We start from the raw sequence: 72,089 nt of genomic DNA on the forward strand, positions 1-72,089 counted from the left end.
CGGCAGCGATCTGAACTTTCCTTTACTAGGTTGGAAGCATATTATTTTCAAAATTCAGTAGATCATATTCTATTAGGAAAGCACAGAAGTGTGAAAATATGAAAGCATTTGTTATGGGTTTGGAACTAAGGTTTGCTAGTCGCTCTGACTTGGCGGGTCTCTAATTCTCGCGGCATCCGTGAGGTGGGTGTGGCCTTATTCCCCTGATTTGTGGAGTGAATTAAAGGGAAAGCCCAGAATCAGAATGGCACATCGGGAATACAAACCTTTCTCCTGCTAGATTCCTAACACGGGCCTTTCCCCTTCGGACAATGATGGCTAGTTATCCGACACCTAGAAGCCAGTAGTAGAGACAAAGTAAAAAGAATTCATAAGACAGGAGGTCTGAAATTTTGAAAGGCACGTTGAAACTGAAAAATCGCAGTCATGATATAAAAGAATTCCTTTTAATAGTAAAACTTATTCAGTAAGGGTTACTCTCTAGTGGCCTCTGGAGTTTTGGCAACTTGACTTCAGATCAAATGGTTTAGCCCGCGTTTCTTACCAGATAGAATTACACGGGGAAAGGAAGGAGTGCTCATCTACGATAGGTTTTGAAGGATGGGGAAAGGCAAGGTGAGCTTTACACAAAGCCTATTGTTCAGATATTATTCATTACCTTTCTTTTACCAACACACAGACTAATCCTGCCTGTTGGATAATCTTTAACCTTCAGTGGGATTTGGTAGAAAGAGTGGCAGTCAGAAGACCTGGGATTCGTTCCCATCACGTATCTCTACCTAACCGTGGTTAAGACGCTATCTCTAAGCCTGTTTATTTGTCAGCCAAATGAATAGACTACAATAAACTTTGTCAAGCTCAAAGAATTGTTGAAAAGATCAGATGAGATAATGCATGTAAAATAAGATTTAGAATTTATAAAACATTATATAATGAGTTATAATGGGCATTTCCTACATGCCAGAAATTGTTGGGCACTGGTAATTAAAAAAGAGCCCTTTGCACTTGTAGTCTAGAAAACAAACATGTAGACACATATTAGCCCAAGGAAGCAAATGCTATAAGGAAAAAAAAAATTTTTTTTAATGCTGGTAATACAGCAGAGGACACAAGTCACTTTACTGGGGAAGTTGAAGAAAGGGGAAGTACCACAGAAGGCTTGTGACAAGATGTGCTATTTGAATTGGACCTTGTTGAATAAATTCAGTATATGTTCAGAGGGATGGAAAAGCAAATAGCCTGAGCAAAGGTGCATTCGTGTTACAATGCATGCCTTGGGAAAGCCAAGAATTTCAGTATAATTAGAACACAAAGTTCATGGAAGTGGAATAACCAGAAAAGCAGACTGGGCAGGTTATGTTGAGTCTGCAATAGCAATTGTATAACTGTCAATATAGAAAACTATATTAACCATTGTATAAATGTTAATATAGAAAAATTATTCATTTCCAATATAGGCTGCCATTATGGAAAATATACAAGAAACATAAAGCACCATCCCTCATCACTAGGGTGATGAACCATTCCAGTTTGCCCAGGACCAAGGAGTTCCCTGGGATGTGGGACTTTCATTCTTAAAACCTGGAACTTCCCAGGCAAACTGGGATATGTCAGTCACTGTACTTACCACAAAAACAATCCACAGAAACTTGATCATAATATTCCATAATATCTCTGAAAATATAGGCAGTAATCCATTTGTTTTTTGTAGGGAGCCTCATGCAATCTTTGGATTTCCTATGCATTTCCTTCCCATTTTTGGCAAATGTGCCAAGTGTTCATGCTTACCTAAGTAGAGCTACAGGTACCAGGTCTGTGACTGTGTAAATAGAGCTTATGAAGTGCACAGGGTTAAGATTTTTATCTGTAACCAATTACTGTCTTTATCCCCTAAAAAGACATCTGAGCTCAAGACTAATCCTCTCTAACCCTATCTGTTTTTAAGATGAAATGTGAAAATATACTTACTTAATCCTTCCTATAATTAGCAAAAAGAAAAAAAGAAAAAAAAAGCCAAACTATACATCTCTTGTGTCACCGTAAAGATTGGAAAGTGATAAAGCATTTGTGTATTGTGGTCTTCTTGGATGTTATACACCAGAGCTATGGAAACTTTCTGAATGGCTATTGAGCACTTGAAATGTGGCTAGCGAGACTGAGGAACTAAATTTTTATTTTTAAATATTATTTAATTTGTGTGAACTTAATATTTAAATAGCCAGACATGTCTAGTGGCTATCATTTTGGACAATAAAGTTATATAAGAACCATTTTATATGCTTTTACATAGGCTGGAAACAGAAAATATTTTTGGAACATTGAGAAATCTCAATCTCAATGGCTGTAGGCTTCAAATTAGGATATACTTACTGGTAACAGCATAGTTTATTTATAAAAATAAATGTTTGGGCTGCTTAAATGAAGCCAAACGAAGAACTATTTCTGCCTTTGCTAATGCAATCTCTCTATGGTTAGTTTCAAAAACCCTTGTGAAGTAATTAAGAAATAAACATTTCGTTTTCCAACTCCAGCTGAAATGAAGCCTTAATGATTTAATCAAATACACATTTATTCATTGATAAAATAATGATTTCCCATTAAAGTTTTTAAGTTTATTGCTTTCAACTTCATGATGACGAATCAAGTCAGAGGGCTAGGGTCAGAGATGATTATTTCTTCTAAGTGTTAATTTCATCTTTTAAAATATTTTGATGTTTCCTGTGTCTAAAATTCTCTCTTCCTTTGATCTCTCATGTCTGCTCTGTCCTCACACCTCTTTTGCCTTTTGTTCCACTATTTAAAATTATCAAATCATTCCTACTTACAATTTCCAGAAATATGTTCTGATTTTCTTGTGGTAATTAGAGAAGATAGTTTTGTTTTGTTGTTTAATTTTTATTTATTTATTTATTTGGCTGCATTGGGTCTCCGTTGCTGTGCGCAGGCTTTCTCTAGTTGTGGCGAGCAGGGGCTACTCTTCGTTGCAGTGAACGGGCTTCTCATTGTGGTGACTTCTCTTGTTGCGGAGCACAGGCTCTAGGCGCACGGGCTTCAGTTGTTGTGGCACGTAGGCTCAGTAGTTGGGGCTCGCGGGCTCTAGAGTGCAGCCTCAGTAGTTGTGGCGCACGGGCTTAGTTGTTCCGCGGCATGTGGGATCTTCCCGGACCAGCGTTCGAACCCGTGTCCCCTGCATTGGCAGGCGGAGTTTTTTTTTTTTTTTTTTTTTTTTTTTGTAGTACGCGGGCCTCTCACTGTTGTGGCCTCTCCCGTTGCAGAGCACAGGCTCCGGACGCGCAGGCTCAGCGGCCATGGCTCACGGGCCCAGCCGCTCCGTGGCATGTGGGATACTCCCGGACCGGGGCACAAACCTGTGTCTCCTACATTGGCAGGCGGATTCTTAACCACTGCGCCACCAGGCAAGCCCAAAGATAGTTGTTGTTTTCATTATTTTATCAGTAGCTTTTGAATAGCTTTGATTTTGTATTTACAGACAAAAACTGTTAGGGCTAGCTCATTACATTAAATGGATCAGAGTAGTAAATCAAGAATATTATATGTCTAACAAAATATTCTAAGGTAATTGAAATGTTTTTAAATGTCAGAATGACTATGGTCTATTTCAGTCTTCATTCCATCCACCCACCTTTCTCTCTTCCCTTCTGTAGCAGACTTCTCTGTTTTAACCATATATGTCTTTTAAACCAGTGGTCCCCAACCTTCCTGGCACCACGGACCGGTTTTGTGGAAGACAGCTTTTGCACAGATGCAGGGTTAGGGGGATGGTCAGGCGGTAATGCGAGCAGTGTGGAGCGATGGGGAGCGGCAGATGAAGCTTCGCTTGCTCACCTCCTGCTGTGCGGCCTGGTTCTTAACAGGAACCGCCCCCACCCAGGGGTTGGGGACCAATGTTTTAAACTACTCAGTGGAGTTACTTTTTTTAATGAGAAAACCACCATCATGCAGAAACACCAAAACTTCCACAACATTGTTTCTCAAATATGTTCATATATGGTGAGCACTTGAAGCTACTGCTAGATTATTACGACATGATATATTCAATTCCATTATTCAAACTAATAAGTTATCGAGCATATGACAATATTATATGCTTCTAACACATAGCATAACCACTAATTCTTATTTCCAATACACGTAAAACCAGTCTGCTAAATTAAACATAATAGGTGATTCTCCCAGTCTTCTACTGTATTTGATACACATTTATTTGTTTAAATGAGTCATGGTAGAGCAAAAATTTAACAACAGTTGTTACAGCAAGGTTAAGATTTAGAAGATTCTATTCACTAACTTTTTCTTTAGCATGGTGAAAAATATTATTATTCAATTTTAATAGAAAATACCTAAAACTAGTGTTGTGCATGAACATGATTTGAGAACTACTGGTTCAGACTATTCTAAGTTGAATTACATTGTCAAGTTTCAATGAGACGTGGTTTCCAGGTGGGCATTTGCTCAGTTCCTAGCTATTTTGCAATTTTTTTTAACCATAAAGCATAAATTGGAAAAGCAAGACTGGGAGAGGAGGGAATCAAAACAATAAAACAAACCCTAACCCAGATTCAGCTTGATTAAATGGTAAATATTTTCATTCTTTTTTCCATTCATTAGCTTGGGAATACCTGGTATGGCTGATAAGTCAAAGATGCCAGAAATATAATTCTCCTTTGGAAAAAGCCTGGCCAAGTGAGGGAAAGACCCAGTTTCCTCTGAATAAACAATTACTGTATCCAATGTTCCAGACCTATATCCAGAAAAACAAAGTTTAAAATGGCAATTGTCTGCTTCTTTGCCTCCTACCAAAACAAAGATTAACATACAATGTGAGACAATTAGCAAAATATTTTTAAAATAAGATTTATTTCAAGCAACTATATTCCAATAAAATTAAAAAATAATATTTCTTTACCAATTTTAATTTATATTGCATTTATTTTATACTGTGTATATTTTACATCTATATATAAATTATATAATTTTATTAGGGTTGAGTGCTCAAAATAGTTTTCCTAATAAAGATATGTAATAAAAAAATGAGGGGGGCTTCCCTGGTGGTGCAGTGGTTGAGAGTCCGCCTGCCGATGTAGGGGACACGGGTTCGTGCCCCGGTCCAGGAAGATCCCACGTGCCGCGGAGCGGCTGGGCCCGTGAGCCATGGCCGCTGAGCCTGCGCGTCCGGAGCCTGTGCTCCGCAACGGGAGAGGCCACAACAGTGAGAGGCCCTCGTACGGCAGAAAAAAAAAAAAAAAAATGAGGGGCACCAATTTACTACCAAATAAGTAACTTGAGGGCTTGAGTCATTCAGGATTTGTCTTTATTTCTTCCATAGAAGCTAACTTTGAGCTTTGTATGTGGTATACAATGAATAACTATTTGTAGAATTAATATTTTTCCTCTTACATATTTTAAAAGCTACTCTTTTCCATTGAGTCTATTTTTGTACATGGTGGGGATTTTGAGAAGTATTCCCTCTTGGATCATCTGATCTATTCCCAGACTGTTGGTAGAGCTGATTTTTATTATTACTAATTTACCCCTGATGGATGAGTGTCGAGTGCTACTTTGAATATCATTGGTAAAGGTGAATTCATTATTTCCCTTGCAAAAAAAAAAAAAAAATACAGCGTGAAAGAGCAATGCTCCATTTCATCATGCACCACTCTCCTCCCGCTTCACTATACCTCCCTCCACTAGCCTCCTTGCAGTTCCTCAAACTGAGTTTTTTCTTGCCTCAGAGTTTTCACATACATAATCCTTCAACTGGAAGTCTCTTCTCACTGTCAGGCTTACTCACCCATCCCTAAGGTCTCAGTCTAAATGCCATCTTTTCAGGGAGGTCCGCATTTTATACTCCCTCTACTACCCTATACTTTTTCTTCACAGCACTTATCACAATTGTAATTAACAAAGACCCACATAAATGTGTATATAGTGTCTCTTGCTTTCTAGACTGTAAGCCAAAGCTCTCCATTTCTTTTAATCCAACACCTAGCACAGTGTCTGGCACAGTTGGCCTTAACACTCTATTCTTTGAAAATAGTTGAATAAATAAATAAATATTTTGTAAATTTGACTTAAATGAACAGCTGAGAACAATGAGATTCCATAGGACTTCATCATTTTGTGCTGAGCCATTCTTCCTCCCTTCTCTCTATTGCTGCCTTCCACGCATTTAAATTCTGTCTAGTCATTGTGGTATTCCTAGAGGTGCAAGAATCATTATTCAGTTGGGCGACTCATCATGACTCCATCAGGATTCTAACTTCTGCAAGTTTTTCAACTGCCAGTCATTTTCCTATAGCAGCCTTGGATGTCCCTTCTAGAGTATCCAAGGTATTGTTTAAAATCACAGACCACATGTTCAACTGAACTGTCATTATCATGATATTTCCAGTATTTTGAACTAGTAGGAGATGACTGTCATCATCCAGGCGCTCACACAAAAATTATGACTTCCTCTTTTTAGTCAAGTGGTATTTGTACCATACCATCATCTTTAAGCATGTCCTCCCTTGCAGTGTGACTGACAGACCGAGGTCCTCTTCTTGGCCACCGTAGGTGTTAAGTGAAAAAGATATGAAAGATTCTAGGCTAGTAAGGATGAGAGTAAGGAAATTAACATTTATTGAGCACATAGTATGTGCCAGATACGGTACAAATATATACTCTCATTCAATCCTCATGACAACCCTGTGAGGTAGGCAGTATCCCCTTTTCACGCATGAGGAATCCCTTTTCTGACAACGGAGATTGCCTCTTGAATTTTTCTGTTGACATTCGCTTTCATTTATCTACTGTTATCCTCCCTATTGGAGAGATTTTGGCAACTGTATAACCTGAAAAGCCTACTTTCACTCAATAAATATGAATTTAATGAAGTAAGTTTCACAGTAGATCATTGGATGATTGAAAATGGGAACCTATCCTCCTTCCATCTCAGGTTACATCCTTTTCTAGCCCTTGTTAAAGACGTCCTTGCCTATTAAGCACTCTTGCTTGATTTCCATATTTCCCATTTATTAAATACACAGTGTATTCATCATCGACCCAATTGACCCTCTGGGCTCAGTCTCCCTAGTCGCATAGGGGCCAGGAAGCCAGACTGTTGAAAAGTACATGTTGAATGTTCTTAATCATGAAATGACCCCTCCAGCTTCTAGTTCAAATAGTACCAACATGGTTCACCTACCTCAGACTTAGATCAAAGGGGACCATATTTCTCCTATATACACCTTAGGGGGAGCTCAGAAGGCTTCCTTAATGGTTCTCCTTCAGCCCTGCATGAACGGACCAGGAATGAAGTCCTGTATGTCCTTCCTCCCCCTTCTCTCTGAAGGATGACCTTGGTCCTCATCTGTACTCCTGAGCAAGTAGAACCTTCAATTTTCTTCTCATCAACTTCTTTATCAGCTTTCTCTTCCCTCATTTGATTCCAATTTTCTGGACCTTATAATAGTCTAGATAAAAGCATGTTTCAAAGGAAACCAGCCTGTGTTGGGAGGGACCAGCTTATCTGTGCCATGCTGCGACAAACACCGCAGACTCGTAAAACCTCCCTTGCATTTGACACGGTCCATCCCATCTACCCTGCATCTTCAGGACTGGGATAACAGAAATGAAACTGTACTTCTCAGTCTTGAGGGTATATGCTGTGTGCAGCCTCATCTAGCATCACTTCAGGTTTCTAGGGAAATGTGTAGGGGAAGATGCAGGATCCATGTCCCATTCCTCCCTTTATGTCCCACTAGAAAGTCTTTTCTCTGTTCTTGGAGGAATTGGTTCCAAGAGTATATGATCTCCCAAAAATGCGTGTTGCCCCAGGATCTTCAAAGGATGCTATAGCTATAGGAGAGACTCTCCACGCTGACGCCTGCCACAGCTGCGTACAATTCAGGCACCACCAATTCTGGTACTTGCAACACAGCCTTGTCATTTGCAGTTCGAGCAGCAGTTTCTAGGCGTGAATGTAGCTCTCTAAGTGAGGGGCGGCTGTCCTCACTCCAACGCCAGCAGGACTTCATGAGACCGTACCTGAAAGGAAAACAAGAGAAACAAGAGAAACAAGAGAAACTGTCTCCTCTCCTAACAAACCTTAAAAAAGGAAACCTATGAGTCTTTAACCTACTTCTCACTGCTGTGTCCCATATGCTTCCCAGAGAATACTGTTCCTTCTCATCTTCCTAATGCTAAGTCTCTTAATATCATCTTCTCAACAGGACCCTTTTTATCAAAGGAATGACTAAATATTTCCTAAACTACAATCAGTATGACAGAACAGTTTTTTTCCCATTAGATTACCAAAAACTCTGAAGTGTTTTCATCTTACATGTTATTCATTTGCATCATTCCAAACCATTGTTATAACTTATCTACCAGTATGAGCTACATTACAGCAAGGAAAATAAGAAGGTATGGAATAATACGATTTATACTAATTTCAGATAATGTAATTAGATGGTTCCTTCCTTTAATCCAGGTCATTTCCCCCCTTTATTACTTAGCTTCTCCAGGAAATTGCCTTAATCGAGATAGAAGTACTTACCACCTTTAATCTGTCTTTGCTTCAATCCAGTGTCTAGAGAATTTACAACATGGCCTGTTTTCAAACACTCTTCATCAAGTCTCATTCCTGCCCAGGAACCTACAGTGATTTACCACTGCTCACCATATAAAGTCAACATCCCACCCCCCAGCTTCTTAGCACATAGTTCTTGCCTAACTGAAGCCCTCTCCTCCTGGCAAGTCAGTGTCTTGCTATACCCTAGATGTGGTTAGTAACACCCAACTCTGTCTTTGCTCATGCTCTGCCCAATTCCTTGAATATCCTCTCCATGGTTATCCTTTCCTACAGGTTTAAGTCTCAATTCCTTTCCTTATAAACCTCAGCATGCACTGTGTTTCTCACACTCTCTAATGTTGTACAATGAGACTTTGTATAAGATGCTACTTTAATAATACTGCTAACGTTTTACCAAGAACTTATTTATTACAAAAGGCATGGTAGGGAAACTTAACATGCATTATTTCATTGTAGCCTCAAAATAATTTTGAGGTAGGATTATCATTATACCTATTTTAAGATAAGTAAACAACGCACAGTAAAGTAGTAGGACTAGGACTGAACGTGTGTCTTTTTGACTCTATGAGATGAATCTGAGCTTTTAACCATTCTACTTATTGCCTCAAACTTGATGTTGATTTTCATGTTGTTTCTGATATCCTTCTTCAAGACCAGGTACTTTATCAGTTAAATGTCTCTCCCCCGTATCAAGGACAGCCTTTTATACACATAAAGCCTATCAGAAATATTTGTCAACAACTTCATTCTAGTATACCCAGCCAGTATCACTATACTGTGTGTATGTGTGTGTATATACACATAAAAATATATATCAACAGTTATGACATTTAACAGTTTTAACATGCTTGATGCTGTAACTGTTTCATGTTGGGAAACCCAGGTGCTGGAAATTTACCCTTTCAGTGCTGAAAAATTTACAAAATAGCAACAACTTTAATAGAAATGTATATTAATATATTAACTCCTGTCTTCTTAAAAATAATTTACCTTTCCTTATGTTCTATAACAACCTTTTTTGTACTTTATTGGTTATAAAATTCTGAGTGTAATTTTTAATTTTTCCATTTTCTGCCTCTACGTTAGTTCACCAACTGTCCCTTTCTGCTGACAATTTGATATCCTCCTTCTCCTGCCTCATTTCTTCTCACCCCCACTTTGGTTGGCTTCCGACATGCGTAGAACTGGGAAAACAGATAATCAATACGTTTTTAAGTTAAATATTAAATAGGAACCAGTGAGTAACTGTAGTGCAATGGATTTTATGACAACTATATTAGAACTGAAGCTAGTAGTCTCTAACTGAGACTGACATTTAAATAGATAAAACACTACTGTATTTGCATTGGATTTGGTCTATTTTAAAAGCTTCCAGAAGAACTAAGCTTTAACAACATTAGCGAACTTAAATTTCTAATATAGTACTCAGTGGTTGCCTCAATATTTTGTGTGTGTGTATGTATACACACATACATATGATATACATATACATGTACATCGTATATGTGAGCAGATGTGTTTTACTGCAGAGGTTTGGTTTAGTGTTGTACATTAGCACATAAAGGACAGCTGAGGGTCATCTGAGCCACTCTGAAAGGGGCATGACTGATGAAGAGCAAAAAAAGATTTTAAAAACCATTTACATGGTGTGTGTGCAGCTACTGGGTCTCTTCATGATTTTCCTTCTTTGGAGATGCTGTAGGATGCTGGTAGGGGGGATTTCAGGATATGGAGGTGCCCCTGTTGGTATGGAAAGAATGAGAGTAGTAAGAGAACTTAAGGGTCCTCAGAATATAAAGTATAACTAACACTACTCTCCATCCACCTGGGCTAATTACCTGCAAAAGCATAGCAATAGGAAAAATAATAGATATAATATAATTGCTCCCTGGTGATCAAGTAAGGATATAGCTTAGAGAATTTTGGAAAAAAAGAGATGGGGGTGGGTACTGATAACTTAGCAGAACGTTGAGTCTTTAGGAAAGTAACAAAATAAAGCAAAGTGAGAGATAAGATCTGCCCTCTACTTCCCAAACATGAGAAGGTGCTCTAGTTTCTCCATCAAGTGGATTAATAAATCTAAAGACAATATTTTTATGTTTATGCAAGATCATCCTTGGCATCATCCTTGGATTTTAAAACATCCCATGGAATTGGTAAAGTCTTGAGGGAAAGAAAGAGAAAGAAAGCAAAAGGAAGTTAAAAACAGAAGAGGGAAGGAGAGAGAGAGGGAGGGAATCAAGACATTACAAGACTATCTCAAAAATCAGGGTTCTATGTCAACTCAGTTCAACCTTCAGAGATTGTACCGAAACCCCTTCTCATAGCAAGTGTCGTCCACCACCCAAATAAACACCCTTGTATATTTTTGTAGAGGTGCACACTGCTTTGGGGATCCTCCTTACCTAGAGTCACCATCTCGTAGAGCAGTATCCCAAAAGACCAGCTGTAAAAGAAACAAGGCCATGGATTTAATTTCTATTTCTGCCTTTTGTAAAGACCGCTCACTTAAGTACCAGAGGCCTTCAGTAAGAACCCCATTACAAAGGCAGTGAAAGGGAATCAAGGGTGACTGATACAGTAAGCAATGAGGTAGTGCCATTAGAAAGCACTTCTGTCCAATTCCCTTAGAATCTAATCTACTTGAGTACTGAATTTAGGTCTCCTTGTTTCTATATTACACATTAATAGATATTTACCATTATTTGCTAAATTGTGAGTGTTTGTGCAAACATGCAAACATATTCACCCAAACATACAGAAATTCCCCTCTGCATCTTTTTCATCCTTCCCATTTCTCCCTGCTGAAATTCTAGCCTTTATTCTTAGCTCAAGGCCAAGCAAGTTTTATCATTTATCTACTATTTCCTCAGTAGATCTAATTGCCCAAACCTAGGAAAAATATGAACAAGTTTTATACATAACTGGAGTAGGCATTTGCCTAAACAATATGATTCAAGAGATGTATATTTCACTATTCTATAATATCATCATTAAATGAGCAATATTTCCCAGTTAAGCTTATTATTCCCAGACCTCTATTCAAAAGGAGATGTCAGCGAAACAGCAATGAAATAAAAAAGCAGTCTTCTGGGGACTTCCCTGGAGGCCCAGTGGTTAAGACTCTGCACTTCCACTGCAGGGGGGCATGGGTTCGATCCCTGGTCGGGGAACTAAGCTCCCACATGCCGTGCGGCACAGCCAAAAAATAAATAAATAAAATAAAAAAGCAGTCTCTTAATTGACTCACCACATCAACTGATGTTCTAAATTTCCCCCACAACTCATAACATTCATGGCTAGTAAGATGTTCTATATTGTGTTTATGTGCTCCTCCGAGCAGTTGAGTTGTATGGCTACCAAAGGTCAATCGCAGTTCTTTACAATCCTGTTTATGCCAATCCTACATGTAACTGTAATTATGTAATCAATTAAATATTATGTAAGCTGATTAAATATACATGCCAAAAGCATTAGCTCCCTGAAAACTAGATTGAATGCTTTGAAAATATTCTATAAAACCAAGCTGCTAAAAAGAAAGTGTTGTCAAATTGTGTGGGTGAGACAACTGTAGAAAACTGGGGAAAAATTAACAATAAATGCCTGTAGTCAAATTGCGTCACAATTGTTTTCAAGTTTCTCACTCTATTTAGAGTCATCCCAAACTGAAACTCAAAAATAATTCATTATGGATGCTATTTATACAAGAAACACAACACGTAACTTCATTTAGCATAGCAGGTCTATCCCCTTGGCCCTCCTCCAAAAGATTGATAATTAAATATCTATTTATATGTTTTAAGTTAAAATAAATTGAGTATACACACACATATGTATTTATTTTAATAAGTCCTAGTTTAACTAAACGTTTGATTAAGCGGACCTACCTCTTTCAGATAAAACTAGATAAACAGATAAAACTCCACCAGATTAAGTCCTCAGATACTAGCATGAATAATCTATTCATTTTTTTCTCTCCTAATTAAGGTTTCTAATCTCACACGGAGGGAATACTTCAAAAGGCACTAAAAAGGATTGCAGGCAGATGCCAAGTATGAGCTCTGCCACATAACACACATTTTTGCTTGAGAGTCTGACTTCTCAGTAGAGATTTCATGTGGAGACATAATTGACAATAGACCCAGTCATGTTCATGAGCTGGAGGACACCTGGGTCAAGAAAGGGAGAAATCCACAGGGCAGGAATAAACCATACATGTCTCCTTTGATGCCAGCTGGTCTCAGCAGAAGCCGTTCTGGGGCGAGCCACTTGAGAGGTACGATGCGAGTAGACGAGATGGCCCCTCGGGAGTGAACTTCATAAGCCAGGCCCAGTCCGCAGAGTTTAGCAGTGAGATCACACTGGATCAGGATATTCCTGGCTGCCACATCCCCATGGAACAGATGCTTATCCTGGAGAAATTCCTGTCAACATGAGATCAAAGACGGATCAGCTCTCTGAGGTCATGGCTTAGCTCACAGATAAAGAGAAACAAATCCTTGAAAAGACAAGTATATTTTCTACTCTGAACAAGCCTCATTAATAATGGCATATCGCTTCCAAGTATTTATTAATTTTTTAATTAATTTTTTTTTATTTATTTTTGGCTGTGTTGGATCTCTGTTGCTACACACGGACTTTCTCTAGTTGCTACACGCGGACTTTCTCTAGTTGCAGCGAGCAGGGGCTTATTGTTGTGGCTTCTCTTGTTGCAGAGCACGGGATCTAGGCACGCAGGCTTCAGTAGTTGTGGCACGTGGGCTCAGTAGTTGTGGCACGCAGGCTTAGTTCCTCCACAGCATGTGGGATCTTCCTGGACCAGGGATGGAACCTGTGTCACCTGCATTGGCAGACAGATTCCTAACCACTGCACCACCAGGGAAGTCCGGCTTCCAAGTATTTATAATGAATCAGACATGTTTGCATTGTGTTTAAGATTAGCAAACTGGGGCCTCCCTGGTGGCGCAAGTGGTTGAGAGTCCGCCTGCCGATGCAGGGGATACGGGTTCGTGCCCCGGTCTGGGAGGATCCCATATGCTGCGGAGCGGCTGGGCCCGTGAGCCATGGCCGCTGAGCCTGCGCGTCCGGAGCCTGTGCTCCGCAACGGGGGAGGCCACAACAGTGAGAGGCCCGCATACCGCAAAAAAAAAAAAAAAAAAAAAAAGATTAGCAAACTGATACCTATACTTCATTCCTTTTTTAAAAAAATTAAAAGACTTTATTTTTTAAGAGTTGTCTTAGGTTGACAGCAAAATTGAGTGGAAAATCCAGAGCACTCTGACATCCCTTCCCTCCCACTTCATAGTTTCCTCTACTATTAACAACTAGCATCAGTGTGATACATTTGTTACAACTGATGAACTGATACTGATACACTATTTTCAACTGAAGTCCAGAGTTTACTTCAGGGTTCACTTTTCACATTGTACATTCTCTGGGGTTTGACAAATGATTTACACATTTTGGATACACTGATATACCCTTATATATATATATATATATATATATTTTTTTTTTTTTTTTTCTGTACGTGGACCTCTTACTGTTGTGGTCTCTCCCATCGCGGAGCACAGGCTCTGGACATGCAGGCTTAGCAGCCATGGCTCACGGGCCCAGCCGCTCTGCGGCATGTGGGATCTTCCAGGACCGGGGCACAAACCCGTGTCCCCTGCATTGGCAGGCGGACTCTCAACCACTGCGCCACCAGGGAAGCCCTACCCTTATATTTTTGAAGACACATTTATTAGTAAATACACTAGCTTTGCTTTAAAACAAACAAATAAAGCTTAGCAAACTGAGCAAATAATCCAACTAACATTTGTACTGGGTTTGGAAATTATAATCTCCTACTCTGACCCTGACCCTGGCCTGTTTTCCTCTCAGATAGGACCCAGCTAGACAAGGGGAAGGAGAGTAGGTTTCAAGTTTCTAGCAGCAGTCTTCCAAACAGGGTAATATATACATAGCAAAATTTAGTGTCATAATAATAAATTTATATACAGTTTTACATCATCTCATTTTGTCCCTAAAATAACTAGATGAGGTGAGTTAGGGAAGTAACTTTCAGATAAATCTAAATGATTATATAAGGTCACACTGGTACTAAGTGGTAGTGACCAGAACCCAGTATTCTAATTCATAGGAAGTACTACAAATTCTACTAATACTTTTCAGGCCAGGCTGCAAATCAGAATTGCTCGAGAGATTTATAAATTCATAAGGTTTTCTCTCCAGATTTACTTAACCAAAATCTAGGAAGAGGGACCTGATAATCTATATTTTTAAGAAGTATCAAAATGATTATAGCACAGCCAAGAAGACATTTGAGAACCACTGCACCTGAATGACACCAATGTGTTGAAATCATTTCCCCCAACATCAAGGTGTTCAAGGCATACAGAGATGCTGAAAACCTATACATAACTGAAGCGCTGGAGACTGAGGTCTATGATTACTAAACAAGAATGGTGTGAAAAAATAAAAGGTGAAGGTGGTAATTTCCAGTCATTGATGGTGAAGCAAACAGTGACTAGCAGGGATTTTTTTGTTTTTTGGTTTTTTGTCTCAGGTGAGGTCTCAGAACAAAGATATTATACTCTAATGAGAAGAACTGAAGAATATACTGATCTTGAGGTTGTTAAAAGTTAGAAAAAATAGTATGATGTTGCCTTATAACTGGTAATCTTGGGCTCTGAGGAATGCTGCAGTGTGATCACTGCATCTCTATGGGGCACCCCTGCAATTATGGTTCAGAATACAAGGTAAGCTCTGTCCTGATACCCTAACTTTTTATTGAAGTATAGTTGATTTACAGTGTTGTGTTAGTTTCAGATGTACAGCAAAGTGATTCAGATATATATGTATATATATATTATATATTTATACATATATACATATATATATATTCTTTTTCAGATTCTTTTCCATTATAGGTTATTACAAGATATTGAATATAGTTCCCTGTGGTATACAGTAGGTCCTTGTTGTTTATCTGTTTTATATATAGTAGTGTGTATCTGTTAATCCCAAACTCCTCATTTATCCCTCCTCTCCCCTTTCCCCTCTGGTAATCATAAGTTTGTTTTCAATGCTGTGAGTCTATTTCTGTTTTTTAAATATTTCATTTGTCCTGATACCCCAACTTTTTTTTTTTTTTTCCGGTACACGGGCCTTTCATTGCTGTGGCCTCTCCCGTTGTGGAGCACAGGCTCCGGACGCGCAGGCTCAGCGGCCATGGCTCACGGGCCCAGCTGCTCCGTGGCATGTGGGATCCTCCTGGACCGGGGCACGAACCCGTGTCCCCTGCATCGGCAGGCGGACTCTCAACCACTGCTCCACCAGTGGTTAGGGTATCAGGATACCCTAACTTTATCAAGGAAATATACCAACTAGGCCATCCAAACACCACAATTAACATTTATTTGTATGATGTACTCTCTCCCTCGCTCCATGAGAACTTCAACTAACTTTTTCTCACTTCATCACCTCTTTTTTCCTAAGCTTTCTCTGATTCCATTTATATCCCTTGTATATTTCATACCTCAAGGTGGCAAGATATATCAAATACTAAAATAGTAGCTTCACAGAGCCCTGATTTTCCATAACTAATTTTAAACACAATTATCTAAATAATTTCATAGGAATAGTCATCTAAATTTCCTGAGTAATTCTGGTAAAGGTAATTTTTTTTTTCTTAAACCTTGAGTTCTTTCTCTTCCCTGTTTATTTAGGTTAGTTTAAAATAAAGAAATGCTCTCACCTTTGCCCCTTCTTATTCCTCCTCTTCCACTTGTTCCTTGTTCTTTTTAAAGTATCTGTAACTCCTATCACATTCAGTATCGAAGCAAATCTACAACCTAACATGTTCTGAACTAGTATTTCTTGTTTTACAGGTATAAATTATAAGCTTCCTTCTGGTTCTGTAGCCTTTCACCCATTCAGTTTCTATTCCCATTTCTTCTCCCAACTTGCTTCCCCTTTCCCCTTTTACATCTGTTAACATTAGTATATATCTGGAAGTATGTGGACATACAGCTCTTAGCCCTGGCTTTTTACACTTAAGACTGAGAAACCTTTTAAAACCCTTCCTGTTCCTTCTTTTTTTCTTAAAAAAAAAAAAAATGTATTTATTTTTGCCTGCGTTGCCCTGGTTTTTTACCCTTAAGACTGAGAAACCTTTTAAAACCCTTCCTGTTCCTTCTTTTAAAAAAAAAAAATTTATTTATTTATTTATTTTTGCTTGCGTTGGGTCTTCATTGTTGCACCTGGGCTTTCTCTAGTTGCTGCAAGCAGGGGCTACTCTTCATTGTGATGCACAGGCCTCTCATTGTGGTGGCATCTCGTGTTGGGGAGCACAGGCTCGAGGCGCACGGGCTTCAGTAGTTGTGGCATGCAGGCTCAGTAGATGTGGCTCATGGGCTCTGGAGCACAGGCTCGGTAATTGTGGCACACGGGCTTAGTTGCTCCGTGGCATGTGGGATCTTCCCAGGGCTCGAACCTGTGTCCCCTGCACTGGCAAGTGGATTCCCAACCACTGCGCCACCAGGGAAGCCCCCCTGTTCCTTCTAAAAACCCTAAATTGGGACTTCCCTGGTGGCACAGTGGTTGAGACTCTGTGCTCCCAATGCAGGGGGCCTGGGTTTGATCCCTAGTCCAGGAACTAGATCCCACATGCATGCCACAACTAAGGAGCTGGCGAGCTGCAACTAAGGAGCTCACCTGCTGCAATGAAGAAGCCCAGGGCTTCCCTGGTGGTGCAGTGGTTGAGAATCTGCCTGCTAATGCAGGGGACACGGGTTCGAGCCCTGGTCTGGGAGGATCCCACATGCCACAGAGCAACTAGGCCCATGAGCCACAACTGCTGAGCCTGTGCGTCTGGAGCCTGTGCTCCGCAACAAGAGAGTCTGCGATAGTGAGAGGCCCATGCACCGCGATGAAGAGTGGCCCCCGCTTGCCACGACTAGAGAAAGTCCTCACACAGAAACGAAGACGCAACACAGCAAAAATAAATTAATTAATTAATAAACTCCTGCCCCCAACATCTTTTTAAAAAAAAAGAAGCCCACGTAATGCAACTAAGAAGCCAGTGAGCTACAACTAAGGAGCCCGCCTGCCACAACTAAGACCCGATGCAACCAAATAAATAAATATTTTAAAACACCACTTTAAACTGACTACTTTCTTCCTAGAATTACCAATCCTGAATTATATTATCTAAATAATTTCATGAAAGAATTGAAAACAATTTATTGGTGCTTGAGTTTCCATCCCCTGACTTCCATCTTCTTTCCTTTATAATATATACCCCATTTGAGAGCATAACTGAGAAACATGACATTAAATACCAAGCTAACAAGAAAAATCACTGCCATCTGTTGTCATTTCTCCAAGCCTTACCACAGCCAAAAGGACCTGCTTCCCTATGTGATATATTTGTTTTTCTGTGAGGTCATATGGAAGGCCATCCATGGTCATCACATCCTAAATAGATAGAGAAAAAAGCAGTATATCAAAATGACATGAACAGATCTGAAAGAAAAAATAGGGGCAGAGATATTCTTAAATGCAGTTATCAAAGCTAAGGAAAATACACAAAAATATAAGGACTATAAGATTCAAGGACAGATGATATGAGAGATTCTCAGATATGCAGAGAAGTACCATGATTTATTGGACCAGGAAAACAGTAAAGAATGTAGATGAATAGCAGAATTAAGGAAGAACAGAATAGCAGGTAAGAAAGACAAGTATATATAAGACTATCCATTGGATAAAGCAGCAATTTTCCTAGGGCAGAATGTGTGTGTGTGTGTGTGTGTGAGAGAGAGAGAGAGAGAGATTAATTAAGCACATTAACTCAACACATCTTGACTGAATGCCTACTATGTGCCAGATTCATTTTAGGAACTCAGAATACAAAAGTGAGCAAAATAAATATGTCTACTGCCTTCCGGAGCTTATACTGTGGCAAACACATGTGAATCAAAATAAAATAATCATGCATAAATACATGGTTACATATCTATAAGTGCCATGAAAGAAATGTAAAAGAGATCATATGATTGTGAGGAAAGAGAGCTCATTCAGTTGGAGAAGCAAGGAAAGCTCTTGACAAGATCCGAAGAGTGAGTGGCCATTGACCCTACAAAGAAGGGAAAGGGAGAAGTCTGGTGTAATGAGAAAAGCATGTGAAAACAATCTGAAATAGAGAGGCATGCAGTCTGAAAAATAAAAAGAAACAAGTGAGGTTAGGGCACAGACCAAGTGACTGATGGATAACCTCTTAAAAAGTTTAAAATCTCATGATGTGCACATTGTCCTATTTGCATCACTGGATGGAAGAAGTCAACAAGGTCTCTTTTTCATACACATTTAGTAATACAATGATCAGCCTACCTAGCAGGCTTGATTAATATTGAACTTTGTTCATCAGCAAGTGACGAGCTAACTAGGAAAACATGGAGCACTTCAAAAAGAGGAGTAGATAGAGAAGTGGTGAAATTGTAAGGAATAGGACTTGCACTTTAGCCTGGAAATTTCTGAACATTTAAATTTTTTTTAATATGAATTGGAGATATACAAACTTTCAGGCTGAATTTCTCCTTAACTCAGCCTCGGCACACTAGGGTGATGATACAGAATGGAAAATATACTTGACACTAACAACAAAATTATTACTAACAGTAGTTAGGTTGTTATGCAATTATCATTAAAACAGCTACCATTTTGAGTGCTTAATATGTTCCAATCACTGTTTTTACAGACATAATTTCCTTGAATTTTAATAAGTATTTATTATTACTCCCACTTTACAGATTCCAAAAACTCAGACTCAGAGAGGTGATTTGCCCAAAGTCACATAGCTTGTAGGAGATGGAGCCCAAAGTCCACTCTCTAAATCTGCACTGACCAATATGGTAGCCATTACCCACATATGCCTACTTGAACGTATATTATTTAAAATTAAATAAATTTGAAAATTCAGTTTCTTAATCATATCAGCCTCATTTCAAGGGTTCTGTAGCCACATGTGATTAGTGGCTACCATATTGGACAGAGCAGATATTCCATCATCACTAAAAATTCTATTGGTTGGTGATAATCACTCTCTGTTATGCTATTATAATGTCTCTCTAATTTGTCATTTATCAGGCTAATTGACAAGTGAACAGCTAATAAGCCAGGTCAAGCTTTTCCTTCCCAACACCTCTACCCTACCACTTACCCGGCGACAGGTCCAGAGAAAGCTGAGCAGGTCCCCCTGGGCCACATCCTCCAACACCATATAGAGCGGCAGCCCTTCTGTGCAGCAGCCTTCCAGCTGTACCAGGTTCTTGTGCTTCCCCAGGTACTGATAGAACTGGATTTGCCCTAAGAACTCCTGCACCTCTTGGAGCCCAGCTGGTTCTGTGGAGGACAGAAGAACCATGGGGAGTGAGCAGTCAGAGTATCACCAATAAAATGGGGGTTCAAGTCAGGAAGCAACCTCAGATGATAAATTTCAAGGCTCCAAAGGGGAGTGAGTGTAGACAAAAAGTAAAAAGAAAGAGAATCAATTAGAAGATGATCTTCAATGTCACTGATCTTTTGTCAAAGGTAACATAGAACTGTAGGTCTTTAGAACTGGATGGGCTTTCCTCTGCCTAATAGACAAGTGTTCTGTTCACATTAAAATATTATCACACATTAAAATATTACCACTTTAGACCTTTGGATTAATATTCTTGCTAATCCTATCCTTGTTGTGTTTTATGTATCCATCATTACTGGTCCATATCATGAGTATCAGCAAAAAGAAGGAAAATGCAGTAACTGGAAAAGATATCAAAACAGTGAAGAAACAACCACAAAATCCTCATTCAAGTAATATCTAATATGGAAAAATCAGTTTTAACAGCCTTGATAGGCAAGGTTGAGCTAGGGAAAGACCCAAAGAAGAACCTTTCTGTTGTGAGTTTTTACTTTCTATTCCCTTCTTATTCTGTGCCCAGTTGTGACCACAACTATCTGTTGATTAACATCTTAATGTCTGCAAAGCCTGTTAGCATTCACTGTTGAGGGCTCACAGTAAAAAAAAGTTAAAAGAGGAAAGGAAGTCCAACACTTCTCCTTTTACCTTTTAAAGCCTTGAGGACAACACTCTTGGGCTCACCAGGGTCCCCAGTATATATCTTGGTTCGGTAGATGGTCCCAAAACTACCATTGTGGATTTGCTCCAGAACTTCAGAGAGGTGCTCCCGGGGCAACTGCAGCTTAGCCAGGGAATGTGTGGAGGTTCGTAGAAGGCTTTCCACCGATGTCTCCTTAAGTGGTACAAACACACTTCCTTCAGGTCTTGCTGCTTCCCAGCTTAGGCCCCTAGATGGAGGCACGTGGGCAACACCTAAAACAAAGAGGTGGCACCAATAAGCTTTTTCCTAGCCTAGGGACTCCAAGAAAGCAGAACCTGGAACAAACCAGCAAGGAGTCCCTTCAGCAATTTTCTCTCTGGCCAATGTGAGGATACCTTCTGATGCTTCTCTATGAACCAGCATCAATACAAACCTTGTAGAATTTATGTAATAATCCCATTACTTCTAAGACAACGGAAGATGGACCTCTGAAAATGGGTAATGACATTTCATCTCAGTCTTCCTCAGGATTACAGTTCAGTATGAGTATAGTATGAAGACAATTAAGGAAGTTACTGAATAGGTATTCAAACAACAGACACCTAAATGTGGTGGTAACTGCCAGTGGAGACTATCATTAAAGTCAATCAAATGGCTTCCCAAGGTGGAGGGTAGGTATGGATAACTACTCAGCTTTAAGTTAAAGTTATTCCTCCCTCAAGTGGTCCCCAAAATTAAATTATTCCATATTTCCAAGAGTCTCAATCAAAAAATTCTTTTCGTACTTTCCCCCTTTCTAAACCAGCTTTTCTCCATTAGAGAAGAGAGATTCATTCTTTTTATTAAATCTTTATTCATTCATTAATTCATCCATTTATTCAACAAATATCACCTCCTCCGTGCCAGGCACTGTTCTAGGGGATAGGAATAGGCAAAGTCCAGATTCTCATGAAGATTACCATCTAGTGGTAGGAGAGAGGAAGAAGATAATAATATACTAGGTAAGGAGTGTTATGGAGGAAAAGAGGGGAATAAGAAGCATCAGTTATGCAATTTTATGTTTGAAGGTCAGGAAAGGTCTTTCTGAGAAGATGACTTTTGAGAAATAGAAGCAATCTGAGAGCAAACCATACTGGTATCAGGAAGAAGTGCAGAGGTTGAGGAAGGAGCATTCTTGACATATTTGAGGAACAGTAATGAAATCAGTGCCCCTGGAACCAAGGGGACAACTGGAGGGTTACAGGAGATGAGGCCAGAGAGGGCCCAGATCATGTAAGGCCGTTAAAAGAAATTTGTCTTGTACTTCCCTGGTGGTGGAGTGGTTAAGAATCTGCCTGCCCATGAAGGGCACACAGGTTCGAGCCCTGGTCCAAGAAGATCCCACATGCCGCAGAGCAACTAACCCCGTGTGCCACAACTACTGAGCCTGCGCTCTAGAGCCCACGAGACACAACTACTGAAGCCCGCGTACCTAGAGCCCGTGCTCCGCAACAAGAGAAGCCACTGCAATGAGAAGCCTGCACACCACAACGAAGAGTAGCCCCAGCTCACCGCAGCTAGAGAAAGCCTGCATGCAGCAACAAAGACCCAACACAGCCCAAAAAATTAACTAATTAATTAATTTTTTAAAAAAAGAATTTTGTCTTTTTTCATTCTAAGTTGAGAAGCAACTGGGGGTTTCATGCAGAGAACTGACAGGACTGACTTATGCCTTAAAAGAATCATTCTGCTGCTCTGGGACAATAGAGCATAAAAGGATACAGGCAGAAGCTGGGAAACCATTTAAGAGTGTATTATGATTATCTATGGGAGGTGAGGGTGGCTTGAGTCTATTTTGAAGACATAGTTAACAGGATTTGCTAATGGATTAGAGACGGAGTGTGACAGAAAGAGGGGTCAAGGACACCTTCAAGATTTTAGACTGAACATATAGGGAGCTGGGCTTGCCATTTACTAAGATAGGGAAGGCTGTTGGGAGAGGAAATTGTGAGGGAATTTCAGGACCTTCGTTTTACACACATTACGTATTAGGTGTGTACTAGGTCCAAACTGCAAAGTAGGTGGTTTAGTATAAAAATCTGAGTTCAAGGGCCTCCCTGGTGGCGCACGTGGTTGAGAGTCCGCCTGCCGATGCAGGGGATACGGGTTCGTGCCCCGGTCTGGGAGGATCCCAAATGCCGCGGAGCGGCTGGGCCCGTGAGCCACGGCCGCTGGGCCTGCGCGTCCGGAGCCTGTGCTCCGCAACGGGGGGGGCCACAACAGTGAGAGGCCCGCGTACCGCAAAAAAAAAAAAAAAAAAAAAATCTGAGTTCAAGGGGACTATAGTCAGAATCAAGAAAGTAATTGAATCCATAAGACTGAAAATGAGATCATTTACCAAGTGACTGTAGATTTAAAAGGAAAGAAAAAAGTGTTTCAAGAAGGAGGAAGTGCAAAATAGTGTCAACTGCCTTTGACAGGTCAAGTAGGATGAGGACCCCACAGAGCTGACAGTGGTGATCTTGGAAAGAGTTCTTTTGGTGGATTGGGCGGTGGAAAGCCTTGTTTTAGTGTGTTCAGAAGAGAATGGGGCAAGTAGAATAGTGAGACTGAGTTTAGACAAGTTCTTTGAGACGTGTTTTTTGGGGGGTTTTTGGGGTTTTTTTTTTCCTGTACGCAGGCCTCTCACTGTCGTGGCCTCTCCCGTTGCGGAGCACAGGCTCCGGACGCGCAGGCTCAGCGGCCATGGCTCACGGGCCCAGCCGCTCCGCGGCATGTGGGATCTTCCCGGACCGGGGCACGAACCCGTGTCCCCTGCATCGGCAGGCGGACTCTCAACCACTGCGCCACCAGGGAAGCCCTTGAGAAGTTTTTTGTAAGAGTGAGTTATAAGAGAATTGGGATACAATTTAGAGAAGGATTAGGGATCAGCCACTGTAGAGCTTCATTTACTGTCAGGATCTTTTTTTCCTTCTTTTTTCTCTGAGTTTCCTGTATGAGCTGATTCTCTTCCATGATATGCTCAGTGGTACTCCAGAAGAGCACATTATCGCCTCCTACCTAATGCTTCAAAGACTATTATGAAGGCTACCTCTTCACATCGTAAATTCCAGAAGCACAGGGTAGGGCTGTAATGCATTGTAGAGTAAAATGTCATCCTTCAAAGCTGGTTACAAAGCCTTGGGCTTTACCCAAGCCTTGATTCCCAGTCCTTAGACACTCACATGGCCAAAGATTTGATCGTGCAATAGGACGAAGAAGACAGAAACAGGTTACAGGAGGCCTCTCTTGCCTACTCTTCTTTCAGCTAACAAGCATATATTACATGTCCTTGAGAAGAACTCACCCTCCTCTCAACTACACAGGAGGGGACCCATACCCGCTATCTCATTGCAGGGTCCTCTAGACTTGGGCTCACTGAGGCTTGTGCCTTATTTTCTACAATCTCCATCTTCCCCGAGCCACTGCCCAGCCCCGGTTTGAACTTTACCTCGTAGTCCAGGAGACTGCTGTTGCTCTCTTTGTTCTCTGATGAAAAGCCACAGGATGACCCCAAGGAGAATGAGGAAGATCCCAACCAGAAGGGTTGGGATGATGATGATTTCATACTGCTGCTCCCGGACGACTAGGTCGGAAATCAAGCAAGTAGAGAAGAGATTGAAGAAGCAGCCTAACCTGACTTCCCCTACCCATCAGTCTTCAGCTCACCCCACACGATCATCTCTTCCTTCTGATCCCTCTACCACAATTGGGATCAACTCCCTACTCTGAAATCCCAATGTCCCTGTGTCTTAGCCCATGAAGTATGCTATGCACCTCATCTCTCATTTTTCCCACTGAGATGGAGGATGCAGCACATCTGGATCTATGATTGCCACTCTCTCCCCCCGCCCAAAGCCACTAGTGCCAATTCAGTTCTCACCATTGTCTGCATTTCTATTAGAAATCAAATGACCTTCCTTCCAGAATCTATTCAGACCTTAATCTCCATCATCCTAAACTCAGAGGGCAGATCTCTATATCATCTGTACTTACTACACAACTTGTCACTGAGACTGCATTCCAACAGCATCCGCGTCATGCGCCTCTCATCTCCCATTGCCACACCGCAGTCCAGTTCAGCGCTTGACCCCCAGAGGATGCAAAGAGCACTAGAGAATAATCCCCAAGGACTGAGTTGTTCTGAAAAACTAAAATAAAATGGAGCACACAGAGAATTTTAAAACACCTCTCCAAGTAACTAGTTATTAAGGACACAGGTACCTGGAATGCTCCAAGCCACCAATTCATCTCTATCCAACTATCTGACATTCAAACTGGGAGAACTTTTTTTTCCTGCCATTTTTCTTATACAGCTAATCCAGCCCTGATCTGGTGTTATCCTTTCATGCCATTGTTTCTCAAATTATTTTAAAGGCTCCCCTCCCACCCTAGACTGCTGCTCCACTGGTCAAGTTCATGAATGGTGCACAACTGTGGTCCATGAGCTATGTGGGAAAGATCTATCTCTCTCTCTTTTTTTTTTTTTTTTTTTTTTTTTTTTGCGGTATGTGGGCCTCTCACTGCTGTGGCCTCTCCCACTGCGGAGCACAGGCTCCGGATGTGCAGGCTCAGCAGCCATGGTTCATGGGCCCAGCCGCTCCGCGGCATGTGGGATCCTCCCGGACCGGGGCACGAACCCGTGTCCCCTGCATCGGCAGGCGGACTCTCAACCACTGTGCCACCAGGGAAGCCCAAGATCTATCTCTCTTACAGTCCTTAAGAAGGTCTAATTTTCTTTTTCTGTGTATCCCCTCATTTTTAAACAAAACACAATTTCATTTTTATACAAAACTAATTCAGACAATGAATCCATAGTTGGCAGATTTCAAGAGAGATGAGTTATGCATTTGCTTTCCTTCTCTGAAACATCCCTCTACCACATTCTCACTACCAGTGAGCAGGTAGCAGTTATCAATAAAACTATTTAATTCTGCAACTCTCGGAGCTTTCCCTGCCCATCATATACAGATAGACACAGACACTCATTCTTACCAATATTTGGATGAAAGCAAGTGTCAGTACTAAGCCGTCTTCTCTTCCTCTCTTTTTTTTAACAAAAAGGAAATATGTTCATATGGTCCAAAAATAAAAATATAAAATTGTGTACCATGAAAATCGTTTCCCCACCCCATCCTTCTCCATCTGTCCAGTTCCCAATTCTCCTCCAAGTAGACTATAGTTGCGAGTTTCTTGCTTACCTGGCCAGAGATTCTTTACATGATTATATTCTATATCATCAGCATATATTTCTATAGAATTCTATATAATCGGCATATATTTCCAAAAACCCAATTCTTTCTTTCTGAAGAGAACTGGTGGTCACCACTCTTCCATGTATATAAAAACTTTATTTTGCCCTTGGTTAACTTGATTCCATGGCCAGCAAAGCCAGCTTCTTTCATTCTGATTGATCTGAAACAAATATGGTGATTTTTCACTGCCTAGGTAACTCTGAATATGTGATCCAGTTCTGTAGTGATTTAATAACAAGGTAAATTTTAGAAAATCATAACTGTAGCTTATACGATATTATACTATATTGTACACATGTGACATTAGCCATATTATGGTCCCGTCTGTTACATTACATGTTGTGTTTTATTATTAATACTAATAACCACTAATACCTTATCGAGGCAGAGTGTCTCAGTGCCGGAAACACATATGTAAAGAAACCTCCCAGCCAGCTGAGTCTTCTTTTCACTCTTCCTGGAGTTGCATGAGTTTGTCTGAGGGGATGAGAGTTAAACAATCCCCTTACAGCTCAGAAGAGAGACAGGTGTGTGGCTGGTTGACAGAAACCTAAGTAAACAGAGGAGTAGCCAGGAGAAGGAACATCACAGAGAGAAAGGGAAATTCTTATCTGTGGGCTTGCGCATAGGGAGGGATCTATGAAGCCAATGAATGGTAAGATAGCAAAGTCCATCTCATGGAGTTTGTAAGCCAAAAGGCAAGGTGAAGGTTCCCACAATTCCACAAGACTGCATGAAAGGGAAAACACTTGTAAAAGGGCAAGAAACAGAGAGCCTTGAGAGGGCAGAGCGAAGAAGGTCCTAAAAATAAAACATTAGCTCAGCCAGGAGAATTCAAACATAATTTGCAAATGTCATTCTGATTCTTATTTTCCTTTCCTCTTACTTCCTTTTCGGTGCATTATCAGATGTAATTATTTTCGTTCAGGGAGCAGCCAGTTAAACGAGTTTGGATCTCTGGGGAGTCGGTTCTGGGCGTATAATCTCCCTTACCACAGTACAAGAGGAAAAAAGGGTCGGGCAGCAGCCAGCTCCAACTCGTGAGCTCTGCCCAGAAACCAAACTACACACGTGCTGACGCATACTTGAGCACGAAATGTAAAGCCCTGTGCACATGTCCCCAACGTAGAGCTGCTCAGGTGGCCACCCACAATGACAGCACATGGCCAAACATACCTGTGGCCAAGGACCCAAGTCCATGCCTATCCCCTTTCACCTGGGTATCACACTTACTAAAGAGCACCCACCTTGGGATACAACGTGACCTTCTATTGCATTTCCTGAGCAAGGTTCTCACCATCAGTTGTAATTGTGCTTAGACAGTTTATAGAGACTGGGCTTAACAACACGTAGCGGCCCGACGAAACTGGATGCTGAAGCAAGAAAATAAACCTATAACGTGGCGAGGCCCACTCAATAAATTGCTTTCCAGATGTTTGTATAATAAGCCCTTTCCGAAGATTACACTTTGGCTAGAGGCATCTATAATATACCAAATGAATGTAGAATTTTTAAGGAATACACGCCAGGTATACGCCTATATCCATGAATGCCTACACAGGAAACTTACCACACAAAGCCCTCCAAAGCACTTAGGTCACAAAATTCTTATAATCACTTGTAAGAACAGTATTTCTCTCCACATCATTTTTCTCTCTGCAACTAGTTGAATACTAACATTCAATTACCACATGACTTGGCCTGCCCACTCTGTGTCAAGCTAAGAAAAGCCATGGCTAGATGAAAAAACCTTCTGGGGTGGCCATTCTTATGCGTTTGATTCTAACCCATCTGATTATTAGAAGAATGTACCTGACCAGCATTTCTGTACAATATGACCAGTACTCTGTTCCCTTCAACTATATCTCACTGGGTTAAAAGAAAAAAATATGTTTGCTACTGCTTCGTCTCTTAATTGGAGTGTAACGTCCTTAAGTATGTAAAACACAACCCTATATGCCTTATCCTTTCATGCCATTGTTTCTCAAACTATTTTTAAAGGCTCCGCTCCCACCCGAGACCCCTGCTCCAGGGCTCAAGTAAATGTTCACAGCACCTGTCTGAACAAGTGTGGTCCGTGGGTTATGTGGGAAAAGTCTACCTCCCCTATGGTCGTTAAGCAGGTCTAATTTTCTATGTGTCTCACTTATTTTCTAAACAAAACATTTAATTTCATTTTTATACAAAGCTAATTCAGACAGCGAATAAAGAGTTGGCAGATTTCAAGTTCTCTCTTTAGTGCCACGTATTATTACGCGCAGGGCATTGGAACCAAGGGTCCAAGTGAGGTTGTGAAACTGTTAATTCTGATAACTATATTTGACAGTGGAAAATATGTACATAGCTTGCCTAAAGTTTACACATACGTATGGTGCCAAATCTCTCAGGCAGGGCTGTAATTAAAACAATATTATTGCCTCATTTGTGGTTATCCTTCCTTATTTTTTCTCTTTTCATTTGCTCCTGACTTTCTGTTAGCATACTAAAAGATTTAGTTCCCCCGCCCCCCAAATCGAGAATCTAGAGGGACACAGAGCACTATGAAGGAGATACAAATAGGGAGAGAATGAGAATAAAATCGGAAGCGAAATCCACCCCAAATTTTTTCAAGACTGCAGTCTAGAGACCATAGAAGTGATTGATCACAACTGGAATTGAACTAAGTATTCATATTAGCTCTCCAAATTCTTACATATATTTACAATGTAAGTACAATGCACACTGCATCTTTGCATCTGTTTTATTATACACAAAGAAAGACAGTTCTGTTTGCAATAATAACACAACTCTGATGAGTGACATTTCTGTTCAGTTAGCATAATAATGTCCCGGACATAAACAGCGATTTACTCGTGAGTGTCCAGAAGAAACTCTTCTTACCAAAATTCATCTACAAATAGAACTTTAAAAATTAGATGCAGGGACTTCCATGGTGGTCCAGTGGTTAAGACTCCAAGCTTCCACTGCAGGGGGCAGGTGTTCCATCCCTGGTTGGGGAACTAAGATCCCGCATGCCCCAGGGTGAGGCCAAAAAAAAAAAAAAATTTAGATGCATTCTCCTGTACTCTGTCTGCCTATGTGTTGTGAGAAATTCCTCAAAAGACTGTATGACACATGGTCCCGTTCCCATAAGGTGTGATTAAATCTGTTATGCCTGCCTCAACCTCAATCTGACCACCTGCATCTCTGCACAAGTGGATCTGCCAGCCATGTTCTCTTCATACAGACAAGTGCCCCGCTGCCTAGCTGGGCACTGTACTGGGTCAAGGGGGTTATTAGTAGCTGTGGGCTATGGGGCAGAGGACACAAAGACCCAAAGTGAGGAAGATAAAATATATGGAGATGTCACCCCGAGACGGAGACCGTCTGCCTTCTGGCTCTGTCACTCAGCCTTCCCTTCTCTTCCCCGATCATCCTTACCCCTGAGCTGTCTAGCCAAAAAACTCACTTAATGGAGTGACAACGTTAAGTTGGAAGCAAGATAGAAAAGAACTGCTCAGATCTAGAGGATTCCAGAATTACTTATCTCCAACATTCTGAAAACCGAGCTGTCCTTCCTGTTTTCAGATCCAATAAACATATATTGATGAACTGCAGTGTGCATGTATCACGCTAGGCTAGCCACTTTCACACACAGGAGGAAACTGAGGCTCAGAGAGATTAAGTTCTGAATTAGGGTTTTAAAAAAAACAAAAGGCAAGTAAATAAATGTCAGAGAAAGGTTTCATACCCCAGTCTTTTTTCTTTCTTTTGGCCGTGCAGTTTGCGGGATCTTAATTTCCCAACTAGGGATTGAACCCGCACCCTCAGCAGTGAAAGTGCAGAGTCCTAACCACTGGAGCACCAGGTAATTTCCCATACCTCAGTCTTTTAACTACAAACCCAATGTTCTTTAAACTACTTCATTGGGACTTCCCTGGAGACGCAGTGGTTAAGAATCCGCTTGCCAATGCAGAGGACATGGGTTCAAGCCCTGGTCCAGGAAGATCCCACATGCCGCGGAGCAACTAAGCTCATGAGCCACAACTACTGAGCCTGTGAGCCACAACTACGGAAGCCCGCATGCCTAGAGCCCATTCAACAAGAGAAGCCACCGCAATGAGAAGCCCGTGCACCGCAATGAAGTGTAGCCTCCGCTCACCGCAACTAGAGAAAGCCTGCGCGCAGCAATGAAAACCCAATGCAGCCAAATAAATAAATAAATAAACTACTTCATTACATGTATGTCCTTGCCATTCAAATGGACAAGACACATAGGGTCAAGAAGGAATTATGCCAGAATCCAAAACAATCATGGAAACCACAATGCTGAAACTAAATTTCACCAACAAATATACCATAAATTGGAAAGAACAGGTGAGTAGTATCTGTCTGTGTGTTCTCCAAGGTCACGTAGGGGCACGTTTGCATGTCTGTCTTCAAAATGCATTCTGAATATAAGTGTCGAATCAGAAATGGTTTCCAGTACTCACCAGATGATGGAATCCAGGATCATTTTCTTTGTCTGTTCATTTTCCTGGATCTGAGCCCAAGCCTATTTCTATCTTCCATTTTGGGGAAAAGGGCCTGGTTTCCAGGACTAGCTATCTTCCACTGTAAGCCTGAGGATCAGGAAGGGGCCAGAACCCCCAGGGGACACAGCACTGGCCTGATCATTAGAGTTGGTCTGCCGGGTCTCAGAGCGCCTCAGGCTCTACCTTTCTCCTGCAGCACACTCGTGAGAGGACAAGTAGATGAAAGGGCTTGCTCTTTAAACCCAGAGAATCAGACTTGCACAGATAACTCACCTTATGCCCAGTGACATCTCCTGGTGCAGATAAGGCAGAGAGGAGAGGAGGTAGCCAGAGAGAACCCCTCGTCCTCCCGTTCTTCTCAGATATGGAAGGACTGTGACTGTGCTGATCTCCACCCTCTTCCACCTTCCTAGAGACCTAAGGCTTGAAATGCACTTTGAACCATAAAAAAAGAGGCCCTGCCATGCTGCCTGGGAGTCCTGACCATGTTTAAACAAAATCTTTTGACAACAAGAAGGAGCGTCATCGGCTCTTCTTGCTTATTTTTACCTGTCAGGAATGTTTACCTCTTTGAGAATTCCTGAAATATACGTGATATACAGTAGAGATGAGGAAGCCTAAATTGTATCTTGGCTTCTCCTGAAAAGCTTGCTCCGAAGGGGAGGACATGGAATGCAAGATAGGCAGCCCCAGGATTCCTAGGCATGAGGTGCAGTGCTCACATCACAAACAGCATCAGATGTTAAATATCATTACAGACATGAACACATTTTATGTCCTTTGAGGTGTTATACAAATTCGAGACATTTTATTTGTATTATAATGATCATTTTACTTATCACATTCCCGATTCCATAACCCTCCATCCACCACGTGCAAACCCCTAAAGCCCGGAAATAATATATATATATATATATATATATATATATATATATAATTACATTCTCTCTTGCTGGCTATTTTCTCTTCCTGGGATTCCTAACCAACAGTAATTTCCCAAGCCCATAATAAAGATTATTGATAGGAAGGAAAGGTCAATGGCTTTTTAGCTCCTTTGCTGCCTCCCAACATTAACTCCCTGCAAGGTGCTGTCCACTCCCTTATTCATTCATTGAATATGAGTGACATGCTGGGCACTGTGGGTTATTACAAAAAAAAAAAAATGGAAAGGCCAAGAACATACAACCAACACCTGCTCTGAAAACAGAGTTGCCTCTGATCCATTTATTCTCTCCTACCTGATGGACACAGCAAAGATGCCTGTATGTGCTGCTTGGGGCTTGTTTCAAATACTTTTGTTTTTACTGTAGTCAGTCACACTGCATTTCCAGGATCAGTCCCCATCTTTGTGATTCACCCCGCTTGGCTTTTCCTTCTAAGGGGGAGTTTCTGGTACTTTAAAAATCTTTTGACCATTTCCCCTATAAGCGAGGAGATGTATTTTGTTGTCGTGCCACGCCTCCAGCCTTTTCTAACACACAGCCCTCTGCAGAGAGGAGGGCGGAAAGAAGACAGTCTGATTAATTGCTGAACATGTCTACATTTCACTACTTTATCTTCTTATTAGAGAAAAACTGAAGATGTTTCTGTTCACTGGACAAACACCTTATATCACATTGAAAGAAGTTATGCAATGAGAAAATGTGTATTTGTAGAGGTTGTGGAATATGTTTATAAGCTTGCCAATCAGGAAATGCTAATATGACAAACAGTTCACAGTATATTAGTCTCTCCCTTCTTCACCTGTTTCCCAGGTTGGGAGGTAGTCACACAGCTGTACCAATCAGGTAAGCATATATAACTACAAATAAAAAAACAAAACAAAAAAAAACCATTATCAAAATATTTATAATATTTGTGGATCTAAGTATATGTAGTCCTGTGTTTGAAGCGTGAGTTAAAGTAATCACAAATTAATGTGGGTTTTAAAAATCTGCATACAGGGACTTCCCTGGTGGTGAAGTGGATAAGGCTCCAAGCTCCCAGTTCAGGGCGCCCAGGTTCGATCCCTGCTCAGGGAACTAGACCCTACATGTATGCCTCAACTAAGAGTTCCCATGCCACAACTAAGTAGCCTGTGAGCCACAACTAAGGAGCCCACCTGCCACAACTAAGACCCACTGCAACCAAATAAATAAATAAATATTTTTTAAAAATCTGCATACACCAAAAAGGTGTGATTTGACAGCCTAAGTATTACACCTGCTAGGAGGTGTCTGAATTTAACAATCATGTTGGACTTCCCTGGTGGCACAGTGGTTACGAATCGGCCTGCCAATGCAGGGGACACAGGTTTGAGCCCTTCTCTGGGAAGATCCCACATGCCATGGAGCAACTAAGCCCATGCGCCACAACTACTGAGCCTGTGCTCTAGAGCCCGCAAGCCACAACTACTGAAGCCTGCACGCCTAGAGCCCGTGCTCCACAACAAGAGAAGCCACCGCAGTGGGAAGCCTGCACACCACAACCAGAGAAAGCCCACGCACCGGATGGAAGAGTAGCCCCCGCTCACCGCAACCAGAGAAAGCCAGTGTGTAGCAACAAAGACCCAACACCGCCAAAACTAAATAAATTAAATAAATAAATAAATCCAAAAGAAAAAGAAAAAATAATCATGTTGAGGAAGGGAGATTTAAACATGGTGGATCAAAGAGCATAATGCTGTGAACAAAGGTACAAAAACAGATAGAATGCTATAATAAATAGTGATATAATTAATTAGTTAATTAATTAACCTCTGTCTCTAAATTCCTCAACTCCTTCTAGCTGGTTCCATTGATACCACCTATCTGCTGGCTCAGTCTTCACCCAGGTCCTAAACCCATCTTGACAGAGGCAGTAAGGAGATCAATAGTGATCAATAGTGTCAGTTCCCTTCTCCCCTTCCTCTCACCATCCTCCCCAGTTTGAGAGGACAAAACCTCGATCCATTTTCACAAGGCATGTCTGGTTACCCGTGCTTTGGACCCAAGCACTCTCAAATCTGGGGTCCCATCCTGAATCCATCCTCATGGGTGGATAGGGTCTTACTGTCCTCTCTGCCTAAATCAATCCTCCCTCATGAGATTAGAACTTTGCTCTATACCCTGGTTACTGAGGTTCTGCTACAAATGGGAAGACATCTCCCCCCAGATAAACACCCCTGCCAGCCTAGAGCCTGAATCATGGCCATCACCCCACCCCTGCTCTATTTCATGTCTACCCACACACCCCGGGACCTCTTGCCCCTGTGTTCTGTTCACGCCACCAAAAACCCAAGTTGCTTATTCTTGCCTGCATTTGACTCTATAACTGAACTGTCCATCTTTACCTACCGTCTACCTCTGCAACCTAGTTAGTTTATCTCACATCTCTTGCTCAGGCGATTGGTCGTAAAGCTGATGAAAATTAAGAGAAAAAAGTCACCAATGGATACAGGCAACATGGAGATCACTCTTGGCCATAGAAAGAGTAGTGTCAGGGCAGCAGCAGAGCCAGAGAGTGGTGTGGTTCAGGGAATAAATAGAAAGTGAGGATGTGGAGAAAATGTGTTTAAAAAGATGTTTAAACATCTTTTCTAAGATGTTTAGCTATGAATGAGAAGGCTAAGATAAGGAGTTCAGGGAGAGCTCTTATAGGTGGTTTGTTTGGAAACTTAGGGCTCCAGCAAGATGAGGAAGGGAACTAGCAACATCCCAGCATGAGGTAATATTTTATTCTAAAAACAAAACAAAACAAATCAAACTTTGAGCCCGAGAGGCATGTTCTAAGCCTGAATATATGACAAAGACTAACACACACATACACACACACACCCCTACCCAGACACACTCACACACAATGACGTTGAAAAATCGAGAGAAAGATTAATAGAACATGTAAATATCCTATAAATAAAACGTATATTTAGAAATTTAATATAAAGAAGTCAGCATGAAAAAAACAAGCAGATTCTCAAACTTGGGCTGTACATTAGAATTTTTAGTGAGCTTCTAAAAAAATACTAGTACTAGTGCTGGAGCTCACCACCCCCCAACCCTGGAAGAGATTATGATGATTATGAATCCAGTAGATTATGCTTTCACCTATCAGCATTGAAAAAAGGAAGAGTATCTCCATGTTTCCCAGGAGATACTAAACTATACCTGGTATTGAGGAGTACTGAGATAAATTACGCATTATATGAATTATGCATAATATGCATATTATGGGTTACTCATTTGGCAAAAATACTTTAGATCCTTGCTTCATCCCTATGTAAAAATAAATTTTAGTTGGAAAAATGACTGTAGGTTTTAAGAAACATAAAAAATAACAGTATAAGTTATATTGGATTGGCAAGGACTTGCTAAATTTTAAAGAAAAGATTCTTTCCAACAGAAAAAAAAAGAGATCAACCAATGAACAAGTAAAAGCATAGAAATTTTATAGCAATAAATAAGAAAATTATTAAGATGCCAATAAATAAATGGCCATGGAAAATGAAAAACTGAAGAAAACAAATTCATCAAACCAAAATGTTTAACAAATATGGAACCACGGGGGAGTAAGATTAAAGATATTCAATTTAACTAGTAATTAAATGATACACATTAAAGTAAAAACAAGATGCAATTTTTTTTTCTTTGCTTATCCACTTGAGGAAAAAATGAAAGAAAGAACTTTGATGCACTGAGGAGACTTATTAAAATGCTCACTCTTTTTTAGTGTTTTAAGGAACCTCCATACTGTTCTCCATAGTGGCTGCACCAATTTACATTCCCACCAACAGTGCAAGAGGGTTTAAAAAAAAAAAGTCACTCTTTTTTTTTTGACAGGTTATCAAAATTTCAACATTTACAGAAACAAATTTGGCAATATGTAAATGAAGAGCCTTAATGACATTTATAATTTTGACCCAATAATTTCTCTCCTAGGAGTCAATTATAAGAAGATCTTTTTTATTTTTAAATATTTATTTATTTATTTTTGGGTCTCCATTGCTGCATGTGGACTTTCTCTAGTTGGGCGAGCGGGGGCTACTCTTCGTTGCCGTGCGTGGGCTTCTCATTGTGGTGGTTTCTCTTGTTGCAGAGCACGGGCTCTAGGCACGTGGGCTCTAGAGCATGGGCTCGGTAGTTGTGGCACATGGACTTAGTTGCTCTGCAGCATGTGGGATATTTCTGGACGAGGGTTCGAACCCATGTCTCCTGCATTGGGAGGCTGATTCTTAACCACTGCACCACCAGGGAAGTCCCAGAAGATCTTTTTTAAATGGAAGATGTTTCTGAACACAGACAAACATTTTTACTGTACTGTCATCTATTTCTCTTGAAAGCCAAAATATACATTTACTTCAAAATAATCCCAGGACTTGAAGGAGAGTGGGTGGAGATGTAAAAAAAACAAGATTGACCATGTGTTGAAAAGTGTTGAATTTGGGTGATTAATACATCGGTAGCCATCTTCCCATCCTACATACTTTTTTCTGTTTTTGTATAGATTTGAAATTTTCTACAATAAAAAAAGATAAAAATATAAACAAATTGTCATCAAAAAGAGTGTAATGGTTATTTTTTGTGTCAACTTGGCTAGGCCATGCTACCAAGATATTTGGTCAAACATTATTCTAAATGTTTCTGTGAAGGAATTTTTAAAATGAGATGAACATTTAACTCAGTGAACTTTGAGTAAAATAGATTACCGTCCATAATGTGGGTGGGCTTCATCAAATCAGCTGAAAGTCTTAATAGAAAAAGACTGACCTGCCCAGAACAAGAGGGAATTCTGCCAGCAGACTACCTTTGGATTCAAACGGCAACTCTTCCCTGGGTCTTCACCTACCCTGAAGATTTTGAACTTGCCAAGTATCCATGGATTTCCTATATCTTGATAGATTGGATAGGTAGATAGATTGCTGACTGATAGCTAGATAAATACACACACACACACACATACTTCTTGCTGATTCTGTTTCTCTGGAGAACGCTAACTAATACAAAGAGGGATGTTAAATTTTTATATAGCTATAGAGTGGAATACTATAAATACATTAACTTTATGTTCATGAAAATTTTTAATAAATGGGGAATTTTAATGGTAGCACATTAAATGATAAAAGCAGATTTTTAAAATATACATATATAAGCGAAGACCACACCAGTACTGGTTAGGGGGAGACACCCATACAGGGGAACCCAAAAGAGAAATATATCAGAATGTTACAGTGACAATGGTGACAGTAAGATTGATTTTTTTCCTCCATTTTTTATTTTTCAGATAGTCTGAATTAAGCCTTCATTATTTTATCATAAAAAACTGAAAAGGAAGAAAGTCTGGAAGGCAGAAAAATTTGAAAGAGAGACATCAAAAGAAAACTGGCTGAGGGCAACAGAAAAGACAGAAGAAAAACTCTTCTCTAAAATCTTCTTAACTAATGATCAGAATTAAAGATAAGGTAGAATCACTAAGTCAAGATTTATGGCTTCAAAGAGGGCTCTCTTAGCCTAAAGTCAAGGGGAAGCTCTGAAGTTTATCAAGTCCTTTCTTATTGCTTGCTGGAGGCATTATCTTTCCTATCTGGGAAACAGCCAAGTTGGAACTTTCGGGAGCACAGTTAATATATCATCTTCATCAAACTGTGGTATAGTAGAAAGAACACAGGCACCAGAGATGGAGATGCAGAATGGATTTATCTCAATCTTGTAAAGCTTTGGTTTTCTAATTTTTACAACTGAGATCATCATGACCACTTAGCTCCGAGGATTCTAGTGAGAATTAATAAGATTGTAAAAGTGTTCTTCAATGGTAGTAGTTATAAGTTCCTCTTCTAACAAAAATTCATGCGTGTAGCATAATTACTTTTCAGACCAAGGGGTCCAATGTACCGTTCCTGAATAATATACTCTACTTGACGGTCTCTAACTCTGATTACTACTGGCCCACCATGATGATCTCAAGAGAGTGTGGCTTTCCTTCAAAGCACTGGCATAAATGTGCATAAAGCCCCTTTCTTCTTAACACAGACACAACATAATGAAAGTGCCAAAAGACTTGCTAAATGTTAAAGGAGAATAGTTGGAAAATAAATTTAGTGAGCAAAAAAATGCAGAACTACTGCATGTGCGCACACGAATATGGCGAATGTGGGTGTGGGTGAGTAGGGTGTGTAGGCATGTATCTTCTTAAATAGAAGTGAGCGATTCTTCTATAGCTGGCCTGTTGTCTTAATATAGCCCCAGTGCAGCCCAACAGCTGGCCCCATCTCAGCCATCTGCCTTTGTCCCTTTCTTCCCTGCTCTGAACTTATATGCATGAGTAAGATGCTTTGTTTTTAGATGCTTCCTTCCTTGAAGTCTTTTATATCTTCCACAACAAAGGCCAAAAAGGCATACTCCCAGGCTTCAGCTACCTTTCAGTTTTTATTACAAGTCTCAAAAGTATAGCCCAATGCATTTCTGAAACCCAATATACCCATTTCTGCTACTAATTAGCTGTGTACTCTTGAGCAAATTACTTAGTTTCTCTTAAACCTCATTTTTTTAATCTGTTAAATTGGGTTTACAGTATTATCTAACTCCAAGAGTCGCTGTAAGAATTAAAGGATCCTTAGAACAATACCTAGCACATAGCAAACAGTAGCTATTATTAATTATTCCTATAATAATTATAGAAATAAAAATATTCCTATAATAATAACTATTATTATTATTATTCAAATTATGATACCTTCAAATGACCTCTCCTTTTGGATAAGATTTCATACCAATATCATGACATAATAACACAATTAGAATACTCATACGTCTGTGTATCACAGGAATAAGAAAATTATTTCCTGAAATCTAAATTTAATGTATTCTTATAGTAAATATTACCAAGCTTCTACTACAATTTTCTCACCTTCCTTCTGTGAAGTACCTGATTTTTTTAAATCTTAAATTCTCTACTTTCGTGTTCTTTTTTATAAATTGCTTCATAGTTTTTTAATTTAAAACATCATATATTTACAATAAAAGTAGATAAAACTGATTGTAGATTTCCTTTCCCCGACTCTAACCCCCTCCCCCAGAGTTAACCAGTGTGGCTGAAGGAGATTTTTAAAAGTTTCAATGCCCAAGGTGCATCAATTAAGTCAGAATCAGAGTCTCTGGGAAAGGGAACAAAGTACTGGGATCTGCTAAAGCTCTGAAGGTTAATTCCAGTATGCAACCAAGTCTGGGAACTCTGCCTTAAACCCGCATTACCTTCCTTTCTTACTTAATACAGAGGAAATTCACCAGGCTCTAATTTAATAGATAAGGTTCTGGGACTTCCCTGGTGGCACAGTAGTTAAGAATCCGCCTGCCAGTGCAGGGCACACAGGTTCGAGCCCTGGTCCGGGAAGGTCCCACATGCCTCGGAGCAACTAAGCCCGTGCACCACAACTACTGAGCCTGTGCTCTAGAGCCCGTGAGCCACAACTACTGAGCCTGCGCTCTAGAGCCCGCGAGCCACAACTACTGAAGCCCGCACGCCTAGAGCCCGTGCTCCACAACAAGAGAAGCCACCACAATGAGTAGCCCACGCACCACAACTAGAGAAAGCTCGTGTGCAGCAACGAAGACCCAACGCAGCCAAAAATGAAAAATATATATTTATTTTTAAAAATACTTAAGGTTCTTTTTATTTTTTCATCTTTATTGGAGTATAATTGCTTTACAATGTTGTATTAGCTTCTGCTGTACAACAAAGTGAATCAGCTATATGTGTACATATATCCCAGTATCCCTTCCCTCTTGAACCTCCCTCCCACCTTCCCTATCCAACCACTCTAGGTCATCACAGAGCACCGAGCTGATCACCCTGAATAGATAAGGCTCTAAATTGGCAACTATGTTTTAGTACTCTCTCTTTCTCTCTTTGGTCAAATATTATCATTCCCCTGGGTTTTAATTCCTAATCTATAACATAATGTATTGTCATCCTTGCACTACCTAACCAGAGACATTCTGACAAATGACATAAAACATATGAGAGGACATTTACAGTTTTAGAATAAAAGGATTTCAGAATCATGTTCCACCCCCCCACACCCAACACACACACACACACACACACACACACACACACACACACACCACACCACGCCCACTGCCATCTCTTCTGAAGTACCCTTGCTTCCCACAGGTAAAGCTTTCCTACAGTAATAACTTGGGGATCTGTTAAGCTTTGTTAAGGTATTCCAGAGAACTTCAAGCCAACTCTGCCCATTGCCTTATCATTTATTAGTCATACTTTTTCTCATATATCACTACTAATAATCTTTATGGAGACAAAGTTTAATGCATCTTTAAAAAGGTGATATGAGATTCATCTAGGAGAAAAATCTGATATTGAATGAATTTTAAATAATGCTATATCTGTACCAGCGTGGATGCCAGTATAATGAGGCCCTGGCATTAATCTTCAGGCTTCAGCTGCCTTCTGCCCTGGAATTCACCATATTTTCTTCACCCAGATTATTTCTCAATAGAAAGTTCTAGGAGAAACGTACAGTAAAAGGGAAGAAACCTCTCCTAATACAGGCAAAGGAGTCACGAGATCTAAGTAATGATTCTGGGTCAGCAAGTTCTTGTGTGTGACCTTAAACAAGTCAATTAACATCTCTTTGTCAAAGGGTTGTATGTAAAGCACCAAGAAATAATATGTAAAGAGTAAAAATACAAGGCATTATAATTATTTATTGATATCCAATGGAGAATATTCAAGAAAGCAGAACTATGATGAAACCAAGTATGCATAAAATATATTTACATAGTAGAAGAGAATTCAGAAGTGTAAAACCAGAGAAAGGTAGACAACAGGGTTTTTCTCTATCCTTCTAAGTAGGGAATTTAATACCTTATATCATTCCCTCAAAATGGGTATGCAATCCAGTCCTACTACTAGAATCTCTATTTGGTGTCTGTCAACAGATTGAGATCTACAGAAAAATCAATAACTGTAAATGCACCCCTACAAAGATGCAGAAAGCAGTTTAAAGCAAAGGGATGCAAATATTGCCTGAAACGCCCGCCACCCTCCTGGGTTCTTGATTTGTCCTGGGAATAAAAATGTGGCAGGGACATGAACTTTAAAGGTTTGCTTGATCTTACATTTTGAAATGAAAGAGCAAAAAAGATCCCAACAAAGACAGGACAAGGGAACAAAGATCATGAGGTTAGTGTCTAAATTCCAGAGGAAAACCCTCAGAATTGTTGCCTAACACATTCAACTGAACAACAAAAATATATTAAGTACCGTTCACCATCCCTTGCTCTGTTTTTTCTCTATATATCTCTCCTAACATATTTTGGACCTTTTACCAGGACCCAGGTAGCAAGATTAAATTCAGGTGTTGTATCCTTGGACCCACATTATCTTTCCCTCCTTTTCCACTAAACCCAGGCTCTTTTCACAAGTGAGCACGGAGCAGAGTTCAAACAATAAACCAAGTGAAGCAATCTGCTTTGGACTCCACCCTTAACTGATATTTATGCTCAGCACAGCTTCCTCGATACTGGTTTTTGCTTCCCGCTACTGCTTAGTACATTTTATGGCATATAGTTAAAATGGCAAACACTTATACAGTGCTCACCATGTATTTGGTACTGTTCTAAGCACTTTACATATAGATAAAGAAACTGTGTCACAGAGAGGTTAAGTAACTTGCTCTAGATCACACAGCTAGTAAGCAGGGATTTGGAACTTCAACCCAGGTTGTGTGGCTTTAGAATCTGTGTTTTTACATTATACTATATACTGCTTCCACAGCAGATTCTCAAAAACTTTTTTTTTTTAATTAAAATTACCAGGATTTCCTGGTGGCGCAGTGGTTAAGAATCCGCCTGCCAATGCAGGGGACACGGGTTCAAGCCCTGGTCCAGGAAGATCCCACATGCCGCGGAGCAAATAAGCCTGTACCACAACTACTGAGCCTGTGCTGTAGAGCCCTTGAGCCACAACTACTGAGCCCGCATACTACAACTACTGAAGCTCGTGCCCCTAGAGCCCATGCTTCGCAACAAGAGAAGCCATCGCAATGAGAAGCCCGCGCACCGCAACGAAGAGTAGCCCCCGCTCGCCACAAGTAGAGAAAGCCTGCGTGCAGCAACGAAGACCCAATGCAGCCATAAATAAATAAATAAATATGTTTATATTTTTAAAAATTACCTTTAATATTGCTTTGGGTTTTTATTAATTGAGATATAATTTGCATACCATAAAATTCACCCTTTTAAAGTATACCATTCAGTGCTTTTTAGCATTTTCAGAAGGTTGTGCAACCACACTGCTAGACTATTTTAATCCCCCGCACACAAAAAAAACCCTGTACCGGTAGCAGTCACTCCCCAATGCCCACCTCCCCACTCCAAGTCCCTGGGCAATCACTAATCTAATTTCTGTCTTTAAAGGTGCGCCTATTTGGGATATTTCATATAAATTGAATCATACAATTTGTGACCTTCTGTGTCTGGCTTCTTTCACTTAGCAAGTTTTCAAGTTTCATCCATTGTATTAGTGAGGGTTCTCTGAGAAACAGAACCAACAGGATATATAGAGAAAGACATACATAAGAGGAGATTTATTATAGGAATTGGCTCACAAGGCTATGGAGGCCAAGAAGTCCCACAGTCTGCCATCTGCAAGCTGGAACACCAGGAAATCTGGGGCTATAATTCAATCTGAGGCTGGAGGCCTGAGAACAGGGGTCCCAGAGTCTGAAGTCCATATTTCTCCTTATGCCAATAACGCATGTCTTAATTACTGCAGCTGTGTAGTACGTTTTAAAATTATTAAGTCTGGGGAAATTCCCCAGTGGTCCAGTGGTTAGGACTCAGCGCTTTCACTTCTGAGGACCTGGGTTCAATTCAATCCCTGGTCGAGGAACTAAGATCCCACAAGCCGTGTAACGTGGCCAAAAAACAAAAAACAAAATTAAAATTATTAAGTCTGAGTCCTACAACTTTGTTCTCTTTTTGAAGATTGTTTTGGATACTCTAAGTCTCTTGTGTTCCCTCTTATATGAATTTTAGAATCAGCTTGACCATTTCTGAAAAAAAAATCTGGAATTCCGGCAGAGACTGCATTGACCGTGTCCATCAACTTGGGAGGACTGCTGTCTTAACAATATTAAGTCTTCCTACTTCCTACAGGATGTCTTTCTACTGATTCAGTTCTTTCATTTCTTTCAATGATATTTTGTAGTTTTCACTATACAAGTCTCATTTATTGTTAGCATTGCAGGTCCATGGCCTCTAAAGGTTAAATCAGAATTTGTGTATGGTTTGGTGACACCACAGAATGTTCTGTGTCTGAGAAAATCAGTTCTAAAACAGGTTGCACAGTACATGTCTCCTAGAAGCTGACCAGACATGCCTTATATAAGATAATAGAAGCCCACTGCTGATCTTTCTCATATCTGGGTAAGTCCACAGAGTATAGGGCGCCACATTCTGTAGCTCTCAGTGTCAGAAACCAGTTTCTTTTCTTTGACCTCCTGAGTTGGTCTCAGTTTCTTAGGTTGCCATGAATTGGCAGGACTAGAGAATGTAACAAAAGAGTCACATCTCTAAATTGTTAGCAACATAAATGTTTCTATAAACCTAACCTACAAAGAAATCTGTTCCCTGGGCACCCAAAATTTGTTTGATTAAGGTTGAAATAAAAGCCACAGAGGTGCAGCCTCCAATACAGCTGTTAAACTCAGGTACGAAGATATGGGGATTTCCATCTAGCACAGAGTTCTATCCCAAGGTTCAGTGAACTTTTGCTGAGCGATTGATCTCACACACTATCTAGCTCTCTATAAACCCACAATTTGTGGCCTTGCTGATACTATCAAGTCTTTATTGCCCATCTGTTTGTAGATAACCTAAGCTCATACTTTTATCTGTAAGTCAGTTTGCCTCTAGTTCCCAGTGCATTAACTCAGTGAATTAAAAATAATCCATTTTAATATCAGCCCAAGAAAAGCAGACCTAGAAAGATAAAGGTGGTGGTGATGAAGGGGAGGTGCTTTACAGATAATGACAAAATAGCGTTTGGTTAATCTACATTTCTTTTTTTTCCAATCCTAAAAACTTGGAGTGTTCTTCAAAGTTATTTATTTATTTATTTTTGGCCATGCAGCATGTAGGATCTTAGTTCCCTGACCAGGGATTGAATCCATGCCCCCTGCAGTGGAAGTGTAGAGTTTTAACCACTGGACTGCCAGGGAAGTCCCTTAAGTTATCTTCATTTTTATGATAGCAAGCCATTCAGAATAACCCATGGCTGTTTTAAGGACTTCATACTGTATGTGGAAACTAAGATCTAAGTGAAAAGGTGACTCGCCTAGGGTCAGAAAATAAATCAGAGATCTAATCAGATGTGGGACCTTCTGATCATGAATCCATTATTAGACCATCTTAAGAGTGGAACATGGGTGAGGACAAGAAAGACAGGGCATGAAATCGAGGTCACTTGGTGTTAAGGGAGCTATTTGGGCTTCAAGAAGGGACGCAAATGCAGCAGGTTCAACTTTCAGTGTCAAAAAGCCATTCTACTCCCACACCATAAACCACCACTGTATCTCCTGTGCCATTACAGACACAGCTTCCCTGCTAAAGAAACTATAAAAATAGCAACCCTGCCTTCCATTTCTTACTCTGCTTTACAGGTACACTGAGATGCAACATGAGCTCCACAAATGCATTCTAAACATGTACAACCAGAAGAGCCCTTTGAAAGCAACCAAAAAAGCCCTAACCTCCATAAGAAGCTGATGAGGAAACGGAGGCACAGGATTTAGGTGTCTTCCAACAGCTAATTAGAACTTAAGCTAAGACTAGCGTTGTGTGCCTTGAATGTCCATCTGGTGCTCTTTTACTGTAATTTTCCACCCTTCAAAAGGCTGACTGGACATTTGATCTCTTCTTTAAGTTAAGTTTTGTACAGATGAGGATAAGAAAGAAGACCCTAGTTCTTAGAATTCATAACGTGTCTATAGTTTCATAGTTTCTTCTGCCTGCCAGGCCTTTGGGTTGTATATGCATCTGGATTAACCTCTGGAAATCTACCCCATACGTTTCCAAGGTTTTAGAGACTTTACATTCCAGTTGTATTTTCCTTGCTGGCACTGCAGGGCTTTAAGAATATTCTTGTGAATATTCTGCTTATTTATCCCTCCCCCAAAACTCATTTTGATTCATACTAAGATATCAGCCCCAAGGAACACTCAGGGGGTGAGGCATTGGGACCTACCGGGAAAGACCACGGAGGTAGGAGGCAGGGCAGCTTTAGACCAGACTCGTTGGATTTGTGGAACCTGCTTGTAAGTCCGGTAGAAAACAAGGCAGTCAAGACAGATTTTCAGCATTCCCTCAGCTCCCCTCCCCCTTCCTTGAACCACAAGCCAAGCTTGTCACTTCTACTCAGATAAACAAATCCTTTCCTGCTGCTGTAGCCTCTAACTAGCCAGAAGCAGCACTGACTTTGGGTCTCAGCTGGAGGGGCATCATACAGCATGTTGGCAAGGGTCAGCAGGTGATTTCCTTGTCTGCGCTAAGCTAACCCCACCTGACTTAAAAGGGACTTCGGAGAAGTTGATCCTAACGACACAAACTAGGGGTGGCTGGGTCTACAATTGGTCTTGAAAACTGATTATTGTCAGAAAAAAAAAAAACGCTTAAGATCATCTTCTCTAAGCTCCAAATTACCATCTTTGGCAAATATTTTTCCTCATTCAGGTGATAGCATAATATGAATGTAACATAAATGGTGTCTCCCAGAGTTGTTCAACCCAACACCCCACATTTATCCAACAAAACAGTACATTTGGTTAAATCATTCAAAACGATGATCAGATGAAAACTAATAATTTTGAACTCTTCTCCAGGAAACTAACTGGCTTAACATATGAGTATTATATATGTATTATTGAGATTTTCCTATGGCTACAACGTACACTTTGGAACACATTTTTTTCTTAAACTTTAGCATCTGCTACAATTTATTCTTAGTAGAATTCTAACATAGCCTAGAATTATATATATATAATAATTTTAATTTAGCTCAATGTTCTAGAAGCAGCACCATATTTCTATGTATTTTGTCACCTGACAACTTTAAGAACCACTGTTAACTATACAAAGATGGGGCAGTTTACTATGACTGAAGGTATAAGATGTTAACAGCTGTACAAGAAAAAAACTGAAGCGGGTTCCCCTTTCATTTATCATTCCTGCCAGTAATTTAGTCCATGAAAGTACAAAAGTATAGGTCCAAAAACTTCAACCACTATCTTCAAGTTGCTCTGATCATGCAATTGTCAAGAATTGGTTTTATTGAGGTGGAGTGGCCAAGAGGGTGGAGTAAAAGACCCTGAGCTCACCTCTGCCCACCAGCACACCAAAATTACAACTATTTACAGAGCAACTATAGATGAGAATGACCTGAAGACTAGCAGAGAGGATTTTTCACAATTAAAGATACAAAGAAGGAACCACAATGAGATGAGTAGGAGGTGAGGAGAATGAGGAGAATGATCTAGTCAAGCCCCACACCTGCAGCTGGGTGACCCACAGACTGGAGGTTAATAACAGCTGCAGAGGTTCTCACCAACGGGTGAGGTTCTGAGTCCCACATTGGGCTCCCAACCCTGGGGTTCCTGCACCAGGAAGTTGAGCCCCTAGAATGCCTGGCTTTGCAGGTCAGTAGGGCTTGCATAGGGCAAGTTGCATAGGGAGAGCTGCCTTGGAAAAAGAGACTCACTCTTAAAGGGCTCACACAAAATCTCACATGTTCCAAGCCCCAGTGAAGAGGTAGGAATTTTAAAGGAGCTTGGGTTAAGCTCATGTGCTGATCTTGGAGAGCCTCCCAGAGAGGCAGGAAGCAACTGGGGTTCCCTCTGGGGACATAGATTCTGACAGAAGCCATTTTGGGAACTCATTCTACTACAAGAACACTGGTGCTGGTGAAACCTAGTGGGGCAGGCACGGAGGCCTCCTTTTGTCCACCACTTATAAGCAAGACTCCAGCCTCCATGACCTTCCCTGAGTTCCAAAGGGTGGATTTGAACAGTTGCTAATCTAGGGAGCAGCAGCCAAGAAACCACCTGAGGAAAGATTAAAAGGACCAGAGAAGCTCATCAAGATTAAGAGATGACCACCTGAGATGAGATTAAGGGAGAGCAAGCCCTGCTCACACGTTAATCTTGTCAGAGACCCCACCTTTGAACCACTGCTGTAAAACCCTTCATCAAATTCTCTGGGGTTGAGACACACAGTTTTTCGAGGCAGAAGCCCAGTGTGTCTCCCTTTGCCTGGCAGAGTATTGAATAATAAAGCTATCCTTTTCTACTTCACCCAACACTCTGTCTCCAGGATTTGATTCGGCACCCGTGTACAGAGAGGCCAAGCTTTCGGTAACACTGGCAAGCACCGTTTTGGAATCGTCCCTCTAGCCTATTAGCACCAGGGGCTTACCTGCCCACCAGCCATTAGGCACCAGTCCTAGGACCCCACAGGCCGAGAAACCAGCCACATGGGGGGAACCAGCCCTGGGAACACCCCCAGCTCAAGCCCCACAAGCAGTCACCCAAGGACCCAGTTCCACCCTCCAGTGGGCCAGCATCCTTCACATGAGGCAGGGCCTGAGAGCCACTGGCTGGGGGCAAGCCCCGCCTACCAGCACACCTACAGTAGTCAGCTCACCACAACAGAAGTATCCATGCAGCCCACATAGGGGGTACCCTTAGAGCATATGGCTCTGGTGGCCAGAGGAGAGTGTGATGATGGGCCCTATAGGATGTCTCCTATATAAGCCACTTCTCCAAGATCGGGATGTATAACCAACCTATATATATATATATATATATATATATATATATATATATATATATATATATATATATATATAGATATAGAGAGAGAGAGAGAGAGAGAGAGAGAGAGAGAGAGAGAGTTAGGCAAAATGAGGTGACAGAGGAATACACTCCAAATAAAGGAACAAGGTAAAACCCCAGAAGAAGAATTAAGCTAAGTGGAGATAAGCAATATACCCAATAAAGAGTTTAGGGTCGGGCTTCCCTGGTGGCGCAGTGGTTGAGAGTCTGCCTGCCAATGCAGGGGATGCGGGTTTGTGCTCCGGTCCGGGAAGATCCCACATGCCATGGAGCGGCTGGGCCCGTGAGCCATGGCCACTGAGCCTGTGCATCCAAAGCCTGTGCTCTGCAACAGGAGAGGCCACAACAGTGAGAGGCCTGCATACCGCAAAAAAAAAAAAAAAAAAAAAGAGTTTAGGATAATAATCATAAGGATGCTCGATGAACTAAGGAGAAGAATGGATGAACAGTGAGAAGTTTAACAAACAGAAAATTAAAAGAAGATCCAAAAAGAATTGAAAAATACAATAACTAAAATAAAAAATATACACTAGAAAGAATAACAGGAGATTAGATTATACAGGGAACAGATCAGCAAACTAGAAGACAGAGTAGTGGAAATCACCCAAACCGAACAGAAAAAGGAAAGAATAATTCTTCAAAATGAGGATAATTTAAGAGGCCTTCTGGACAACTTCAAGTGTACTAACATTCACATTTTATGGGTCCCAGAAAGAGAAAAGAAGGTAAGGGGCAGAGAAGTTATTTGAAGAAAAAAAAAGCTGAAAACTTCTGTAATATGGAAAAAAAAAAAAAAAGACATCCAGGTCCAGGAATCACAGAGCATCCTAAACAAGATGAACCCATAGAGTTTCACACCATGATACATTGTAATGAAAATGGCAATACTTAAAGAGATAATCTTAAAAGCAGCAAAGGAAAAGCAACTACTATGTACAAGGGAACTCCAATGAGACTATCAGCTAACTTTTCAGCAGAAACTTTGCAGGCCAGATGGGAGTGGCAACATATATTTAAAGTGATGAAAGAAAATAACCTACAACCAAGAATACTCTTCCTGACAAGATTATCGTTCAGATCTGAAAAGGAGATAAAGAGGTTTACAGACAAACAAAATCTAAAAGAGTTCAGCACCACTAAACCAGCTTTTCAAGAAATGTTAAAGGGACTTCTCTAAGCAGAAAAGAAAAAACCACAACTAGAAATATAAAAATTATGAAAGGAAAATTCTCATTGGTAAAGGCAAATATACAGTAAAGATAGTAGATCAACCACTTACAAACCTAGTAGAAACCTTAAAAGATGAAATTAGTAAAAGCATCTATATCCACAAAAGTAGTTAAGGAATATACAAAACAAAAAGATGTAAAATATGGTGTAAATAACATGCAGTGTGTAGGGGGGAGGGTGTTAAATGCAGGGTTGTTAGAATACATTTGAACTTGAGATCATCAACTTAAATAATCATGTAAATATTTAGGTTGCTGTATTTAAACTTCATGGTAACCACAAATCAAAAATCTAAAATAGATACACACACACACACACAAAAGAAAGAAATCCAAATACAGCACTAAAGATAGTCATCAAATCACAAGGGAAGAGAGCAAATGAAGAAGAAAGGAACAATCAAGGACAAAAACAGTCCAAAAACAATTAACAAAATGGCAAAAAGTACATACCTATCGATAATTACTTTAAATGTAAATGGACTAAATGCTCCAATCAAAAGACAATGAGTGGCTGAATGGATTAAAAAAAACCAAGACCAATATATATGCTGTCTACAAGAGACTCACTTCAGATCTAGAGGCACATACAGACTGAAAACAAGGGGATGGAAAAAGTAATTCCATGAAAATTAAAACCAAAAGAAAGCTGGGGTAGCAATACTTATATCAGACAAAATAGACTTTAAGACAAAAGACTGTAACAAGAGACAAAGATTGATCAAGAGATCAATCTAACAAGAATATATAACAGTTGTATATATAGATGCACCTAACATAGGAGCACCTAAATGCACAAAGCAAATATTAACAAACATAAAGGGAGAAGTTGACAATAACACAATAATAGTAGGGGAAATTTAACACCTTGCTTACATCAATGGATAGATCATCCAGACAGAAAATCAATAAGGAAACACTGGCTTAAATGATAGATTGGATCAGATAGATTCCATTCAAAAGCAGCAGAATATACATTCTTTTCAAGTGCATGTGGAACATTCTCCAGGATAGATCACATGGCAGGATAAAAAACAAGTCTCAATAAATTTTTGAAGATTGAATCATATCAAGCATCTTTTCCAACTACAACAGTATGAGACTAGAAGTCAACTACAAGAAAAAAACCCTGCACAAACCACAACACATGGAGGCTACAAAACATGCTATTAAACAACAAATGGGTCACTGAGGAAATCAAAGAGGAAATCAAAAAATACCTGAGAATAAATTAAAACAGAAACACAATGATCCAAAATCAATGGGAAACAGAAAAAATAGTTCTATGAGGGAAGTTTATAGCAATATAAGCCTACCTCAGGAAACAAGAAAAATCTCAAATAAACATCCTAACCTTGCAACTAATGGAACTAGAAAAGAAAGAACAAACAAAAATCCAAAGTTAGTAGAAGGAAAAAATTATAAAGATCAGAAAAGAGATAAAGTGGGACTTCCCTGTGGTCTGGTGGTTAAGACTCCACTCTTCCACTGCAGAGGGTGTGGGTTTGATCCCTGGTCAGAGAACTAAGATCCCACATGCAGCATGGCATGGCAAAAAGAAAGAAAGAAAGAAAGAAAGAAAATAAAGACAAAAAGAGAAAAGAGCAATGAAACTAAGAGCTGGTTCTTTGAAAAAAATAGACAAAATTCATAAACCTTCACCCAGACTCATCAAGAAAAAAAGAGAGGGCCAAAATAAATAAAATAAAAAATGAAAGAGGAGAAGTTACAACCAAAAGCACAGAGATACAAAGGGTCATAAGAGACTACTAAGAACGATTATACACCAATGAAATGTAAAGTCTAGAAGAAATGAATAAATTTCTAAAAACATATAGAGTCCCAAGAATGAATCAGGAAGAATTAGAAAATATGAGCAGACCAATTACTGGTAATGAAATTGAATCAGTAATCAAAAAAACTCCCAAAAAATGAAAGTCTAGGACCAGACAGATTTACAGGTGAATTCTACGAAACATTTAATGAAGAATTAACGCTGTCCTTACCAAACTATTCCAAAAAATTGAAGATAAAGGAATGTTTCCAAACCCACTCTACAAAGCAGGCATTACCCTAATATCAAAACCAAGCAAAGACACCACAAAAAAAGAAAACCAGAGGCCAGTATCACTAATGAACACAGATGCAAAAATCCTCAACAAAATATTAGCAAACCAAATTCAACAATACGTTAAAAGGATCATATACCATGAACAAGTGGGATTTATCCCAAGGATACAAGGATGGTTCAATATCCTCAAATCAATCAATGTGATACACCACATTAACAAATTGAAGGATAAAAATTATATGATCATCTCAATAGATGCAGAAAAATCTTTCAACAAAACTCAACATCCACTTATGAAAAAAACTCTCAGCAAAGTATATATAGAGGGAACATACCTCAACATAATAAAGGCCATATATGTAAGTCCACAGCTAACATCTTACTCAAAAGTGAAAAGCTGAAAGCATTTCCTCTAAGATCAGGAACAGGACAAGAATGCCCAACCTCACCATTTTTATTCAACATAGTATTGGAATTCCTGGCCACGGCAATCAAGAAAGAAAAAGAAAAAAAGGAATCCAAATTTAAAAGGAAGAAGTAAAACTCTGTTTGCAGATGATGTAATATTATACAGAAAATCCTAAAGATACCACCACAAAAACTATCAGAACTAACAAATAAAGTTTAGGATACAAAATTAAAATATAGAAATAAGTTCTGTTTCTATACACTAACAATGAACTATCAGAAAAATAAATTAAGAAAACAATCCTATTTACAATTGCATCAACAGAATACAACACCTCAGAATAAATCTAGCCAAGGAGGTAAAAGACCTATACTCAGAAAACTATAAGTCACTGATGAAAGAAACTGAAAAGGAAACAAACAGATGAAAATATATACAATGTTCATGGATTGAAAGAATAAACACTATTAAAACGAACATACTCTCCAAGGCAATCTACAGATTCAATGTAATCCCTATCAAAATACCAATAGTATTTTTCACAGAACAAGAACAAATAATTCTAAATTTGTATGGAAGCACAAAAGACCTCAAATAGCCAAAACTATCTTGAGAAAGAACAAAGGTGGAAGTATCACACTCCCTGATTTCCATCTATACTCTAAAGCTACAGTAATCAAAACATATGGTACTGGCACAAACACAGTAGGTCACTGGAACAGAATAGAGAGTGCAGAAATGAACCCATGCTTATACAGTCAATTAATCCATGATAAAGGAGGAAAAAATATACAATGGGGAAAAGACTGCCTTTTCAATAAATGTTGTTGAGAAAACTGGACAGCACTATGCAAAAGAATCAAACTGGACTCCTTTCTTACACCATATACACGATATACAAAATACGCCATATACACCTTTCTTACACCATATACAAAAATAAATTCAAACTGGATTAAAGACTTAACTGTAAGAACTGAAACCATAAATTCCTAGAATAAAACATAGGTAATATATAGATTTTGACATAGAAATATTTTTTGAATATGTCTCCTCAGGCAAGGGAAACAAAAGCAAAAAAGAAAACAAAACAAATGGGGCTACATCAAACTAAAACATTTTTTGCACAGTGAAGGAAAGTCTTAACAAAATGAAAAGGCCACCTACTAAATTGAAGAAGATATTTGCAAATGATATATCTGCTAAGGGCTTATCCAAAATATACAAAAAACACACACTCATCAAAAAAAATTAATAAATGGGCAGAGAACCTGAATAGAATTTTTCCAAAGAAGACATACAGGTGGCCAACACACACATGAAAAGATGCTCTTCACTAATCATCATGGAAATGTAAATCAAAACCACAGTGAGATATCAACTCACCTATCAGAATGGCTATTCTCAAAATAACAACAAATAAACAAGTGTTGGCACAGATGTGGAGAAAAGGGAACCCTAATATACCGTTGATGAGAATGTGAATTGGTACAGCCACTATGGAGAAAAGTATGGAGGTTCCTCAAAAACTTAAAACAGAACTACCATATGAGCCAGGAATTCCTCTTCAGGGTATTTTTCTGAAGAAAAAAATACTAATTCAAAAAGATATATGCTCATTGCCCTATCATTCATTGGTCATGTTTTTTCTCCTCTCATATATCACTACTAATAATCTTTAGGGAGACAAAGGGTAATGCATGTAAAAAGAGGTGATATGAATACTGAGTGAAATCAGTCAGACAGAGAAAGACAAATATCATATGATATCACTTATATGTGGAATCTAAAAAAATGGTACAAATGAACTTATTTACAAAACAGAAATAGAGTCACAGATGTAGAAAACAAACTTATGGTTACCAAGGGGGAAAGGAGAGGAAGGATAAATTGGGAGATTGGGACTGATATATACATAAAACCATATATAAAATAGATAACTAATAATGACCTACTGAACTCTACTCAATACTCTGTAATGACCTATGTGGGAAAGGAATCTAAAAAAGTGTGGATATATGTATATGTATAACTGATTCACTTTGCTGTATAGCAGAAACTAACACAACATTGTAGATCAATTATACTCCAATAAAAAATACTTAAAAAAAGATATATGCATCCCCATATTCATTGCAGCATTATTCATAAGAGCAAATGTATGGAAGTAACCTAACTGTCCATCAATAGATGAATGGATAAAGAATATGTGAGATAGATAGATAGATATACAATGGAATATTACACAGTCATAAAAAAAGAATGATATCTTGCCATTTTTGACATTAATGGACCTAGAGGGCATTATGCTAAGTGAAATAAGTCAGACAGAGAAAGACAAATATCGTATGATCTCACTTATATGTGGGATCTAAAAAAACAAAGCAAATGAACAAACATAGCAAAAGAGAAATAGACTCATAGATACAGACAACAAACAGGTGGCAGCCATAGGGGAGGAGGGAGGGACAACCAGTGAAGTAGGTGAGGGAGATTAAGAGGTACAAACTTCTAGTTACAAAGTAAATGAGTCGCTTGGATGAAATATACAACATGGGGAAGGTAGTCAATAACATTGTAATAACTTTGTATGGTAACAGATGGTAACTAGACTTATTGTGTTGATCATTTTGTAATGTAAAGAAATATTGAATTACTATTTTGTCCACCTGGAACTAACACAGTGTTGTAGGCCAATTACACTTTAATTAAAAAGAAAAAGAATCGGCTGTACTGGCAATTGACTACATCAAGGCCAAGAACGATTATTATTATAAGTAAGAAAGCAGATTAAGTGCAGGGGCAGACAATGCTTAAAAGCTGAGATAGAACCTAGACTGATGAGGGTTAAAGAAAGCATGAGCATCAGGAAATCCTGCTGTTCCCTGAAATCTCTCACTTAGGAAGGGGCCTCACGGTGTTATATAGCTGGAGTCTACACCGCCCAATTCAGCTAGTGTTGTAGGCAGGGGAAAGTTGTGGAGAAGGCCACCTGAGCTGAGGGGGGTAAGACTAACTTTAGGAAATGAGGTTGAAGCCAAGGCATGGATAGGAACCCTCTCACTTCATCCCCATTTTCCTTTCCTTATCCAGAGTTGACTGTCTCCTCAGCTAAATTCTAACCTACCTCCTCATGATCATTCTGGTTAGGAAACTCAGAAAAATTATGAGAAATTCCACAATAAAAGACTCAGTTTTTTAATCTGGAAGAATTCCCAATATTTGCCAGTCTACCTCAACCCTTTATTTTCTAAAATAGAAAAAAATAATAATAATAATAAAACAACTAAGCACACTGAGGTAAGTACCTTGTTCTTTGCTCACAAAAAGAGTACCAGAGCTTAAAACAGATTTCAGATCCTTGGACTCAGGACAGGACTCTTTCCACTTTACACTATCTATATAATATCTCTTTTTTCTTTGTGTACATTTATTCCCTTCTACTTGTAATTTCCCCAGTTAGAAACTGTATCCAAGAAATGATATGCTAATATAGAGCATTGAATACCCAACCTACTTATTCAGTACTTAATCAGTTTGCCTATGATTATCTGTTTCTTTCTAACCAGACAGTAATTTCCTTGAGGGCATACTCAGTTTCTTTACGTCCTTTTATTAGCACAGCCGAGAAGCAGACACAGAGCAGTAGCCTGGTGGGGAGTTAGAAGAGAAAGCATGAAAGCCTTCACAAGAACAAGAATTTGGGGACTTTGGCTATTTTCTTCCTGGCTGTACCCCTAGCACTTGGTAACAGGGCTTTTTCCGGGTGCTTTTCTGTGTGGGTGTGTTACACATTACAGTAGCTTAATGCCTTTATCACCATAACTACCGATGGCTGCAAGTAAGTAGTGGGAAGAAAGCTTGGTCTGAAACGTAGAACAACTCAAATGGGGAGAGGATTCATATCAGAAGGAGTCCACAATCACAGAAATAGCAGGGAAAGGTAGGAGACAACATTGGAGTGAGGTTGAGGGATTGATAGAAAGGAAAAACAAATTAAGGAAAAGAGAAGACAGAGATGGGAAGATGGTGTCGTAGGAGGAGGTGGAGCTCACCTCCCCCCCACGAACACATCAAAAATACATCTACATATGAAACAATTCTCACTGAAAACTAACTAGAGACTGTCAGAAAGACTCCTGTACAACCAAGGCTATAAGAAAGATCCACACATAACTGGTTAAGAAGGGAAGAGAAGTGATCAGGTTAGGACCTGTGCCCCTGGAAGGGGACTCAGGGGAAAAGGAAGATTACACAGGTGAAGACCCATGTTGGGGAGTGAGCAGTTCAAGCCACATATTAGGCAACCCAGCTCTGGGGTCCTACACAGGGGAGATGAGCTCCCTTGGCTTGTGGGAAGACCACTGGGGCTAACAGGAGAGCTGTGGGGAGCCTGGACTCACTCATGAGGAGAGCACATGTGCTGGCTTGCCCCTGAGGCAAAGTGGAGAGGAGGGAGTGAGGACTACTCCAGTGGCTGCCAGGTTTCCCAAGACAGCCTCGGCATGTGCCCCAGCCCAAGCAGAGAGAACTCTCCAACCCCACTTACTCTGGGTCTTAGTGTGACACTGGATCTGGGGTGGCCACGGCCAGGAAGAAAGCACAGCTGTGCAATGCAGAGGTGACCTGGGTGGGGCAGTGATCAGCTGTGAGGGGCAAAAGGGACTTGGACCCAAGGCTACTTCTGAGCAGAGCAAGGGAAACAATTGCAGGCATCTGTACATGCAGCACATCAGAGACAATTCAGACAAGGGTCCCAGAACAGAGGGAGGGGAAAACACACACTTAAAGGAAACAGAGCCAGCTTGGCCCAACCCTCAAGGCTTCTGCTCCAGCAACTTGGGGTTATACCCCACCCCCAATAGGGCAGTGATGGCCACTGAGAAGAGGGGAAGTCCTGCCTCACACCAGCTCCAGCTCCAGCCCCTCCATGTCCAGCCCCACCTCCTACAAAGATGATAGCTGCCAGCACACCCTGAGGAAAGACATGATTGCATACACAGTAAATCCAGCTGTCCCACCAAAGGCACTGGGCACACATAGTCTGTATAGGGATGCTCCCACACAAGAACACCCCTTCAAGACTGCAAGAGGTAACTGTTCACAAAGTCAATACAGTCAGAGAAAGTTAAGCCAAAAAAAAAAAAAACCCTGAAAAAATAAATAACAAACAAATAAACAATTACCAGGTAAAGAATTCAAAGCATTAGTAATAAGGATGTTAACTAAATTAAGGAAAAGAATAGATGAACACCGTGGGAATTTTAACAAAGAACTAGAATATATTTTTTAAAACTCAATCAAAAATGACGAACTCAATAACAAATAAAAAACACACTAGAAAGAATGAATAGCAGACTAAGTGATACAGAAGAACACGTACGTGATCTGGAAGATAGAATAATGGAAATCACCCAACCATAACAGCAAAAAGAAAAACAAATTTTAATAAATGAACTCAATCTAAGAGATCTCTGGGATAACATTAAGTGCACCAATATTTGCATTAAAGGGGTTATCGAAGGAGAAGACAGAGGGAAGGGGATCAAAACTCATTTATAAACACTTCAAAAACAATAAAATACCTAGGATTAAACCTACCTAAGGAGGCAGAAGAACTGTACTCTGAAAACTATAAGACACTGATGAAAGAAATTGAAGATGACACAAACAGATGGAAAGATATATCCTGTTCCTGGATTGGAAGAATTAATATTGTTAAAATTACCATGCTACCCAAGGCAACCTACAGATTCAATGCAATCTCTATTAAAATATCAATGGTATTTTTCACAGAACTAGAACAAATACTTAAGAAAGTTGTATGGAAACACAAAAGACTCCAAATAACCAAAACAATCTTGAGAAAGAAGAGCACAGCTAGAGGAAGCACTCTCCCTGACTTCAGACTAGACTACAAAGCTACAGTAATCAAAATAGCACAGTACTGGCACAAAAAATATACACATAGATCAATAGAACAGAATAGAAAGCAGAAATAAACCCACGCACTTATGGGCAATTAATCTACAACAAAGGAAGCGAGAATATGCAACAGAGAAAAGACAGTCTCTTCAACAAGTGGTGCTGGGAAAACTGGACAGCTACATAAAACAATGAGATTAAAACATTTCTTTACACCATATACAAGAATAAACTCAAAATGGTTAAAGGATCTAAATGTAAGACCTAAAACCATAAAATTCCTAAAAAAGAACATAGGGGGCCTCCCTGGTGGCGCAAGTGGTTGAGAGTCCGCCTGCCGATGCAGGGGATACGGGTTCGTGCCCCGGTCTGGGAGGATCCCATATGCCGCGGAGCGGCTGGGCCCGTGAGCCATGGCCGCTGAGCCTGCGCGTCCGGAGCCTGCGCGTCCGGAGCCTGTGCTCCGCAACGGGGGAGGCCACAACAGTGAGAGGCCCGCATACCGGAAAAAAAAAAAAAAAAAAAAAAAAAAAAAAAGAACATAGGCAGAACACTCTTTGACATAAATCATAGCAATATTTTCTTGGATCTGTCTCCTAAGGCAAAAGAAATAAAAGCAAAAGTAACCAAATGGGACCTAATTAAACTTAAATGCTTTTGCACAGCAAAGGAAACCACCAACAAAACAAAAAGACAACCTATGGAATGGGAGAAAGTGCTTGCAAATGACACAACCAACAAGGGCTTAATATACGAAATACACAAACAGCTCATCCAATTCAATATTAAAAAAAACAAAAAACCCAATCAAAAAAATGGTCAGAAGACCTGAATAGACATTTTTCCAAAGAAGACATACAGATGGCTAACAGGCAAAGGAAAAGATGCTCAACATCACTAATCAGCAAGGAAATGCAAATCAAAACCACAATGAGATGTCATCTCACACCTGTGAGAATAGCTTTAAATAACAAATGTTGGAAGGGATGTAGAGATAAGGGAACTCTCATACACTAATGGTGAAAATGTAAATTGGTGCAGTTGCTATGGAAAACAGTACGGATGTTCCTCAAAAAATTAAACATAGGATTACCATATGACCCAGAAAATCCACTCCTGGGTGTATATCTGGAAACATGAAAACACTTATTTGAAAAGATACATGCACACCACTGTTCAAAACAGCATTATTTATAATAGCCAAAATATGGAAGCAACCCAAGTGGCCATCAACAGACAAATGGATAAAAAAGACACATATACATGATATATGTATATATATCGGAATATTACTCAGCCATAAAAAAGAATGAAATTCTGCCATTTGCAGCAACATGGATGCACCTAGAGAACAGCATGCACAGTAAAATAAGTCAGACAGAGAAAGACAAATACTGTATTCACACTTACTTGTGGAATATAAAAAATAAAACAAATGAATGTATATAGCAAAACAGAACAGACCCACAGATATAGAAAACAAAGTGGTAGTTACCAGTGGGGAGAGGGAAGGGGGAAGGAGCAAGATAGGGGTATGGGATTAAGAGATACAAACTACTTTGTATAAAATACATAAGCAACAAGGATATATTGCACTGCACAGGGAATAATAGCCATTATTTTGTAATAACTTTTAACAGAGTAAAATCTATAAAAATACTGAATCACTATGCTGTACACCTGAAACTAATAATATTGTAAATCAACTGTACTTCAATAAAAAAGAAAAAGAAGACAAATTAAGAAGGAAACTGAAATTCGGTAAACGAAGAACAGCATTATCAGACTGCACGATTTTTAAGCGTGATTACAGATATTATCTCATCTCATAAATATCACAACAACCCCGTGAGGTAATTACGTTCTTAATTATGCATAAGAGATGAGGAACTGAAGCTGACAGCAGGGAGCCCAAGGCGGCACGTCTGAACGACTGTATTGTCCTGTGACAAGTACTGTAATTCCTGTACATGCTTGTTTCTATATATCTCCCCTCTCCTGATGGCTTCCTCTCCAGTAGTACACAGAGACGCCTTATCACTGCGCTTTCTGGCTGCCTCTGTCCTTGCCAAAATTGCTGAGGCAAGTTTAGCCTCTCCTTAAAAAAAGAAGCCAAAACCCACGAGATGCTTGTTCCAAAGAAATACAGATTCATTCACCTGGTGATCGCTGTTCACATAAAATAGAAACGGCCTCTCGCAATCATCCCACTTTCGGCCGCCTCCCTTTTTTTCTTCCCAAACATCAAAGTCCACCCATAGTTGCATCACTGCCATCCCCCTCCCACCCTTAGTACCCCCAAACCCTTTTTACTACCGTGTCCTTCCTCCGGTCACTCTGTATTTCAGATGAAACGGGCCCAGCCAGGAAAAAAAAAAAAAAAAAAAAGACTGTTTTGGGTAGGGCAAGCTGTGCCGTCCTCAAGGAAATGCTCTTCAGTCCCTCCTTCCCACTGTGGGGCGTGGCTGCCAGCAAAGGATGGAGTTTGGGCGGGTTCCCCACAAAGGAAACTCTGCGGGCACTGAGGTTTCCGGGACTCACCACACATGAACCAGCAGGAAACCTCTGCCGAAACTGTAAAGGCTGGACTTGTTGCTGATCAACTTATTCATTTCCTTCACTAGCGATTGCTAGACCGGTATAAAGGAGACGCCTGTCCAGGTGAAATTATAGTCATGATAAAGCGCAACAGCGCCACCTCCTGTGAGACCCAATAACAGCTGCCTTCATTGGTTCTCAGAATGGTCAGGATTTGGCGTTAGCTCCAGGAACAATCGCAACCCCAAGTCTTTACTGGGTGCACCAGATTATATTGACCACTGCTATGACATGAGGCAATAGATATGGGACAAGTGAAAATAAAAATCCCAGGAGTAGGTAATCAATCATTCACAAATGCTTTTTACATAATCTGTGCGCTCGGTTCTCCTCTAGGGATATAGTGATGAACAACTAGTTAGGTTACTGGTCCATATGAAATTTATGTTAACTTTTTAAAAAATTTTATTTATTTATCTATCTATCCATCTATTTATTTATGGCTGCGTTGGGTCTTTGTTGCTGCGCCTGGGCTTTCTCTAGTTGCAGCGAGCAGGGGCTGTTCTTCGTTTCCGTGCGCGGGCTTCTCATTGTGGTGGCCTCTCTTGTTGTGGAGCACAGGCTCTAGGCACACGGGCTCCAGTATTATTTGTGGAATGCGGGCTCAGTAGTTGTGGCCCATGGGCTTAGCTGCTCTGCGGCATGTGGGATCTTTCCAGGTCTCGAACCCGTGTTCCCTGCATTGGCAGGCGGATTCTTAACCTTTGCACCACCAGGGAAGTCCCCCCACATGCATTTTACAATCATAAGAGACACTGAAGAAAATACACAGCTGGGAGAATTCCAAATTAGATACTAACACCTAATACACGCTCTATTCAAGAAATATAGGTCATAGATTGAATAGTTGACCAGTTTGCTAAGCATGGTTAACAAACTAAGCAGAAATTGGGCATCATTAGAACAGAAAGAATTTGGGTGCAATGTGATGTGACACATTTAGAGACTGAGGTACTTCAGTTCTCTAGTCTTTGCTATTGACAGTTTTATTTCCTTCAGATCTCTTTTAAAATAGGATGAACTGTACTGAATGCCACTGAATTGTACATTTAAGAATGGTTGATGGTTAATTCTGTTATGGGAATTTTACCTCAATTTTTAAAAAAGAATGGATGAAGTCTCATCAGTCAAATTTTCTTCCCATCCTTCATGTCCTTCATGTCATAATTGATGAATAAAAGACACATGAACTGATCTGAGCTTTATATTATGTAATCTCCTACTCTACTTCCCCAAGAACCCTGATCTCCTTGAAGGCAGAGACCATGGCTTACTCATTTTTGTAATTCCTGCAGCATTCAACATACTGCTAGATACCCATTCTGATGAACAGAATTGTGTTTAAAAATCTAGTTTTTGTAAAGGACCCACTACAGTCATAGAAGTAATAACCTCTAGGACCTAGAAATTTTAAAAAATATATACAGATAGAACAAAGGGGGATTCAAAAGTTTATTCTCCAATTTTAATAAACAATTCAAATAAATGATGAATTTTTAAAATTTCTGAGATAGAGAAAACTCTGGAAATAACTGCACACAGAAACACCTACATACATGCTAGATAGAGAATCTTAAACAGAAGATATAAACAGGAGGCATTTAGGTATCACTGGTCCCACACATATATGCATGAATAAGGTGTCTAGATATCCCTTATTTCTCTTTTCTCTCCAAGTGTTCATTCCCTTATAATTTCAATTATTACCTCTGTCCCTCTTACTCATTTTCAGCAATGCTTCAGTCCATCCTTCCCTGCCAGATGGCTATTTCTGCCTCGCCATTCGTTCAATCAGCGTTTATTGAATGCCCATTTTCCTCTCTGCCAACATTAAGTACTGAACAGCAAGAGGTCACTCTGAAATATATACTGGGGACCTCTTCATTCTGCAGTTTAGTCCATACACGCCTCTACCAGATCCTCTAAATTCCTACAACAACACTCGTTCCTGTGGTATTTAGTGTATTCTGTTGGATTCTACAAATGTGAGGAGGAATTCCAGCTTGAAGACTGGTGGGGCAGACCCTCCTGAAATCTGTTTACGTGAGGCATGGAGAAAGCCCTAGAAAATTGTTAATTATAAGGAAAGAGTCAGAGCAAGAAGGCTTTGCCCAATGACAAGAATAGAATGATGTTCAGCATTGTGTCTGTCTCTTAAAGTCCTTTGGCCTAGACCTCATGACGTAACTGAGCCTCAGGAAAGGCAACCGTAAGTACAACTGAGAGAGTTATTTCACAAAACAGAAAAACAAAACAAAGCCAAAAAACTATGATAGACTTTGGGTAGCATTGCTTTGGAACTGTTTCAAAGGAAGTTAACACAAAAGCCAGGCAAATGGACTCTTCCAACTTTCTCTGAAAACAATCCAACTTCACCATAGGAGGGCAGCAGGGGACCATACACAGCTTCACAGGCCCCGAGGCTTACAAAGAAGGTTTGCATGGCACATGGAAACAGAACAATGATGCAAGCTGTGAACAGAGTCAGCAATAGACTCGCTGCAGCAATGTCCCCAACCTAAATGGGGCGTCTCAGGAATTGAAAGAACAGTAGATATTGCCAACTAAAAATTGTCACTCGCCATCTGATTCTACAAGGATGAAGTCACTAGCCACAGCAATCCCTGACCTTCAACACACCTTAAAAGGGGCTCAGGGTGGAGATCAGGAATGAGGCACTCTGTGTTCTGGGAAAAACTGGCAGAACAGGCCTTCAGATAGTTAGATATTTTCAGGAGGAGAGTTTATGAGCCCAATTTCTTGCGTCTTCTGATATATGGAAAAGCACTAAAATCACTCACGGAGGCATCTGTTCCTTGTGACTAGCAGTAACCCTTTGCCAAAATGTGAGCTTGACTGCACGTGCCCCCTTCACTAATCTTATATATACCGACATTTCCCCCTACCTCTTCAGAGCAGTGAGGACCATAGCCCAGGAGACATCTTCTCATTTCCCCATCTACTGGCTGGATAACAGCAGGACAAGCTGAAACCATGTATTAAAGACAACAGACCCATAGCATGGAAAGAGATTTTATTCCTAAGAAGCCACTGGGAGGAAAAGTGCCCATGGGAACCACTCAACCAAAAGCGTCCATAAGAAAAATGTATTATAGTAAGCCACTGAATTTTACGATGGTTTGTTACAGCAGCTAGAATTAATTACCCTGAGAAATGCAGGCATACCACTTTTTCAGAGCCACTGTTCTCCACATAAATAAAAGGGAAATAAAAAGTCTTGCAGTAAAGGTAAAAGATAATCTATATAGTGCTCAGTACATAGGATACATTAGTGAGATATATGTAAACTGTGAGGAAAATACGAAGATTTGCTTATGTTTTTAACTTGAAGTATATGAAAGTAAGCTTTCTCACTAAAATTCACTGTATTTTTAAATAAAAGAGTGACAATGGAATACTCACTGAATCTGCATGTCAGAGGGTCACGTGTCACGTATGGAGGATGAGGTATCCTGAGAAAAGAATTGCAATTACATGAAAAAAGGGGGTGATAACTTACATTTGTTTATACATGTTTAACATAATGCAATCTATAATGATATCAATGTGGTTTATTTTGTAAAATCAAAACTATTAAATAGTATAATCCTGGCAATACCTTGAAATGAGAAGTAATAATTTAAATTGTCCTATATAGATGCATCTGTATACTTAAGAGAATTGTCACATTTAAAATATTATCCACTTTTCTTTTATATGAAGGCAGGTCTCCTAAATTTGCTATTTTTTCTGTGTTCAGTGACTGACAGGAGTATGCTAGCAGATAGTTGTAGAAAAGATGAACACCTTCAAGGTAAAAGTGATATTTTCACAATGTGTAAAAATTGAACTTTTTTGAAAAGAACCCTTGCTATGGGGTTTGAAAATGGGTTTTGGGAGATGTTATTATTCATCATCTTGTATTTTTTTGTTGCTGAAATGATATACTTTTCACCTCTGAATTCTCTCATATTTACATATTTCTAAAACTTTTTAAAATTTCTAACCTCTAAAAATTATATAAATGAATAGTTCCCACTTTGAAAGCAATTATTATGTAACAATTTCTAACTAGTTTACATAACTGTTTTGATACCAGATAGATGAAAATTTTCTATGCAAATTCCAACAAAACATTTAAATAGTTGGTAGATGGAATTGAAATATATCATGATAGAAGCAAAATGCTTTTCTTCCATTTGGACCCATACATTTTTTTCAGCTATTACCTACAGCCACTGAAATCGACTATCAGATCAAAGTGAACATATAAAACATATTTTCAAATCACATATCACAAAATATTAAGCCAATACTTTTACAAATAATAAAACAATTTAAATCACTTTACTAGTTATAATTAAAATATCATAGTAAGAAGATTGTTACATTAATAAACATTTTCTGCATGCTATCTTGTCTTTCATTTTTAATTTTTTTATGCTTTATATGTATGTATGTACTCTAAGTACATACAAATACAAACAAATACATACACAGAGTTTTTGTATTAAAAAATGCATGCATTGGGATGCACACTCATTTTTATTTATTTAGTTAGTTAGTTTTAATTGAAGTTCAGTTGATTTACAATGTGTTAGTCTCAGATGTACTGTAAAGTGACTTGCATACTCATTTTTAAAAATTGACTTAAATCCATTTGTTAAATTAGACTGAATGACTAAAAGAACAGAGACAACTATTCTCAATGGTACCTATAGTATCTGAAAGTTAAAAAACTTCATTTGAAACCACTAGCATAGTATCATGAGAAAAACTGTACAACTGAGTCTTTTCTTATTTCTTTATTAACATCAGGAAATTTATCCCTGAGGGTTGTGGCAGGGAAAAAAACAAACAAACCTCTGACCACTCTAAGTTATAAGCACACAAACTGGGACATTGTGATGAATAAGACTGGAAAGGGAATCCAGATTGAAAGCATTGGAAAACTCTTCCCGTGGTTCATCTGCAATCTCCCAACTACGGTCATATTTGTAAAGGATGTGACACCAGCAGTAACTGAACCTTAAAATGAATGTCTTAAAAGAAGGAAGAGGAGCGGAAGGACTAAGCAAAGGAAAAGTGGAGGAAAAAAGAAAAGTTCAGAGTCCGTCAAGAAAATGACTTCAGTAGTTCTTAACCGTCACTAGTACCTTTTAACTTCATCAACTTTAGAGTTATCTCAAAGTATACTTGTCAAAAATGGTCTCATATCACAGTTTAAACACACTTCTTTTTTTCCTTTTTTTTTTAAATGAAGTTATTTATTTATTTTTGGCTGTGTTGGGTCTTCATTGCTGCGCGCGGGCTCCCTCTAGTTGTGGCAATCGGGAGCTACCCTTTGTTGTGGTGCGCGGGCTTCTCACTGTGGTGTCTTCTCTTGTTGCGGAGCACGGGCTCTATGTGCGTGGGCTTCAGTAGTTGTGGCACGCGGGCTCAGTAGTTGTGGTGCACGGGCTTAGCTGTTCCGGGGCATGTGGGATCTTCCCAGACCAAGGCTCGAACCCGTGTCCCCTGCACTGGCAGGCAGATTTTTAACCACTGCACCACCAGGGAAGTTCCTAAACACACTTCTAAACTGACACTAAGTGAGCAAATTGTCCAATCCTCATTCAGCATCTCCGTTGCCTCTTCCTGTTTGTTGCCACACGCTTGGAACACTCTACATTGGCTGTTGCCTCTGCTATCATTTCCCCTACAATTATGTGCAGACACAGATTACGGATATCAGCCAGTGAAATATAGTTCTTTGGTGCCATCCCTAGAAGTGATCTTGACAGAGGCACTTACAAAAGGATAATGGCATACTAAAGTTGAGGGAGAGCCGGGGAAAACTCTGCAATTACTTCACCCTGACCCCCAGTTGAAAACCACTGATCCACACAACGCTTTTCATTTCAGCCAGACATGAAAACCCTGCTGCTGAGTGAGTGGCTTGAGCTTAAAGATGCTGAGAACTTTGAATCTAAACCCAGATCTTCTGATTCCCAGACTCTTTCTCTCCGTCTCCTCCACTTCCGTGGGTTTGAGCCTCCTAGTGAATCTGTGTGACCTGGATCCACAACTTTCTCATTTCCTAAATGGCAACAAAAGCTACTAGCCAGGATTGCTGTGAAGGTTTAAAACAATGCTGAGAACATTGGCACTTAATGTATTTTTCATGTATGCAAGAAACCTTAAAGATTAAAAAGTCCCTAAGTTAATAATACCATATTTCTTTACTTTTTTTCCATACAATTTTTATCATATTTAATTTGCCTAACCCAGTTTCTTAAATTTTTGAAGGAGTTAAGATAGGTTTAGCTTAGGTCTACATGAGTTCACAAGACAAGTTTCAAAGTGGGGAAGGTGCTAAGATCTTGCCCCTTCTTCACTCAGTCTGGCTGAAACCACATCTTTTTTTTTTTAATTTCTGAATTTTATTTTATTTATTTTTTTATACAACAGGTTCTTATTAGTTATCTATTTTATACATATTAGTGTATATATGTCAATCCCAATCTCCCTATTTGAAACCACATCTTTTGATAAACTCAGTCAGTATATAGCTTTGAAGATTTCCTTTGTCTCCCCCAAAACTCAGCACTACATGTTGATGGAGGAGAAACCAGTGGGTCTAGATGGATAGATGGTCTGTTGGTGCAAGAATATAGGAAAACTTGACAACAACATCAATCAACAGAATCTTGTTGACATTTATAGAACAGTCCACCCAACAAGAGCAGAAATATTTATAAGAGCTCATAGAACATGCTATATGATAGACCATATCATGAGCCATAAAACCAAAATAATACTCAACAAATTTTAAGGAAGTAAAATTATTCAGCACGTTCTCTGACAAAAAGGGAACAAAATTAGAAATTAACATCAGAAAGATAACAGAAAAATCACTAAACACTTGGAAATTAAGCACCACACTTCTAAATGGGTGAATGAGAAAGTCTCAAGAGAAATTTTAAAATACATTAAACTGTATGAAAATGTAAATACAACATTTGAAATTTGTGGGGCACAGGTAAAGCAGTGCTGAGAGGGACATTTATAGCATTAAAATGCTTACCTTAGAATAGGAGAAAAGTCTCAAGTCAATAATCTAAGCTCCCATCTTAAAAAAAAACCGGAAACTGAAGAGCAAAATAAACCCAAAGGAAATAATAATGGGCAGAAATCAATGAAGTAAAAACAGAAGTCCTAGCCAACCAGCAAAATTAGGCAAGGAGAGGAAATAAAAGGCACACAGACTGGAAAAAAAAGGATAAAACTGTCCCTATATTCAGATAATATGATAAAAATCCTGTTTTCTAACTACAGAAAAATCCCAATTTACCACAAAAAAAAAATTCCTAGAACTGATAAATGAATTCAGTGAATTTATAGAATACATGGTCAACATATAAAAATCTATTGTATTTCTATATTTTAAGATTTACAGTAATCAAGACGTGTTGTTGGCAGAGGGGCAGACAAGCTAGACCAATGGAACAGAATAGAGACCCCATAAATAAACCCACATGAGCAGGGCCAACTGGATTTTGGCAGAGGCATAAGCAGCGCAGCCAAGGAAGGATAGTCTTTTCAAGAAATGATGCTGGGATGATCGGATATTCGTAGGCAAAAAAATGAACCTCAACCTATACCTCACACCCTATACAAAAATTATCTCAGAGGAAAACATAGAAGAAAACCTTCAAGACCTAGGCTAGGTGAAAAGTTCTTTGACATGACACCAAAAGCACAATTCACAGAGGAAAAAAATCAATAAATTGGACTTTATCGAAATCAAAAACTTTTGCTCTAACAAAAGACACCGTTAAGAGGGTGAAAAGACAAGCCACTAACTGGAAGAAAAATATTTACAAACCACATATTTGACAAAGGACTCATATCTAAATTATAAAACATAAAGAACTGTTGTCTTTTTTAAATAAATTTCCCCACCAAGGGAGAAAAATAGACTGTATTTACAAGTAATAACATTTAGAAAAGATCCATCCCTGGCCCTTAAAAATCTTCCCAGCACTTCAAATTCAGGGTGCTCCCACAAGGTCAATGCCCAGTCCCAGACTTCAAGAGCAAGGGCCCTGTTCAGCCCAGCCACCAGGACAAAGAAGCAGGGACCAGGGTCTTTTCCTCCAATGGTCCCTTCTAGATCCTGAGGCTGAAAAGATTGGCTGAGCCAAAGGACTCAGCCACTCATAGCCAGCTTAAAAAAAAAGAAAAAAATTGTAAAAGACATGAATAGACGTTTCACCAGAGAATATACACACAATAGATGAGCACATGAAAATATATTCAACATTATTAGCCACTAGGGAAATGCAAATTAAAATCACAATAAATATCACCACACACATTATTCACAGAAGAGCTAAATTTTAAAGTGGCAATACCAAATGCAGATAAGAACTCTCATACATGGCTGCTATGAATGTAAGATGATACAGCCACTGTATTAGATTGCTAGGGCTGCCACAAAAACACACCACAGACTGGATGGTTTAAACAATTTATTTTCTCAAGAGTCCTGGAGCTGGAAGTCCAAGATCAAGGTGCTTGGCTGGTTTGGTTTCTCCTGAGGCATCTCAGCTTGCAGATAGCTGCCCTACTGCCTGCCCCTTCACATGGTCATCCTTCAGCACATGCGAGCCCCTGGTGTCTCTTCCTCGTCTTATAAGGGCACCAATCCTATAGAATTGAGCCCCACCCTAATGGCCTCATTAACCTATCTCCAGATATGGTTATATTCTGAGGCAATGGGAGTTAGGGCTTCAAGGTAAGAATTTGGAACACAATTCAGCCCCTAACAACAATTCTGGTAAATAGTTTAGGAATTTCTTAAATAAAATACACACACACACACCCAATTCCCCATGTTTTTATTGCTCGGTAAATTCTGTTCCCAGTGGTGCCATGTCAATGTAGCAGGTATAGGAGTCACTCAGAACTCCGCAGGTGAAATCCTCCATGAATTAAACAGTGAGAAGATCAGTGCATGAAAGGATGATACTATGGCAGTAACAAAGTAGCAATTTCTCATTGCTCACATGCTTCCACTCTATACCCTTCTTAACGGAATACTGCCCAAACTACAGGGGTTGGGGAAAATATTACATTATCAGTGTGGTTTCAATTCCATTACAGCTTCCCATCCCCATTCTGAGAATCTGGGTGGCTCTGGAACTAGCTTATCAGTTAAGATGAAATGTTTTCACCCTGAGAAAGTCACAAAGCTGATGACGTCTTTACCACTGCCACTGACAAGATCACCTAATTTTCAGAGATTTCTATCAGCACCTGCTTCCTTTCTAGACTTTTCCTATTAAACCAGACATTCATGCTATAATATATACAATTATTCCTCTAAAGTCGAAAGATTTTTTTCCTCTTTTCAGCTGAAACCAAGTACGAGCTCTTGGATTTAATGTGTCAGTTCTAAGATTCAAAGAACTTTATTACTTCAAAATCTCGAAGTATTAGCCTTTATAAACACATTTCTTCAATCCACTAAGGGCAAAAGTACTTCCGAAAATTGCCTCTGCAATAAACGCAGGAATCCCGATAATGCTGATAGCAATTGATATATTTGTGATGTGAAAACACCCAGCATCACTTGGTACACAGCAGGCAGGCACTCTATCATTCTGAGTTGCATAGGGCTACTTTCCCAATAGGTGCTGTTGCAAATACGCAAAACTCCAGAGCTTCAAATGAATAGCGATCACAGCTAATGTGTAATCACGGTATGACAGGCTCTAGTTAATCTCTATAGCTGTGCTCCCACCCAGGGACTGTGTGTCTCTTGGTAAAGTAATTCAAGTCCCTGATTTTGTGCTGTAAAAGAACTTACTTCAGGCCCATCCTCATATCACATCCAATTTGTATTTTCTCCTGTAGCTCCAACCAGTGTGTTTTAGGGTTGTAATTATATACATTACCAAAGTTAAGACTTTTTTTTCCCAACTCTTTGCACTCATTGCTACATTTTTTCCTCTAGAAATAGAATAGCTGTAACCCTGATGGATAGTGGTATTTAGAGGTAAGGGTGTTGGAATGACAAAGTGTTTATAATTGCATGCTGAAAAACCTTCAATACCCAATAATAGAAGACTGACAAAGGTATGGAGAACTACGCAATGCAAAGTTATGGAGCCAGTACAAAGGATAAGAGGACTCTACATACACTGATGATGGAACAAGAGGAAAGATATTAGGTGGAAAAAAAATCTCAGGGCCCAAATGTATATGGTACATTTTTAAAAAAAAACATTTAAAAAAGTATGTTGGAAATACTCCATAATAATAAAATTGCTTTAAAATGAGCAGGGAAACGGGGAAAGTTAGAAAAGAGAGCAAACAGCTGGGCAGTAAAGTTACCTACAGAATTGTAACAACAGATGTATAAGTCTCATTAGAGACAGTTAAGACCCCATCTCCCCGAATTCACATTAGTTGGTCAGACACACACATGCACACAGACTCACGCACAAAACATATCTGAAAGAGATATGTTTTTAAAACATGCTAACCGGTTGCCTCAAGGGAACCAGGACTAAGCTGGGAGACTTATTTCATAAAATAATTTTTTATACCTTTGAACATTTTTGCCTTGTGCATATTACCAATTTTGATTTTTTTTAACTTGCAAAGCAATACGAGGTTCTTGAACAATCCACTTTCTCCAGCTTGTGATTTCTCAAACAAGCCACGTACGCTCCCTGCTTAGTCTCTGCATCTGCTCCCTCTGCCTGGTATGTTCTTCTCTCCAGATAGTCAAATGGTTATCCATCTCTCACCACAGGACTCCATTTATATATCCTCTTACCTTATAGGAAAGACACCTCCCTTTAAAATAAACATACCTCCCACAATTATGCCAATCTCTGCCCCTTACCATGTTTTATTTTTCTTTATAACATATATTGCCATCTGATATTAAATTTCACATTTGTTTACATATTTGTTGATTCGCTATATTCACTCACTAAAACGCAAACTCAGCAGGACTCGGGTCTTTTGTGGGTTTGTGCCACTCGAACAGTGCTTTGCGCAAGCCTAGGTTCAAGTATGTACTTGATTTAGGGAATAAATAATTTGAAACGTGCACTGGATCTGAGAACTAACTCAACAGAATTGACATATACTGTAGTGTCTCTCAACCTAGGGGCACCATCTACTCCCTGGGGGAAGAAATTTGTAGTGCGGTTGCAAAGAGGCCCCCTTCCTCTTTTCTGAAAGACACACATATATAAGCACGACACAGCAGTTGGTGCTGAAAACCCCTGTGGTTAGAAGTTCAAGGATATTAGAACTACTAACCCCTTTGTTAATCTAAAGGAAGCTGTTAACCAAAATGTCATCACCCACCTCAACGAGGATTAGTCAAGAGCTAAGAGCACCAAACCAAACATGCCTACTGCTGACCTCAGATGTGAACTTGTTCATCCCCAAAATAACCCCATTTCCTATGCTCTCAGCTCATATGCCTACATTTATTAAAGAGCACTATTCCACCCATACATTTGGCTTTGAGCTTACTATTCAGCGAACGAAGTGACGAAAAAAGACCAAAAAAAAAAAGACAAAACAACTCCAGCTGAGATAGGAAAACATACTTCAGCTATACATCTTTTCCTTTCAAGGGTAAAAATTTTATTTTTGAGGAATTTCATACTGCACATTTTCAAAGAGAGTCACATAAGAAAGCAAAATGTTATCCTCCCCTCATCCTCAAAATAAATAAGAAGGGCATAAAATTTATTTTTAACTCATGACACTTGGAAGTTTAGCACCAGCATCCAAAATGAACAAAAAAGGAAAAAAAAGCATTTACTACATATTTTAGATTTCTTTGGTTGGGGGGGGTCTCCCCATGTGGTATTAATATTTCTTCTTTCAATTCATATTATCAAAACAGTAAAAACCAGGAAAAAATATAAACCTAGTGGCTGCTGAAACCGGGGAGGTTGCTCTCTTGTTCTGTGCAGGCATTCCCAGGATCTCAGCTGCTGGAAAAACTGGCTGACACTTGCCTTGTGTAGCTGTTTGCTTCGTAAAGAATAGTAGTGAGCATTCTAATGTCCACGTCTTGGTTATTAGTCTTCCACTTTATTGCTTGGACGTTTCTTTGGTGTTGGTTAAGGTTGCGGTCTGCTTTTTGCTTTATTTTTTGAATGGTCATTAATTCTTTAGGTCACCTGGAAAAAATTCAAATCAAACTTACGAAGAGTGACAAGATAACCAAGAGTTAAAGAATAAAAAGGCAAAAATTATGTTTTTTATGTAGTTCAAAAAATCAGTTTTCAAAAGCTCTCAACAAAAGCTTACACCATCTATCTTTTATAGATTTGTAAACTGAAATATTAATTTAATGGAAAATTTTTAATAAAACATTTTTATAAACCAGAACAGTCAGTACGTAATAGTAAAAATTCTAGAAAATTCTAGAAAAGAAAATTATCATCATGAAGCCTTTTCAAATAAATGATACTATAGCA

The 72,089-nt window shown here is 39.6% G+C and overlaps 2 protein-coding genes across 7 annotated transcripts in view; both read right to left on the reverse strand.

Annotated features, from left to right (window-relative positions):
• Nucleotides 1-7,014: 7,014 nt before the first annotated feature.
• STYK1 (serine/threonine/tyrosine kinase 1) lies at nt 7,015-59,418 on the reverse strand. Of its 5 annotated transcripts, none has more exons than XM_060113598.1 (10): nt 59,308-59,418; nt 24,721-24,875; nt 24,176-24,310; nt 20,712-20,978; nt 19,821-20,002; nt 17,993-18,076; nt 12,812-13,020; nt 11,002-11,042; nt 10,240-10,336; nt 7,015-8,049 (listed from the first exon to the last, which is right to left on the reverse strand). In XM_060113598.1, exons 2-10 carry the CDS (start codon nt 24,782-24,784, stop codon nt 7,845-7,847), a joined length of 1,284 nt encoding a protein of 427 aa, XP_059969581.1. In that variant the 5' UTR covers nt 24,785-24,875; nt 59,308-59,418; the 3' UTR covers nt 7,015-7,844. The 5 variants fall into 5 exon arrangements, with proteins under 5 accessions (XP_059969581.1, XP_059969584.1, XP_059969582.1 ...); XM_060113601.1 differs by lacking the exon at nt 59,308-59,418 and adding an exon at nt 44,717-44,758; XM_060113599.1 differs by lacking the exon at nt 59,308-59,418 and adding an exon at nt 26,355-26,425.
• An 11,765-nt stretch (nt 59,419-71,183) lies between these two features.
• Nucleotides 71,184-72,089, reverse strand: part of YBX3 (Y-box binding protein 3) — a 23,335-nt gene continuing 22,429 nt past the window's right edge. For both annotated transcript variants that reach the window (XM_060112795.1, XM_060112794.1), the window contains one exon: nt 71,184-71,789. The gene's annotated coding sequence lies outside the window, so the exon portion shown is untranslated. The remainder of the gene's footprint in view (nt 71,790-72,089) is intronic.

Source organism: Mesoplodon densirostris, chromosome 11 (assembly GCF_025265405.1).
Source record: "Mesoplodon densirostris isolate mMesDen1 chromosome 11, mMesDen1 primary haplotype, whole genome shotgun sequence".
NCBI lineage: Eukaryota > Metazoa > Chordata > Mammalia > Artiodactyla > Ziphiidae > Mesoplodon > Mesoplodon densirostris.

What these genes read in the sequence shown, in the direction of transcription:
- STYK1 (XM_060113598.1), bottom strand. Translation starts at nt 24,784, where the DNA reads ATGGGAGATGAGAGGCGCATGACGCGGATGCTGTTGGAATGCAGTCTC. An exon ending in GCTGGCATCAAAGGAGACAT is followed by an intron (nt 11,043 to 12,811) that starts GTATGGTTTATT and finishes TTTCTTTTACAG; the next exon opens with CTGGTCTTTTGGGATACTGC. An exon ending in AGTAGCTGCACACACACCAT is followed by an intron (nt 8,050 to 10,239) that starts GTAAATGGTTTT and finishes TTTTCCTTTCAG; the next exon opens with GTACGGTCTCATGAAGTCCT.